Source organism: Camelus ferus, chromosome X, assembly GCF_009834535.1.
Source record: "Camelus ferus isolate YT-003-E chromosome X, BCGSAC_Cfer_1.0, whole genome shotgun sequence".
NCBI lineage: Eukaryota > Metazoa > Chordata > Mammalia > Artiodactyla > Camelidae > Camelus > Camelus ferus.
Window position 1 is genome coordinate 11581057 of NC_045732.1, and position 72089 is coordinate 11653145.

General features: G+C 42.4%; 1 long non-coding RNA gene across 1 annotated transcript; it reads right to left on the bottom strand.

Annotated features, from left to right (window-relative positions):
• Positions 1-29677: 29677 nt before the first annotated feature.
• On the bottom strand, positions 29678-47842 carry LOC116662161. Its single transcript, XR_004318149.1, has 3 exons — positions 47301-47842; positions 34534-34625; positions 29678-29789 (listed from the first exon to the last, which is right to left on the bottom strand). It is a non-coding gene; the product is annotated as an uncharacterized LOC116662161 (long non-coding RNA).
• Between the last annotated feature and the right edge of the window lie 24247 nt (positions 47843-72089).

Sequence of the window (72089 nt, forward strand, 5' to 3'; positions counted from 1 at the left end):
AGACCCTGGAGCTGAGCACGTGCCGGGCTCTGTTGTAAACATCGCGTATGTGCTGATTCAGTGATTTTTCAGAGCGCCCGTATTCTACAAATTGGGAAAACTGACTTGAGTAAACCATATGTGCTTTAAATGAAAATAAGCAAATATATTGATAAACAACAAGGTCCTACTGTGCAGCACAGGGAACTGCATTCATGATCCCATAATAACCTATTGTGATGCAGAACAGATCTGACTCCATATTGGAGCTGTTCCTTTGGTTTTAACCACTGTGCCCCTTTTTCTGGGTTTAATCTTGCCAGCGCTGCACCTTTTGTAAAACAGTGTTGCCTTTAGCCTGAAATACACAGGACAGCCTATTCCCGGGGCTCTGACCTTTAAGGGTGTCAGCATGTATGCACTTATATAAAGATAACAAGTTGCAAAATAGAGAATAACCTTTGTTTTGTTGGAGGTTTACAGGGACACCCTGACCTGGTCCAGGCAGGCAGCTGCAAGAACAAAGAATTCCTGCTCCAAGAAGTTTGCAACAACCAACCACACCCCGTCCTTCCCTGTTTTTTGTATAAAAGGAGCCTGAATTCTGACTGGGGCAGGATGGTTCTCCAGGACATTAGTCCTCCACCCTCTCGGTCTGCCGGCTTTCCAAATAAAGTCGCTATTCCTTGCCCCAACACCTCGTCTCCCGATTTACTGGCCTGTCGTGCAGCGAGCAGAACGAGTTTGGACTCGGCAACAGTGTAATGAAAAAGACTATGAGAGAGCATATATGTATAACTGAGTCACTTTGCCAGCCACCAGAAACTAACGCGTTGTAAACCGTTTATCAGGTTTTAAAAATACACCAGATAAAGACCATCTTGACAAAGCAAATATGTTAAACAAGAGAAACTTTAAGAACACGTAAGTTTGGTAGAGAAGTCGGCTTTGTAATTAAGTGGCAGAGAAAGAGACAGTGGGTCATTGGGAAGACATTTCATGCAGGGAAGAGCAGTAAATTCTGGATGGCTCTTCCTGCGGGAGTCAGGAAAGCAGAAGATAACCTAGGCTCCATGGAGTGGGAGGTGGATGGTGAGATGCTACGGCGGACCACGGACTGAGAGAGAGGGAGCCACACACAGCAAAGCAAGGCTGCTTTGTGATGCCATTCATCTCAAGTGTCCACCACACGTGGTCCTGAAGATGTCACTTGAGCCGGGGGGAGGGGAGACACTTGAATCAAAATCACACCTTTGTTTAGCTGATTAAGGGATCACCAAGAACCAATTAAAATATTGGAAAGAATATATAGCTTTATTTGTTTATGGAAGTATAGTCAATTTACAATGTTGTGCTAGTTTCTGGTGCACAGCATAGTGATCTGGTCGTGCACATATATATATTTCTTCTCATATTTTTCATTATAGGTTATTACAAGATATTGAAGTTAGTTCCTGCAGCTGTACAGTAGGACCTTGTTGTTTATCTATTTTATTTATAGTATTTTGTATCTGTTAATCCCAAACTTCCAATTTATCCCTCCCCTCTTCCCCTGCTGGTAGCCATAGTTTGTTATCATCTATGTGTGTGAGTCTGTTTCTGTTTTATCAATGAGGTCATTTGTACTATCTTTTGGATTCTACATATGTGATATCATATGATGTCTGTATTTCTGACTGACTTCACTTAGATTGATGATCTCCCGGTCCATACATGGTGCAGCAAATGGTGTTATTTCTTTTTTATGGCTGAGTAGTATTCCATTGTATAAATATACCACAACTTCTTTATCCAGTCATCTGTCAATGGACATTTAGGTTGCTTCCATGTCCTGGCTATTGTAAATAGTGGTACTATGAACACTGGGGTGCATGTATTTTTTTGAACTAGAGGTCCCTCTGAATATATGCCCAGGATTGGGATTGCTGGATCATAAGGTAACTCTCTTTTTAGTTTTATCTTTAGATCTTAATTTTTTCATATCCAGAACAAATAATGTTTTATTTAAGCATCCACTGGTGGTGGTGAAAAAATCTCTTAGAAAGGAGAGGAAAAAATGATACATGAATTATACTTCTCTGATGCAGGAATATTTGCAGAAAGGCAGAAGTGCAAAGCTAGAGACAGAAATGGATGTGACCGCTAAGGCCTCACATCCAAAGTGGGCGCCAGCTGTTACCCTCTGTACTGTTGGGATCGGCTGTCTGCAGTTGGTACTGCTCAGACACCCATCTCACCGAGGCACACAGGGGTTCAGTACCTTGCCCCTTTCACAGGCTAGTCATTCATGGGGCTGGGGTTCCACTAGAAATCATTTCCCCCTTCTTTGCTCTTCCTTACAAGTTCCAAAATGCTAACACCCAGAAAGAAATGAACAATAACATAGATATTTTTAAGTGACCTGCGACTAGGGGGGTAAAAAAAGAAAGAAAGGCATACTTAAATAGGACACTTAGCCCTTAGGCTGCAGACAGAGTGCTGCTTTGGGAAAATACTGTATTCAAAAAGCTGTGATAAAGACCGGGAAGGAGCTACTTGCCCTATTCAAAGAAAACTGAAGGTAACACGGAAACCATGAAAGGAGGAAATGGACCACAGAATGATAAAAAAAATAACTATAGACAGGCAGGGGAGATGTCCAGAGCAGGGCAGGAGGAACATTTCTGATGTCGCTAGTATGAAATATGGAGCGAAAGATTAGATTCTCATAGAATAACTGTGTCGTTACAAAAAAATGATGCAAGCATCTTCTGGAAGATATACAATGAAAAACACTTAAATATTACAAACAATGTCTAAAACACCTTTTTTTTTTTTTGAACCAATAAAACAGAATAAGTGGGAGATAGAAAACTGAGATGAGAAAAGGTGTGGTAATGTTCACATTTTATGAGAGTCAATGGGCATCTGAAGTCAGGGAGTGTGGTAACTAATATCCATCTCCTTTTGTAAAATGTGGACATTTGTATGCTTTTTTTTTTCAATCCCAGCAAATGTATAGACATCAAAACAGCATGGTTCCTGGCACAAAAACAGACACACAGATCAATGGAACAGAACAGAGAGCCCAGAAATAAAGTCACACACCTGTGGTCAATTAATCTTTGACAAAGGAGGCAAGAAGATACCACAGAGAAAACACAGTGTCTTCAGTAAGTGGTGCTGGGAAGGCTTGGACAGCTCCACGGAAAAAAGTAAAACGGGACAGCTTGATCACAACGTATACCAAAAAAGAAAAACCCGTCAAAAAGAACTAAAGGCTTAAATGTAAGATTAGAAACTATAAAACTGTTAGAAGAACTCATAGAACACTCTTTGACATAAATTGTAGCAGTTTTTTTTTTTTTAATCTGTCACTGAAGGAAAGAAAACAAAAGGGGAAAAAAAATAAATGGGACCTAATGAAACTTAAAAGCTTTTGCACAGCAAAGGAAACCCTAAGCAAAGGAAAAAGACAGCCTAGGGAACAGGAGAGAATACTTGGAAATGCTATGATTAATAATGAATTAATATTAACCCAACACATATAGACAGCTCATACAATATCAAGAAAACCCAGCTAAATTAAAAAGTGGGCAGAAGGCGTGAATATATTTTTAGAAAAAGGTAAATGGATATCACTTTAGAAAGAGTTAAGTCATATATTTCTAGATGGGTGTGTGTGTATATAGGTGTGTGTGTGTGTATATACTGTGTGCGTGCAGATGTGTGTGCATGTGTGTTACATATGTGTGGGGATGTATGATGTTTTACTATGAAAAGCTACATATCCTAACATCAGTCAGATCACGTTGAATGCATTAAGTCAAGATTTTGCAAGTGGACCTGTACGTATCCCTCACGGTGATTGATAGAAACAAATTGGTTGCAATCACCTATAAAAACAGAGAATGATTTCATTTAAGAAAAGAGTAAATCCAGCCGTGAAACAAGCACAGATGAAGTAAATAATTCAGAAAGTTTAAAGGGAAAACCATGACCAGTTGGGGACTGGAGCTGTGCAGACCGAGAGACGGCAGAGAGAATTGCATTACTCTGAGGCATCATAGACATGATGGCAAACACAGGAAATAAAAATGTGTCCCCTTGAAACACGTGTGGCATTCAGAGCAAAGACATTTATTGCCATGAGTTTCAGAAAGCAAGCGGACTGTTGAGAAATGCAAGAGGAATGGAAAATTCCCAGTGTTGGGTTGGTTTCTATCAAATTAGCACGAAGCAGATAGTCATCGGTCACTGCAATCCCCTAAAGCTTGCTAATCAATTTTTCTATACTTTTTTGTTTAACGCTTTCCAATTGACGGCTCCATGGGCGGATACAGGATACATCTATGGATCCTGGATTCTAATGCTCGGTCAGTTACACTTCTTGCAAACAGCTTCTGTAAGTGGGAGGCTTGGTGTCCACCTCCTTATGTCTCAGTTTGAATGTAGCGGAATTTAATTTCCATTTCCATTTGTATCATTTCCATCTTCATCCAATTTTTTTTTTTTTTTAACGTAAATGATCATGCTGTCATTGGCCTACTGGCTACTGAGGAGCGAGGTGATTTTTAAAAAATGTTTTATAACTTATCATCTTCAAATGTAGGCTCACTGGATAAAGTCATACGTGTTCATTTTGAGTTAAAGTCCCATGGAACTCAAAGATGACGTCTCCATTTGTGGGGAGAGCAGAGTCTACAGTGTCCTTTAGGAATGTACTCCTGTGCAGCAACTGTGTGACACAAACACCCCACATTTTCTCTCAGTGTGGTCTGCTTGCTGTGCCAGGCACTGTGAGCAGAACGTTAACGCGCTGTGGTTATGGATTGCTCAATTTGTCTCTCTTCTTCTGCCCAATGTGCTTTAAAGATGGATGCAGTGCTAATTAATAAGTATGAACACTTTTAGACTTGTTATGTCCTCCTGGAGAAGCGAGCTTATCAATAGGTAGTGACCCTCTTGATTTATTTTTTAATTGTTGAAGTTGATTTACAGCATTGTATTCGTTTCCAGTGTGCAGCAAAATGATTCAGTCACATAGATTTTTAAGATTCTTTTCCATTAAAGGGTCTTACAAGATACTGACCATAGTTCCCCATGCTCTACATTAGCACCTTGTTGTTTATGTGGCTTATAGCTAGCAGTGTGTAGCGGCTAATCCCAGACTCCTAATTTATCCCTCCACCCTTTCCCCTTTGGTAACCATAGGTTTGTTTTCTACGAAAAGTGACCCTCCTCTTTCTTTAAATGGATTAATCCTTTGTGATGTCAAGTCCATTCTGTCCAATAGCAACAGAGTTCTGTCTATTCTGTGTCTCTATCCATCGCAGGTGTTTGACCTTTTGTTTTCCATCTAGTTTGTTCTTGCATGTCGTTTCCTATAAACAACATAGAGTTTTTTTTTTTTTTTTTTAATCCAATCGTCCAGATTGTATCTTTCAAAAGGGAGATTGATTTGCGTAGCATTTGTTATGACTTGGGTACATTTGTCCTGTTAATTTTTTTGCATCTTACATGGCTCCTCTCCCATCACCATTCTCCTCTCTTTGATGCCTTTGAACTGGTCCCCCGTTTCCTTTGTTACATTTCCAGATGTTACATACTCTGTAGGTAGCATTTTAGTGATGTCTCTAGACACTTTCATGAAGTCCTAAATCGACTTTTCCTTGTTCACATCCGTCAACTCTAATCAAGTCCCCAAGTGCTACGTGGTTGCAACCAGCGTAGGGCGGATAGCAAGGATTTTCTAATCCCTTTGTGTACACCATTTTATACAATCCATCTTTCCTTAGATTTTCCCCCATGCTGGCGTCTTCCTTCCCGTCGCCCCCCCCAACCCCCAGCATCACTTCCTGCATTTTATGCATGCGTCTTCAAGTGCGTTCTGGCCTTTATTTAACGTACCTTTTAGCGTTCACTTAATGAAGCACTGTTGTTGTAAGCACAAGCGTCTAAACGTACCCTTACTTCACTGGTAGCCTTGAAAGGAGTTTCTCTAGAAGGCCAACCCTCCAGTCATTGTCATTCAGAGCTCTGCACGCACATCTAATTCCAGTGGCTACTAGTCTCCATGAGACGCCCGAAGACTGTCTACTTTTTGTTCCATCTGCCTCTTCTTTCTGGAGCTCGACAGCTGTGTTCAGTCTTCTTTGCTTCTTGGACTATGACACACCTTGGCTTCAATTTGTTTTAAAATGTATTCTGTCCCAGGTAGGTTGTGCCCCCATCCAGGCAATGGCGCCTTGCTTCTCGTCTTGAAAATTCGTGAATTATTATGCCTTTGATATTGCCTCTCCCAATCTGTCACCTCTGTATGAAACTCTAATTACATAAAGGCAGTGCGTTCTCACCCTTTTTACCCCTGTGGTTTTTTTTAACACCTCTTTCCTACTTTCCTTTTTTGTTGTTGGGTTTTTTGGGTTTTTTTTTTCATCACTCTTTGTCAGGTACTTCTGTATCCTCTAGCTAACGTCTCTTCAAGTCAAGTCAACCATTTTGCAAGTCTGTGGGCAAGACTGTGACAGTCACTTGTTTCTTCATTGTATTTCTCCATGTGTATTTTTTCCAATATATTACATCCACTTCTTTTTCACTCTGACTCTTAGGGTCCCCAGTGCTTTTGCATGAGCAATTTCTGCTTCTCTCATGGTGGCTCTTTTCCTTGAGTGTTTAGATGTTTTTTGTTTTGTTTTGTTGTGTTGTGTTGTGTTTTGTTGTGTGAGGCTGTTTAGCTGCGTTGGTGTCCTTGAAACCATGTGCAGGAATTCTTCGAGGGTTCCATTGAAAGTACTTCTCTCTAAAGAGAAGGTCTATGTGTTTCTACCAAGCCTTGGGAGGCACAACCAATTTAGAACTATTTTAAGCTATGGTTTCCACTTAGGGTATTTGGGCAAGCAAATGGAATGAATGGTTGCAGAGACACACGGGGAAGGGAATCTGGTGGAAGTATGTAGGGGAGACTCTGTTTCTACATTCATCCCTTCATTCATCCATTCATCCATCCAGTTGACTCCATCCATAGTCAGTGCTCACATTGGCAATTATTCTCAACAGTGTACTTTGTGAACAAGATTTCCCTCTGGTATCAGTGATACACGGTATCTGAAAAAATGCAACAAACAACTTGCGAATGTAACAAAAATGCATTAGGCACACAGACACAGAGACCAGACTAGCGGGGAGAGGGCAATGGGGAGGGGCAAGATGGGCGGTGCAGGTTGAGAGGTAGAAACTATTAGGTATAAAATAACTGTAAAGGATACATTGTACAGCAAGGGGGAATATAGCCAGTACTTTGTAATAAGTATAAATGGACTATAACCATCAAAACGTGTGAATCACTATATTGTACACCTGTAACTTACATAGCATTTTCTGGCCGCTGTAGGTCAATTAAAAACAAACGAGCAAAAGATCTGCCTTGCAAACTCTTCATTTTCTGCAAATGCAAATGCATTTGGGAGTGTTAGTCTTTGGAGGTGGCTTTTGACTTCCTGACCTTCTTGGACCACAGGATAGTCCCCATCCTCTTCTCATATCCAGACCAGTGTTTGTGTTACTGGGGTCGGCAGGTGTAGACATGCAGAAAGGCACTTCCCACTCCAGAACCTCATTTCTTCTCTGCACTTTGGTCATTTTCTCAGCTCTGAGGAATATACTTCTATTTCCAGCTGCTGCGTGATGTTTTCTTTCTTTCTTTAAAACGTTCCCCTGCAGTGTGCTGACTTTGAGGGTTTCGATAAACAGTCTTTTCTGCCACGTTTTGGTGTCATACGCTTTTTATACTCTGGCTCTTGTGTCACTAGCTTTCTTGCACTTTTACTCCATTTTATAGAAAACATACTTTCTGTTAATTAATTTAGAAGGGGTGCGTAAGGAAGTAAAGAATTACAGTCTTCCTCCAGCTCGATTTGTTTCATTTTATTTGTTGCGTTGCACTATCCTTGCATCTCACGTTCAGAAATAGAGTCTGACTAGGGATGTTTTATTGCCTGTTGTGGCTTAAACTTAAGTATAAGTCGTGCTACTGTGCTGGGAAGAATGCCTACTGAATGCTGTTTTTCTACCTCTTGTGGGCATATACTTCTCAAGTGCTAAAATTTTATGACTGATCATCATGCAATTTTTTTTTTAAATTTCCTTTTAATTCATCAATCTCGTTAATGTTGGGACTACTAACCAACATTGGGAGAGTGTTCTCTTTCCTCCTAGGACAATAGATTCAGAGCTGAGGGAGCGGGTTCATAAACAGTCTGAGAAGCCTACATCTGTCTTTGTAACTCAGCCCTCTCCTCACCTCTGTCTATAATATGTCTGTATCCACTTTCAAAAAATGTATTTCAACTCCTTTGAAGCATAATTGACATACATTTCACCCAGTTGAAGTGTCCATTCAGTAGTTTTTTAGCATTTTCACAGATTTGTGCAGCCATTATCCACTTCAGAATATTATTGTTACCTTAAAAAGAAACCCCACACCCCTTAGCAACGACCTCCTAGCCCTCCTCACCAGCCTCCCCCAGCCTGCCACCCATTTCTACTTTATTGCTATAGATTTGCCTATTCTGCACATTTCATGCGAGTAGAATCATACACTATGATTTTTTGTGAGTGGCTCATTTTATGTCACATCGAGTTCGTGCATCCTGCAGCACGTGCCAGGGCTCTGTTGAAGTGTTGAGTCGTTTCATTGTGTGGAGAGACTACATTTTATTTATGCATTTATGTTGATAGACATTGAGTAGTCTCCACTTTTTTTTTTTAGCTATTATGCATGAAAGATGCTATGAACAAGTGTGTACAAGTTTTTGTGTAGACGTGTCTTCCTTTCTCCTGGAAGTGTGCCTAGGAGCAGATTTGTCAGGTCAGATGCTCGCACCGTGTTTAACTACTGGAGGAAGTACCTGATCGTTTTCCAGAACAGGTGCGGCACGTTACATTTTTGCCAGAGACGGGCAGTGCTTCCAGTTTCCCCACATGTTCTCCAGCACTGCCTGTCTTTCTGACTGTACTGTGTGTGTGTGCAAAGTGGTTTCTTGTTGTTTTGATCTGTGTTTCCCCTGAGGATGTGTCATCTTGACAGTCAATATTCCAGATATTTCAAAGCCTCTCCTTTAGCAAGCTGCCTGTGGTACTTCTCGTAAATTTTTGTTTACTTGTTGTAACTCTTGACAGAGGAAGCATTTGGATGATAAACTCTCATTGGTTCCTTCTCATCTTTCAATGGATGATAAAATTATTGATCCAACTTTAATAAAGATGGTCCTTAAATTAAAATATCTCTTTTTTCCCAGCATATTGAAGAAAATCCCCACTTGGCTGAAAAATAAAAATGAATATTTTTTCTCATGAGAATATAATAAGTTGGTGATGATGGCTACCCCCCCTGCTCTGCCCTCTTTATCCTCCTTCCCCTCCCCCTCCTTTCATGATTGTCTGACAGTTTTCATTGTACAGGTCTTTCTTATTCCTAGGTATTTTTTGTTGTTGTTCTTGCTTGATGAAATTGTAAATAGGATTGTTCTCCATATTTCTCTCAGATATTTTGTTATTAATGTACAGAGGCAGAACTAACTTTTGTATATTGATTTTTTATACTGAAACTTCCCTAAATTTGTTCACTGTTTCTAACAGGTTTCTGGTGGAGATCAGTATTCATGTAGATTTGCCTAAATACAGTTCAGCATTTTAGAAAGTCACCTGTTTTTGCATGGGACAGTCTCTCTCAGATCATTTTCCTTCTGACTGAAGTACATCTTTTAGTCAGTCTACAGGTGGCAAGCTCTGTGTATGTTCATTTAAAAATGTCTATTTTTGCCTTCATTCTAAAATTATTTTTTCCTAATAAGAGAAACAAACAAACACCCCAATCCAAAAATGGGCAGAAAACCTAAACAAGCAATTCTCCAATGAAGACGTACAGACAGAACATAACAATTGACAGAGGACTGGATAAAGAAGGTGTGATCTATTTATATAGCAGAATACTACTCAGTCATAAAAAAAGAATGAAATAATGCCATTTGTAGCAACATGGATGGACCTGGAGATTATCAGTCTAGGTGAAGTAAGCCAGAAGGAGAAACAAAAGTAACAGATGATATCACTTATATGTGGAATCTTAAAAAAAACTTACTTACAAAACAGAAGGAGACACACGGACATAGAAAACAAACCTATGGTTATGGCGGGGAGGGGTTGGGAAGGGATAAACTGGGACTTCCAGATTTGGAGATAGTAAGTAATATATATGAAATAGACAAAGCACAAGTTTCTTTTGTAGAGGACAGGAAACTCTAATTGATATCTTGTAGTGACTAACTTATGGTGGAAAAGAATATGAAAATGAATACATGTATGTTCATGTATGACTGAAGCATTGTGCTGTGCACCACAGAGTGACACATTGTAAGCTGACTGTACTTCAATGAAGATATACATAAATAAATCAGTAAATAGAATTAATTTTTCTGAGTATAGGATTCTATATTGACAGTTTTTATCTTTGAGGCAATTTTGCCCCCTGGCATCCATTGTTACTGTTGCATCATCAGTTGGACATCTAAAGCATATTCCTTTGAAAGTCACAAGTCTGCTGTCTCTGCCACATTGACCTTAGTTTTTTTGTAATGTCACTATGATAGGGCTCAAGATAGCTTATCAGCTAGTGTTTTGTTTTTATGTTTTTGGTAGATTTTATTTGTGGATTTTGGCTCTGTTATTCTAGTTCATTTGTTTCCATGGGGTGATGATGAGATAGTGCAGAAGTTATATTCCATTACAGGTTTCCCAGATTGGCTGTATCCTCACTCTTGAGTGATAGTTTAGCAGGGAATAAATACCTGCGTTGTTAGTTTGTTTGATTGTCTCCCATGTCTATTCTTGCTGATCCAAAAATGTGCTCGTAGTCTAAATGTTGCATCTTTGCCAAATGGAAAGATGAAATCCTAAAAGGCACCAGGGAGCCTTTCCCATCTGTATGGAAAGTACAGGGTGTGTTTGCAAGGTGGATGGGTTTTGGTGGTGCCCAGTGTCTGTGGACGAGTGTAGTGGGACAGCTGTGCTGGAACAAATCGGGAGTTTTGAAAAGCAGGTTACTGAGTTCACACTTGAACAGTTCCACATATCATGGATGTATTATTATATTTTATATATATATATATTTTTAATATATACATTTTTAATATATATTATATTTTAAATATATAAATATATGTTATATTTTAATATATTAAATATATAATATATTAATATAATATATTTAATATTATATTTAATATATATCTAGTTTAAGTAGGGTCAAACGTCTGCCAAAGTAGTAAACAAGCAAACAAACAAACAAAACAGGATTTGACTTTAGCAAGAATGACTAGCATGTGCTGGGCCTGATTTTTATAATTCATCTACATGGCTCAGTGCAATGAATTCACGTCAGACGCTGAACTGCAAGCTGAAAATCTAACAAGTGGCTGTCCCAGTGTATGTGGCCTTACGGCAAGGCAAAGTGTGTTCAGAATTACACAGTTACCAACCTTCCGCGTCTGATCGTTGTGACTGAGCAAAAGGATGGATGAGTTGCAACCCTTGATCCTAAGAGTCTATCAAGTCCAGCGAGCTCTACTGGGCCCCGAAGTAAATACAGAGTTTTTGGAAAATTTCACAAGCATAGACAGCAACAGAGAAAGGTGTGTAGGACTTAGTGCAATTATCAAAAAACGAAATTTCATTTGTGCTTCCAGCAAAGCATGTCACCTCTGTCCTTCAGCAGGGCTTGAACCCAGGACCTCCTGCATGGTAGCCCTGCGGTCAACCCCTGAGCTAAAGGTGCTCCGTAGCTATGTTACTTTACCCACAGAGAGCTTTATCTCCTCAGCTCGGGGAGTATGCTAGGTCCCAGGTTCCTCTCTGAAAATGAAATTTCATTTGTGTTTCCAGTCAAGATGGAGCAGTAGAGATGGGATGTCAGTGTGCCTGCTGAAACAGGATGGAAGACCAACCGTATGACTGGTGCTACGGCACATCACAGGGCAGGAACCAGGGAATCAGCATAGTCTGCCAGTGTAGGAGATAAAGGTGAGGGTAGGGGAAGTCAGGTAGCTAGAGTGAGGCTATAGGTTAGGGGTAGAGAGCAGGGCTAGCATGCAGGAGGTTGTAGGTTCAAGTCCCAGGGCAGGCAGGCAGGCAGGCAGGCAAGGAGAGGAGTAGGAGAGTAGGAGAGTAGGAGAGTAGGAGAGTAGGAGAGTAGGAGAGTAGGAGAGTAGGAGAGTAGGAGAGTAGGAGAGTAGGAGAGTAGGAGAGTAGGAGAGTAGGAGAGTAGGAGAGTAGGAGAGTAGGAGAGTAGGAGAGTAGGAGAGTAGGAGAGTAGGAGAGTAGGAGAGTAGGAGAGTAGGAGAGTAGGAGAGTAGGAGAGTAGGAGAGTAGGAGAGTAGGAGAGTAGGAGAGTAGGAGAGTAGGAGAGTAGGAGAGTAGGAGAGTAGGAGAGTAGGAGAGTAGGAGAGTAGGAGAGTAGGAGAGTAGGAGAGTAGGAGAGTAGGAGAGTAGGAGAGTAGGAGAGTAGGAGAGTAGGAGAGTAGGAGAGTAGGAGAGTAGGAGAGTAGGAGAGTAGGAGAGTAGGAGAGTAGGAGAGTAGGAGAGTAGGAGAGTAGGAGAGTAGGAGAGTAGGAGAGTAGGAGAGTAGGAGAGTAGGAGAGTAGGAGAGTAGGAGAGTAGGAGAGTAGGAGAGTAGGAGAGTAGGAGAGTAGGAGAGTAGGGAGGAGAGTAGGAGAGTAGGAGAGTAGGAGAGTAGAGAGTAGGAGAGTAGGAGAGTAGGAGAGTAGGAGAGTAGGAGAGTAGGAGGAGTAGGAGAGTAGGAGAGTAGGAGAGTAGGAGAGTAGGAGAGTAGGAGAGTAGGAGCGTAGGAGAGTAGGAGAGTAGGAGAGTAGGAGAGTAGGAGAGTAGGAGAGTAGGAGCGTAGGAGAGTAGGAGAGTAGGAGAGTAGGAGAGTAGGAGAGTAGGAGAGTAGGAGAGTAGGAGAGTAGGAGAGTAGGAGGAGTTAGGAGAGTAGGAGAGTAGGAGAGTCGGAGAGTAGTGAGAGTAGGAGAGTAGGAGAGTAGGAGAGTAGGAGAGTAGGAGAGTAGGAGAGTAGGAGAGTAGGAGAGTAGGAGAGTAGGAGGAGTAGGCGAGTAGGAGCGTAGGAGAGTAGGAGAGTAGGAGAGTAGGAGAGTAGGAGAGTAGGAGAGTAGGAGAGTAGGAGAGTAGGAGAGTAGGAGAGTAGGAGAGTAGGAGAGTAGGAGAGTAGGAGAGTAGGAGAGTAGGAGAGTAGGAGAGTAGGAGAGTAGGAGAGTAGGAGAGTAGGAGAGTAGGAGAGTAGGAGAGTAGGAGAGTAGGAGAGTAGGAGAGTAGGAGAGTAGGAGTAGGAGAGTAGGAGAGTAGGAGAGTAGGAGAGTAGGAGAGTAGGAGAGTAGGAGAGTAGGAGAGTAGGAGAGTAGGAGAGTAGGAGAGTAGGAGAGTAGGAGAGTAGGAGAGTAGGAGAGTAGGAGAGTAGGAGAGTAGGAGAGTAGGAGAGTAGGAGAGTAGGAGAGTAGGAGAGTAGGAGAGTAGGAGAGTAGGAGAGTAGGAGAGTAGGAGAGTAGGAGAGTAGGAGAGTAGGAGAGTAGGAGAGTAGGAGAGTAGGAGAGTAGGGAGTAGGAGAGAGGAGAGTAGGAGATTAGGAGAGTAGGAGAGTAGGAGAGTAGGAGAGTAGGAGAGTAGGAGAGTAGGAGAGTAGGAGAGTAGGAGAGTAGGAGAGTAGGAGAGTAGGAGAGTAGGAGAGTAGGAGAGTAGGAGAGTAGGAGAGTAGGAGAGTAGGAGGAGTAGGAGAGTAGGAGAGTAGGAGAGTAGGAGAGTAGGAGAGTAGGAGAGTAGGAGAGTAGGAAGAGTAGGAGAGTAGGAGAGTAGGAGAGTAGGAGAGTAGGAGAGTAGGAGAGTAGGAGAGTAGGAGAGTAGGAGAGTAGGAGAGTAGGAGAGTAGGAGAGTAGGAGAGTAGGAGAGTAGGAGAGTAGGAGAGTAGGAGAGTAGGAGAGTAGGAGAGTAGGAGAGTAGGAGAGTAGGAGGAGTAGGAGAGTAGGAGAGTAGGAGAGTAGGAGAGTAGGAGAGTAGGAGAGTCGGAGAGTAGGAGAGTAGGAGAGTAGGAGAGTAGGAAGAGTAGGAGAGTAGGAGAGTAGGAGCGTAGGAGGAGTTAGGAGAGTAGGAGAGTAGGAGAGTAGGAGAGTAGGGAGAGTAGGAGAGTAGGAGAGTAGGAGAGAGAGTAGGAGAGTAGGAGGAGTAGGAGAGTAGGAGAGTAGGAGAGTAGAGTAGGAGTAGGAGAGTAGGAGAGTAGGAGAGTAGGAGAGTAGGAGAGTAGGAGAGTAGGAGAGTAGGAGAGTAGGAGAGTAGGAGAGTAGGAGAGAGAGTAGGAGAGTAGGAGAGTTAGGAGAGTAGGAGAGTAGGAGAGTAGGAGAGTAGGAGAGTAGGAGAGTAGGAGAGTAGGAGAGTAGGAGAGTAGGAGAGTAGGAGAGTAGGAGAGTAGGAGAGTAGGAGAGTAGGAGAGTAGGAGAGTAGGAGAGTAGGAGAGTAGGAGAGTAGGAGAGTAGGCGAGTAGGAGAGTAGGAGAGTAGGAGAGTAGGAGAGTAGGAAGAGTAGGAGAGTAGGAGAGTAGGAGAGTAGGAGAGTAGGAGAGTAGGAGAGTAGGAGAGTAGGAGAGTAGGAGAGTAGGAGAGTAGGAGAGTAGGAGAGTAGGAGAGTAGGAGAGTAGGAGAGTAGGAGAGTAGGAGAGTAGGAGAGTAGGAGAGTAGGAGAGTAGGAGAGTAGGAGAGTAGGAGAGTAGGAGAGTAGGAGAGTAGGAGAGTAGGAGAGTAGGAGAGTAGGAGAGTAGGAGAGTAGGAGAGTAGGAGAGTAGGAGAGTAGGAGAGTAGGAGAGTAGGAGAGTAGGAGAGTAGGAGAGTAGGAGAGTAGGAGAGTAGGAGAGTAGGAGAGTAGGAGAGTAGGAGAGTAGGAGAGTAGGAGAGTAGGAGAGTAGGAGAGTAGGAGAGTAGGAGAGTAGGAGAGTAGGAGAGTAGGAGAGTAGGAGAGTAGGAGAGTAGGAGAGTAGGAGAGTAGGAGAGTAGGAGAGTAGGAGAGTAGGAGAGTAGGAGAGTAGGAGAGTAGGAGAGTAGGAGGTAGGAGAGTAGGAGAGTAGGAGAGTAGGAGAGTAGGAGAGTAGGAGAGTAGGAGAGTAGGAGAGTAGGAGAGTAGGACTCTCGTTCATTCTGTCTTTTCCTTCTTCCTCTTTGACCCTATAGAATCATTCAACTGTCTTATGCCTTTAGCATTTATGTTTTCATATATTTTTACACCAAGTATTTGATTTCAGTGTATATTCCTTTTCAAAGAGGTCTTTTCAAGAGCAGCTTTCGTTTTATAGAAGCAATTCCAGGAAGGTGCTGAGATGGCCCAGGCAGGATTTATGCCGGCGCTCCCAGCAGGGCCGGCAGAGGAGGGGGCCCTCGCTGCCGGGGGGGGGGGGGGGATGTCGGGGCAGCACATTTCACCCTGTCCCTGTGTGAGCACCAGGCGTCGCATAGCACTCGCCGCACTACCCTGGCGTCCCCACGAGCTGGAGGCAGAGAATGTGAACATGAGAGCAGGTGTAGGCTACCAAGGAGGTCACCTCTCTCTGTCTCTCTGGGCCAGGCGTCCCCTCCAGCTCACATCACGCATTCATGTCACCAAGCCCATGGCCTTGAGCTAGAGTGTGGACTCAGTAACCTGAACGACCACTTGCAATCGGCTCGGCCCTGACTGCACGTGTCCCAGCCTCTGGCTGGGCAACTCCACCCTCCATGAAAATCAGTGACTCCTTTTAGAGAAACGGGGAAGGGGTGATGGGTCGGGTGAGGTTCTCGAGTGGGAAGCGAAGTGAGTGAAATGCGTCCACTTCCTGAGTGGTGTGTAATCTCCTGACTCTGCTCCATCAACCTGTGTCTCTCTCCTCTCTCCTCTCCCCTCCTCTCCCCTCCCTCTCTCTTTCTCCCCTTCCATGTCTTCCTTCTTTCCTTCATGCATTCAGTGCGGATGAAGTACATGCCTCCTCTAAGGCTTTCTGCCAAAACCAGAATGAGAGAAATGATGGCTGAAGGATCCTTGCCCTGGAGGGGTTCGTGCTCTATTGCAAAAGGCTGAAGCTTTTCACAGAATTACGATGGGGCTCCACGACTGCTAACCTCAGCAGCCGTGGAAACACTGGAAAGTATTTATGCAACTACAGAGCCACGTTTTTCAAGTATAAGCTACAACCACAGCATAGTTTGTAGCATCAACATGAAGTGGCCAAAACCAGAGTACAAATATTAAAACACGTTTCAAAATTAGAGCCGGCACTGAAAACTCTCCCATGCATGGCCTCTGTTGGATGGACTGAACCCGTTAGAAACACGGCAGTGGATGGGAATCAGCAAGACCGAGATCTCAAACAGATTTCCTAAAGGTTAGATCAAAGGCAAGTGAATTAAGTAACAACAAAAATAATCCAGAGGCTTGATTTGTAAGGCACGTGCTGAATGCCAGGAGGCTCGTGTCGGGCTGGACGTGGGATGTGTCCATAATTAGATGTTCAATCTCACGGGTCCTGTCTGTATACACTCAGCACCTCCACCTGACCACCGCCCACTGGGCAATGCTCACTCAATATGCCCAGTAGGATAGGAAAGGTCTTGTGGGAGGAATGAAAGCCACGGACAGCCTCTCACTTCTCTTACAAAATAAGTAACACACCCAGCAGGAGCAGATGGCAAGGGAGCAGCCACGGGCCATAACCACCATCTCATAAAGACGCACGACTGAGCTCAAACGATTATCGGACCAGCAAGCAGCCACATGCAAAATAGCTGATGTTGGGTTTAAAAAAGTTGGGGTGAGTCATTCCAACCTTTATTCTCGAATTGGAATGGAGGCATTTCAATAGACATCGGCCCCTAAAATGCAAAGGCACTTCCAAGGGGTAAAAGTGAAGGTGCTGGTTTTGTTTCGTTTTGCTTTGTTGGTACCAATGCTGACTTAGAAGTTAGCACGTGAAATGTGCCTTTCCTGCCTAAGACTTACTTAAAACCTTACATTTCAAACAGGATTCCAGTTCCTCAAAAAAGCTTAAACACAATTTCCACAAGACCCAGAACATCCACTTCTTGGTAAATATCCCAAAGAATGGATAGAGAGGACTCAAACAGACATTTGTACACCCACATACACAGCAGACAATTACCAAAACACGACAGCCACCCAAGTATCCATCAGCTGATGAATGGATACACAAAATGTGGTCCCTCCATCCACACAAGGGGAAATGTACTGCCCACCTGCAACTCGGCCCTCAAAGGGCAGGACCTCCTGCCTGGCTACCACGTGGATCACCCCTGGGGACATTATGCTCAGTGAAACAGGGCGATCACAGGAAAACAAAAGCACAAATACTTTATGTTTGCACTTACATGTCACCTGGGTCAGTCAAATTCATAGACACAGAACGTAGAATAGTATTTTGTCGTGCATGTGTAGAGACAGATTTGGAAGATGTTCACATTTTCTGTCTTTCTTTAATTTCTCTATCTTTTGATTTTTTTATTCTTTAAAAAAATATAATACAATTTTTAAAGATTATTTTCCATTTACAATTCTTATCCCAAACTCTTGGCTATATTCCGTGTGTTGTACAATACATCCTTGTTTTGTATTTTTATACCCAGTATTTTTTACCTCCCACTCCCCCACCAATATATTTCTGCCACTGCCACCAATGGTCACCACTAGTTTCTCCTCTATACCTGTGAGTCTGCTTCTTTTTTTTTATTATTATATTCAGTATTTTGTCGTATTGTTAGATTGCACATATAAGTGATATTATGCAGTATTTGTCTTTCTCTGACTTATTTGTCTAAGCATAATACCCTCCAAGTCCATCCACGTGGCTGCAAGTGGCATTATTTCATTCTTTTTCATGGCTGAGTAGTATTCCATTTTATAAATATACCACAGCTTCTTTATGCAGTCATCTGTTGATGGCCACTTAGGTGGCTTTCCATGTCTTGGCTAAGGTAAGTAGTGCTGCTGTGAGCATTGGGGTACATGGATCTTTTCAAATTAGTGTTTTAAAAGCTTTTCCACAGGAAAGGAACCAACACAATGAGAAGGCCAAGATGGTGGAGGAGACTACTCCCAGCTCACCCTCCCCAACAGACACACCAAGATATTACAACTACAAGCCCAGTGATTTGCTCAGAACACTGACTGAACTCTGGCAGAGTGTCTCTCACTTTGAAACACAGGAGGATTCTCACAGAATCCAGTAAGAGAGAAAAGAAAGAAAAAATGAAAAACTGGTGCAGGACAGGTCCTGCAGGGAGGTATTGGCAGAGGAAGAAAGGCACCCTCAGGCTGGGACACCCCCTCTCCAGCCAGGACAGAAGTGGAGCTTCTGAGGCTCAGAGTAGAAAGGAGCAGCCGCTTGGCAGGCAGAACTGAGGGAAACTGGCAGGGAGGGTCCCCATGTTCCCCGGCCCTAGACGCAAGCTGGCAGGGACGTGCCGGGACTGGCTGCTGGAGGGCGGTGAGGAGTCCGGGCAGAGGGCTGGGGCCCGCTGCACAGAGGCCGTCTCAGGGGACTGGAGGGTGGTATCAGCTCTGGCTGGGGCTGTGTGGGGAACAGAACAGCCTGGGACCCCCCCCCCATTAAAAAAAAGCACCACTGCTGGTGTGGGGGGGTGCGGGGGAGGGGTGCAAGGCAGCCAGGCCAGAGCCTCTGTCCCGGCTTGGCTCCCATGAGAAGAGTGGTGGAGCTCAGTCACCATCGTCTCAGTGGTGAGGAAGCAGGCCTGAAAACTGAATCCACACCCAGGGGCCCTGCAACTTCACAGGCGGGGCTGAGATGTGTTTACAGCCCCAGGCAGAGAGGATGGATTGGCTCTGTGTCTGAATCCTTTGTGGACCCGTGCCCCTGGGCCAAACAGGCGGTGAGCAGAGCTCTGGTACATGGGAGGGGCGAGTATGGGCGTGTACGACAGGCTGGCATAATGTGCCATACACGGAGAAGGGGCTGGGGTCTCTCCTGGCCGTGTGCCTGCACGCTCACTGTGGCGGGTCCTAGCACCTGACGTTGGCGGCTCTGCACTGGTGGTTCCTGGGGCTCAGAGCCTGGGGGACACCAGAGCAGCTGGCCGGCATTCCTGCAGGTAAGGCAGGGACAAAGGCGGTGTCAACAAAGACTACTTTGTAAGCTGCATAACAAGTGACAGACACCACCACAGAGGGCACTTCCCAGTGGACATCTCCTGCCTCCTCTTCCCCAGATGAAGCCCTCCAGCCTTGCCCACTACACACCACAGCTCAGAAACAGGTCTAGAAGCCCCTATTCCAGCAACAGGGGAGCAGACCCAACCTCTGTCAAGGCTGTGACAACCACAGGACAAAAAAAAAGAAGGTCCATCTCAACAACAAGAATCAGGGCAGGCTCTGATCACCACAACACCAATGACACCCACAATCAAAGGGATAACAGCCAACACTCATGGAAGAAAGACATAGCAGCCATCCATTCCAAGAACAGCCATCGCCACAAAACTAAGATGTGCACAGTCTGCACAGGAACACTCCCACTTTAAATTAAAACAAACCAACAAAACAAAACAGCCCTTCAGGACCACAGCAGATAACTGATATTGCCACAACAAATACAAATTTAAGCCTCTTCTCTGACCACAATAGCATGGAAATCAACCACAGAAAAACAAACGAGAAAAAAAAAAAAAAAAAAAAAAACCCAAACCCGACAGCATGGAGATGAAAAAACATGCTATTAAAAAACCAATGGGTCAATGAGAAAATCAAAGATAAATTTAAAACTTCCTTGAGACAAATGACAATAAAAACACAACCACACAAAATCTATGGGATGCAGCAAAAGCAATCCTAAAAAGGAATTTCATAGCAATACAGACATTCCACACTAAATAAGAACAATCTCAAATAAACAACCTAACCTACCACCTAAAAGAATTAGAAAATGAAGAGCAAACAAAACCCAAATTCAGCAGAAGGAAAGAAATAATAAAGATCAGAGGGGAAATAAATAAAATAGAGACTAAAAAACAACAGGAAAAAAAATCAATCAAACCAAGAGCTGGTTTTTTGAAAGAGTAAACAAAATTGACAAACTTCTGACCATTCGCACCAAGAAGAAAAGACAGACGGACACAAATAAACAAAATAAGAAGAGAAAATGGAGAAATTTCAAATACCGCCACAGAAATACAAAAAATCATGAGAGAATACTATAAACAACTATATGGCAATTAATTGGAAAACTTAGAAGAAGTGGACAAGTTTCTGGAAACATACAGTCCACCACAACTGAATCCAGAAGACATAGATTATTTGAACAAACCAATCACTAGAAGTGAAATAGAATCAACAATAAAAAAAAATTTCCCTGCAAACAAAAGTCCAGGACCCGATGGCGTCACTGGAGAGTTCCATCAGACATACAAAGAAGAGAACATACTGGTCCTTCTCACACTCTTTTGAAAGATAGAAGAGGAGGGAATACTCCCAAATTCATTTTATGAAGCCACCATAACCCTGATACCAAAGCCAAAGATGCTACCAAGAAAGAAAACCATATGCCAATATCATTTGAACATAGATGCAAAAATCCTCAACAAAATATTAGCAAACAGAATCCAACAGCACATAAAAAAGCTCATACATCACGACCAAGTGGGGTTCATCCCAGGGACACAAAGGTGGTTCAACATATGCAAATCAATCAATGTAATACATCACACCAACAAGAGAAAGGACAGAAACCACATGATCATCTCAATAGATGCAGACAGAGCATTTGATAAAATTCAACACCCATTTATGATAAAAATCCTTCCCGAACTGGGTATAGAGGGAACATATCTCAACATAATAAAAGCTACTTGTGACAAACCTACAGCCAGCATAGCAGTCAACGGCGAAAAGCTGAAGGCCTTCGTCCTAAAACCTGGGACGAGACAAGGCTGCCCACTCTCAGCACTCCCATTCAACACAGTCTTGGAAGTCCTGGCCACGGCAATCAGGCAAGAGAGAGAAATAAAAGGGATCCAAATTGGAAGAGAAGAGGTAAAATTGTCATTATATGCAGATGATATACTATATATAGAAAACCCTAGAAGGTCCACACAAAAACTACTAGAGTTGATAAAAGAATTCAGCAAGGTAGCAGGTCACAAGATTAACATACAGCAATCAGTTACCTTTCTTTACACTACCAACAAAATATAAGAAAAGGAAAATAATCTCTTTCAAGATTGCATCCAAAAAAAAAAAAAAGATACTAAGAATAAATCTGACCAAACAAGTGAAAGACTTGTATGTGGAGAACTACTAAACATCCACCAAGGAAATTAAAGATGACTTAAAAGAAACAGAAAGATACCCCATGTTCTTGGATTGGAAGAATTCATATTCTTAAAATGACCATACTATCCAAAGAAATCTACAGATTTAATGTGATTTCTATCAAATTATCCAGGACACCTTTTCACAGAACTAGAACAAATAAATCTAAAATTTATATGGAATCACAAAAGACCCAGAACTGCCAAAGCAGTACTGAAGAAAAAGAATGAATTGGACGAATAACCCTCCCAGATTTCAGACAATACTACAGAGCTACAGCCATCAAAACAGCATGGTATTCATACAAAAACAGACATGGATCAATGGAACAAAACAGACAGATCAGAAGTAAATCCACAAACTTTTGGTCAATTAGTCTTTGACAAAGGAGGCGAGAACATACCAGTGGAATAAAGACACTGTCCTCGGCAAGTGGTGTTGGGAAAACTGGACAGCTTCATGTACATCCGTGAAGTTAGAATACTCTACGCACCATACACAAAAATAAACTCAAAATGGCTTAAAGATTTAAACATAAGACAAGACGCTATAAACCTTTTAGAAGAAAAGTTAGGCACAACATTATCTGACATAAATCTCAGCAATGTTTTCCTAAGGCAGTCTAGCCAGGCAATAGAAAAAATAAGCAAAAATAAACAAATGGGACCTAATTAAATTTATAAGCTTTTGCACAGCAAAGGAAACCATGAGAAAAACAAAAGACAACGTATGGAATAGGAAAAAATATTTGCAAAATATGAGACTGACAAGGTCTTAATTTTCAGAATATATTAACAGCGCATACAACTTAATAAAAAAAAACAGACAAACCAATCCAAAAATGGGCAGAGGACCTAAATAAATAATTGTCCACTGAAAATGTACAAATGGCTAATAGGAGCATGGAAAAAATGCTATCACTAATTATCAGAGAAATGCAAATCAAAACTACAATGAGGTATCATTTCACGCCAGTCAGAATGGCCATCATTCAAAAGTCCAGAACCGATAAATGCTGGAGAGGTTGTGGAGAAAAGGGAAACCTCTTATACTGCTTGTGGGAAAGTAGTTTGCAGGCATTATGGAAAACAATATGGAGATTCCTCAAAAGATTAAAAATAGATTTACCATATGATCCAGCAATCCCACTCCTGGCATATATTCAGAGTGAACCTTAATTCAAAAAGATACAGGCACCCCAATATTCATAGCAGCACTATTTACAATAGTCAAGACATGGAAGCAACCTAAATGCCCATGGACAGATGACTGGATAAAGAAGATGTGGTATTTTTATACAATGGAATACTACTCAGCCATAAAAAAAGAATAAAGTAATGCTTTTTGCAGCAATATGGATAGACCTGGAGATTGTCATTCTAAGTGAAGCCAGAAAGAGAAAGAAAAATACCATATGATATCACTTATATGTGAAATCTAAAAAAGAAGCCAAATAAACTTATTTACAAAACAGAAACAGACTCACAGACATAGAAACAAACTTATGCTTACTTGTGGGAAGGGTAAATTGGGAGTTTGAGATTTGCAGGTACTAACACATATAAAATAGATAAACAGCAAGTTCATACTGTACAGCACAGGGAACTATCTTCAATATCTTGCAGTAACTTACAGTAAAAAAAGAATATGAAAATGAATATATGCATGTTCCTATATGACTGAAGCACTGTGCTGTGCACCAGAAATTGACACAACATTGTAAACCGACTCTACTTCCATAAAACTATATATATACAAAAAAAAAAAAAAGAAGAGACGCCCTACTGAATAGCAGAAGATATTTGCAGGTAATATGACCCATCTTTATCCTTATATATCCAATACATATAAAGAGCTCATATAACTCAATATCAAAAAAACAAACAACCTGTTTAAAAAAACACGTAGAAGGACTGAAGAGACATTTTCCTAAGATGAAATGCAGACAGGCAAGAGGTACCTGAAAAGATGCTCAGCATCCTTACTCATCAGAGAAGTGCAAATCAAAACCACACAGAGGAACGCCTCACGCCTGTCAGACTGGCTAGCATCAAAAAGAACACAAGCGTTGGCGAGGGTGTGGAGGGAACGGAGCCCTCCCGCACTGCGGGTGGGAATGTACATCGTTGCAGCCACTGTGGAGAACAGTATGGAAGCTTCTCCAAAACACTAACACTAGAGCTACCACATGACCCAGCGATTCCACTCTTGGGTACGTATCTGTATATTTAGATTTTTTAACAAATATGTCAAACTTATACATTCTTCCAGAAAGACCCCTCGATGTTTTCATCTGGATCCATGTTTACAGTGAAAGCAGTTATGTCCTTCATTATTGCCCTGTCAGTTGTCAGCATGGAACAGAGGTTCCAGTTCTCAATGAGTATTTCTGGGAGAATGAATGAATGAAATCATCGTACATATTACTTCACAGCATATAAAACCACATCTAGTGTTCAGGGCATTTGGACTTTTTCAATATTCTGATGCATCAAGAATTTATCTTATATTCAGGAACAAGTAACACAGTGATTGTTAAAAGGAGTGTCGGGGATTAAAAGGCACAAACCATTAGGGATCAGATAAGCGGCAAGGATACACTGCACAACACAGGGAATAGAGCCAGCATTTTATAATGATTATAAATGGAGAGGAACCTTTAAAAATTGTGACTCACTCTGTTGTACACCGGTGACACATAATGCTGGACAGCAATTATGCTTCAATAAAAAAAGAAAAAAAATAGAGCTTATAAAGATATACATGCAAGGCTTTTTTAATAAAGCCGCTGGCAACTGCAGATAGATAATAAAAATAAAATTGATTAAACAGGGGTAGAAGAAACCGTGAGAATTGAAGGAAATTCAGTACCTGTGAGAAAGGTCACTGAGTGAATTGTTCCCGCTTTAAGACAGGGTGGAATCTAGAGGAAGAAAGAAGACAAATGAGCTTATTTGCATGATTGCAGGGCAATCATTTTGCAACATTAGCATTGAATAAATATTGCCTAAATATGCAACCCTAAGATTTAAAATTCTGTTTATATTATTTTTCTCTCTGGCAAAGCCAGTCCACCCAAGACAGCGACAAAAGCCAGTTGCCAGGCAGCATGTCAACACCATGAAAAATGACACTGTCCGTCTGACAGAAAATAAATCTTAAGATGATACTTTATGATCCAAATTAACACACATCCAGGAACCAGACTCTGTATCCGAGCCTGGTTTTAGGGGGAGAATCAGGAACATCTGAGTGGTCACGAGTATCATTCTGTGTTTCCCACGAAGGAGCAACAAATTCCGTCGGAAACAGTCATGTGGGCAAAATACGAGCCGTCGTCAGCTCGTGATAGAATTTTTGGACCGTTTTTACACACCTTTGATTCTTGGATCAAGACTCTTTCTGAATGAAGTAGGGGCATGCGGGTTACCTCTATTCTGCAGAAGAGACTCCGAGATACTGAAATCTGTCAAATTCATACACATACGAGGTAGAAACCACTCGTATGTCCTTAAGTTATTTTACTTTAAGGACACGATGTCACATCTGTGGTCTCTAAACTGGATAATGTGCATTTAGGCACAGAGCGGGCTTCTTTGGTGGTAATGATTTCTTTTTAAACGGTTTGCTTATAATTGTGGTTTGTTTTTTTTTTTTTAAGATTCCTATTAATAATGGTGGCCATGTGGTTACCCACATGCTATTCTATGAATTCCATGGCATTTTCATAGAAAAATGGGACTGACGGCATCTTAAGACTGACTAAGTCACTCACTCAGTCACTTTATTTCCCACCTACCCACCTCCAAAGTGAGTTCATTGAGCTCAAACATCTCCCTGAAAGAAGTGAGTTTCACTTAGAAGCAAATAACCCAACCGAATAATTCTTGGACAGCAAAGGGTACCACTCTGCTTCCTAAACAGATGTGGGGATTTCCAGAGCATCCCTTTGAGATTTTGCTAAATTGCAGATTTGGATTCAGGACCTGAAATTCAGCAGCAAAATTCACCCCCCAGAACAGGCTGATGCATCTGATTCAAAGATCACACTTTTTGAGAAGCCAATACCAACACTGGTGGGTTTCGAAGGCTTTGCATTCACATCCACGCACTAGTGTCATTCTCCATCTGATGAGATGGAGCCTTGAAGACGTGTGGGGGCCATCCCCAGGGGAGGCACCTGATACAAATCCCAACAAGTTTCTGTCAGCTTATTGAGATGTAATGCACCTATCAAAAAACGCACTCTTTCAAGTGTGTAGTTTTGTAATAGAAAAGAACAAATCTGACTCCACATGAGATCTGTTCCTTTGCCTTTAACCCTGTGCCCTGTTTTCTACGCTCAGTCTCGCTGGTTCTGCACCTTTTGTAAAAGAATGTTGCCCCGAGCCTGAAATAGACAGGAGAGCCCGTTCTGGAGGCTCTGACCTTTACGGATAGTAACACTGTTGCATTCATATAAAGATAACAAGTTGCAGAAGAGAAAATAACATTTGTTTTGTTAGAGGTTTTATGGGGGCACCATGACCTGATCCACACGGACAGCTGCAAGAACAAAGAATTCCAAGAACAAAGAATTCCTATCCCAAGCAGTTTGCAATAGCCAACCACACCCCCCTGCCTTTTTAGTATAAAAGGAGCCTGAATTCTGACTTGGGCAAGGTCGCTCTCCAGGACATCAGTCTGCCATCTTTTTGGTCTGCCAGCTTTCCAAATAAAGTCGCTATTCCTTGCCCCAACACCTCATCACCCAATTTACAGGTCTGCCCTGTGGTGAGCAGAACGAGTTTAGACTCGGTAACAGTTTGGTGGATTTTTAGTGTATTCAGAGTTGTGTACCTATTCTGGAACATTTTCATCACCACAAAAGGACATCTTTTGCCCGCCAGCAGTCCCTCCCCATGCCCCCTTGCTCCCAGATTGCAGCCACTAAACCACTCTCTGTCTGTCTAGATTTTTTTGTACCAGCCAATTCCATGTAAGTGGAATCACACATTGTGTCTTTTGTGATGGGCTCATTTCATTTAGAGTAATACTTCTTCTGTTTTAAATATGTATTTTATGAACATTTCCAGGAGAGAGGCTAGAAAAACATCACTCTCATCTGGAAGATATATATACTTTCCAGACAGAGAATGTGCACATGTGCAAAGTGTAAAAGATATCCCTTGTTTTGACCTGATAGACGTAGTGTCAACCTCAGACTTAACAGTTCATAGATGTTCATGTACATTGTAGCAGGTTTATGTGGCTTCAAACACGGCTTCAAAAAATAATATGTCTTTGCCTATATGTAGGAATGAAGCAACAGATACTTGGACAAAAAGACATCTGAAAATGTGTAACCTCATTCCAGAAGTCAGATGCTCTCCCTTTGTCATATTGTCTAACTTCTCTGTTAAGTGTACACGTTACCCCAAGGGCATTGGGTTCTTTTTTTCCTGAGAATTGTTTAAACATCCAATAGCCACCAGTGGAATATTATGAATTAGCTTGCTCGGTAAGAGTCTGCCCTCTCCTTCCAATGGCGGTTGAAAAGAGGAAGATAGTTTTCACATCAGCAACCAGTGATTTCAATCAGACATGCTGACATATTGTAGAATCAGGTCTCAACTGGGTAAGAGATTTTCTCCCTGGCATCCTGTCCCCTCTTTAATGACATGGACTTTGCTCTCAGCATTATTCCAATCATCGAACTACTGTTTTGTATAAAATTCACTTGATGAAAGAAATAAAAGTCTCAACGTCATTAACGCCAAGGGCCAGGAATGGGGCTAAATTATTCTCTCTGTAACTAAGCTTGACAGCCCGGTGCGAAACGCAAAACCAACAGTTTGCCTTTAAAGATCAATACCTTATCAAGATTTTATTACAGTGAAGAACTATTCCCTCTTTGGTGCCTCTTTTCCATGTATAACACCGCTCTGCGTTTCTGGTAATAGCTTGCAATGGATCATTAGATAAATGCCTTTTTAATAAAGAAAATCCAGGTGTGCTAGTAAAAATGTGATGATGGAGTGTCTTTAATCTCTCAGCTTCATTAAGCAGGGACAGGCTCGCCTGCTCCATTCTTACTTACTCTGCTTGAGAAACCAACCCTTTCCTGGGGCTATTAGTGATGACAGCTCATTTATTACTTCATGAGAATACAGAAACATTTCCATCTCCATCCGACATATTGCTCCATCCCCAAAGATTGGCAATTTAGAAAGCTACTTCCATGCAACAGGAGTTAAGTGCCTGCCTGTTTTTTTCCCTAGCAGGCATTTGCAGAATGGCCCTGCACATGCAGAATTAATAATTAGGCATTCAACAGATTCCAATCTTGTTTTTTTTCCCTCTTAATCAATTTACTTAAAAGGCACACACCCCAAAAATCAGGGCTCCCGTTACAATCCCTAAAACATGAACTGACAACAATAACACCAAACATGTTTTCTTTTTAAAAGACACGTGTTAAGGGTCATTCTCACTCTTGGATCATTCTTGCTCACATGTGCAAAGCAGCAAGCTCTGGACGTGAATTGAGAAATGACTGAGGGCCAGAGTCTCAGTGGACTCACAATAATAAAACACTCATTTTAGGATAACTAAAAGCAACCTCTTTTTTTGAAATTGAAGTATAGTTGGTTTACAATGTTTTGTTAATTTTTTGGTGTACAGCAAAGTGATTCAGTTATACATCTCTGTATATATTACATACATATATATTTAATATATATACTTCTCCAGATTCTTTTCCATTACAGGTTATTGCAAGGTATGGAATATAGTTCCCTGTGCTGTACAGTAGGTCCTTGTTGTTTATCTACTTTATATGTAATAGTGTGTATCTGCTAATCCCGAACTCCTAATTTATCCCTCCCCGCTTTCCTATTTTGTAACCGTAAGTCTGTTTTCTATGTCTGTGAGTCTGTTTCTGTTTTGTAAATAAGTTTGTAAATCATTTGTATCATTTTTTAGATTCTGTATATCAGTAATATCATATGGCATTTGTCTTTGTCTGGCTTACTTCACTTAGTATGATCATCTGTAGGTCCATCCATGTTGCTGCCAATGGCTTTATTTCATTCTTTACCATGGCTGAGTAGTATTCTAAAAACCATAAGCCAGAGCTGAGGTGGAGAGAAGCACCTGAAATTTGCATTAATTTCTAGCAGGGATGACCTGTCCTCTTTAAGTCACATGGAGGAGGATGGGCAGTTTGGGGAAGGTGATTTTTAGCTATTTTTGAGAACACTGTTATTATTCCACTCCTATCCCTACAAGTTAGCTTCCTATGTTTATAACAGGAAAGGAAAAGATGGAATAGTTATGAGCCTGAAATGTTTCTTGGCAACTAAGGAAGGAAGAAGAAAGTGGACAGAAACTTCAGGGAGTATATCTATTAAAAGTCTTACTTGTACAAGTGGTCAACAGGCACATGAAAAAATGCTCAATATCACTAATTATCAGAGAAATGCAAATCAAAACTACAATGAAGTATCACCTCACACCAGTCAGAATGCCCGTCATTCAAAAATCCACAAATGACAAATGCTGGAGAGGCTGTGGAGAAAAGGGAACCCTCCTACACTGCTGGTGGGAGTGCAGTTTGGTATAGCCACTGTGGAAAACAGTGTGGAGATTCCTCAAAAGACTAGGAATAGACTTACCATATGACCCAGGAATCCCACTCCTGGGCATATATACAGAAGGAACCCTACTTCAGGATGACACCTGCACCCCAATGTTCACAGCAGCACTATTTACAATAGCCAAGACATGGAAACAGCCTAAATGTCCATCAACAGATGACTGGATAAAGAAGATGTGGTATATTTATACAATGGAATACTACTCAGCCATAAAAACTGACAACATAATGCCATTTGCAGCAACATGGATGCTCCTGGAGAACGTCATTCTAAGTGAAGTAAGCCAGAAAGAGAAAGAAAAATACAATATGAGATCACTCATATGTGGAATCTAAAAACAAACAACAAACAAAGTATAAATACAGAACAGAAATAGACTCATAGACATAGAATACAGACTTGTGGTTACCAAGGGGGTGGGGGGGTGGGAAGAGATATACTGGGGTTTCAAAATTGTAGAATAGATAAACAAGATTATACTGTACAACACAGGGAAATATATACAAGATCTTATGGTAGCTCACAGAGAAAGGAATGTGACAGTGAATATATATATATGTTGATGTATAATTTAAAAATTGTGCTCTACACCGGAATTGGACACAACATTGTAAAATGATTATAAACCAATAAATAATGTTAAAAAAAAAAAAAGTCTTACCTGCCTTAAAATGGAATTGGCAACCAGGATGCCCTTCAACAGGTGATGGATATGTCCACAGTGGTCCATCCTGACAACAGGACATTACTCAGTGGTATGAAGACACGAGCTATCAGCTGTGAAAAGATGGGGAGGAAAGGCAAATGCATATGGCTAAGTGAAAAAAGCCCATCTAAAAAGGCTACAGACTGCATGAGTCCAAGCATATGACATTCTGGAAAAAGCAAAACTATGGAGGCAGTAAAAAGATCAGTGGTTGCCAGGGAGTGGGAGAGGAGGAATGAACAGGTGGAGCACAGGGGATTTTTCGGGCAATGAAACTAGTCTGTATGATACAGTAACACTAGATACATGTTATGCTATGCTATGCTATGTTACGTACGTTACGTTACGTTATGTTACGTTATCCAATTTCATAGAATGCACAAAACCAAGAGCAAATACTAATGAAAACTATGATCCTTAGTCAATAATATTGTATCAAGATTGGGTCCTTGACTGTAACAAAGGCAGTGCCTTAACACAAGGTGCTATTAGCAGAGGAGATTGTGTGACGGGGGGGAGCGGCTCTGTGGGAACTTGGAACTTCCCTCTTAATTTTTCTGTATGGTCAAGCTGCTCTACAATTCAAAATTTATTCAATTTTAATGGAACTGGTTGTCCCGAGAATTATGGGGTTTGCCAGGATCTTGGGGGAGGAGGTTCGGTAAAATCAGTTTGTCTTATTTCCCACGTGAAAATGGTCATACGTGACACTTCGTTTTTCTTCTAGTAGGATCTGGAACGCCATTGAAAGAACATCTAAGAAGTAAGTTAAACAGATTTTTTTAAAAAATTAACGATGGAGAGAACAATGCATGGGCTTTGGAATGAAGTACGTAAGGTAATATATGATACAATGCTTCATAGATAAACACAGAATGGTGCGGATCTGAGTTTGGATTTGTGATTGGTAGAAACAGATTGCAGGAATCGTTCTGAGACCTGATTGCAATGGAGTTAAGGAATAGTTGGCTGTTTAATCTCTGACCACTGTCTGGGGTGAGACAAAAGCTCCTGGCCCACTGGGACCTAGGTCTTGGGTTGTCCTGGGGAGACAGCCCCATCGTGAACTTTCTCGTTGTGATGTGCCCTCTATTTGTGGGATTTATACTTTTACGTTTCCTTTTGTAATGAAGGAAGGTGAAGATGAATATTTGGAACAGGTGTAATCTTGAAGGACTATCAGTGAAGGGTGAATAACGTCTCGTGATGCCATCTTTGTATCAACCCAGAGCAGGTCACCTCCCAGTGGTTCTCATAAGTCACCATGGATACTGTCCCACTGAGTCTGACATGTCAAGAAGGCATCATTATTTCTCTGTCTTCTTTTTTTTCTTTCAAACAAATTATGACAGTATAGAATATGAAAAATGGCAACTACTTGTAGGATGGCATAACACCAGTCCACACTCTCAAATTATTACTGTGTTCTTGAAGGACCTTGTTGATTGAGGATCGTTTTTAAAGTCTTCCTAATAACAAGAGGAGGTTGTTGTCATTTTAGTCTAACTGTAGTTGATTTACAATATTGTGTTAGTTTCAGTGTATAGGTTGAGATTCTTTTCCATTAGAGGTTCCTATAAGATATTGACTATAGTTCCCTGTGCTGTACAGTAGGACCTTGTTGTTTATCTGTTTTATATATAGTAGTGTGTATCTGTTAATCCCAAACTCCTAATTTATCCCTCCCCACCTCTCTCCTTTGGTAGCCATAAATTTGTCAGAACTCTACGTCGGTGAGTCTATATCCATTCCATACATAAGTTTATTTGTATCATTTTTTAAGATTCCACAATAAGTGATATCATGTGATATTTGTCTTTCTCTGACTTGTACGTTACATATATAACAATCATATATGTACATTCTACATATGTACTAATACATATTAATATATTAAACATATTTATAGCAATTATATATTAAATATATTACTTATGTTATTAAATATGTTATATTAGTATACTATTTATGTACTAATATATTAATATATTAAATATATATTTATAGTAATTAATTATATAATATATACTTATATATAAAACATGTAATTATATATAATATATACTTATATATAAAATATATAATTATATTAATTATGTTATTAATTATAATACTGATTGTGTTATCAATTATGTTATAGTAATAAGTGACAATATTACTATTAATGTATTACATGTTAAATATTATATATAATGTATAAACACATATTAATATCATTATACTATGTTTTATTCTATATATTACATGTGTGCTATATATTACATATTACTGTATATTATACATTTATTACATATTATCTGTATGTAACATGTATTGCACAATACTATATATTACACACACTTTTATATATATAAATAATAAAGTTTGAAATATATATCTATATGTATCCTCATTCAAACTCTTAAACTGTACTTTCCTTGAAACTTTATTCTTAAGGAAGCTAACATGAGATACAGAGCCTTTTCCTGAATCCTAATGAAGTTGGACACTTCGCAGAGGGCAGTATTTATTGACAAAGCCCCCGTTCTCAGGAGGGACTCTGTGACGAGCAGCGATGCCGTGTGAGGACAGTACCACCCTGATCTCCGCGCCCCTGCGTTCCGCTGACACAGCACAGGATTTTCAGTGCTTGGTCAGCTGGACACGCTGTGCTTCTGGAATGCCTGTGATTTTCCCTCGCTGGTAGTCTCATAAAGAAAGAAAATCAGCATGTGAAAAATGCTTTTTGTTTTTTTTATTCTTTCAGTAAAAGCCCTCACACAGCATCCTGCTCACCAGATTATCAGCGCTTGACTTAGTGATGATTCCAAAGAGTGAGGGGCACTTCACGGGAGGCTGAGAGAGAAACGTGGGTGCCCTTTGCAGGGATTGTAGGAAGAGGAGCCTGTCCCGAGGGGTTGTGAAAATGACTGCAGGGTTTCTCGCAATTGGGGTGAGGGCTGTGAGCAAAAGTAACCAACCAGCTGTGTGTCGGGGAGATGTGTGTACATGGGGGCCTTAGAGTGGCTGGTGCCAGGAGCTCTGATGAAGACTGGCCCAGAGAAGAATGTGCATTATGTTGGGAGCTGGGCCAAATCCAGAATGTTGGGAAATGCCAACGTGTGTTAAATGCTAGTGGACAGATGTCTAGCTCCATTCAGGGGACCCTTCCCGAAGGACGTCTAAGTGTCACTGTGGTAGAAAAATCAGGGAACAGTAATGTGTAAGGGAGCAAAGAAAGGGAAGTCTCCAGAAAGATGAATGGGTGGGGGGTGACGGTGAGTGAATGCAGTCATTTCTCACCCATCTTGTCTCTGAAAACAAAACAAAAAAGGTGAAGGGGACACAGAACTGGAGATCTCACCTCGTGAAAGTGTTGGAGCAGGCAGGTAGCTAGGTATGAACAGAGAAAGGGGGGCACAAGGCCAAATGCGGGAAACCGCGCATCTTGTGAACAACAGGGGTCCCTGGGCCGAGAGAGAAAAGCAGGACCTCTGGGTTGATAAGTGGTCACATATTTTGGGGTGACAGGCGTCCTTGGAGGCTGACAAAGAAAGGCAGGGAGAGGCAGGAACTTCCAGTGTCCGGATGTAACCTGTTGCTCATTATGCCTTCATTTCAAGTAAAATTAGCCTTGCAGGCTAGGAGTACCCATCATGCACCGACACCATGACACTTGCAATCCAGAATAAATAAGGACAAAAATCCTCTCCTCCCTTAGGGAAGGTGCAGCTGGGATGGAAATCAGGAAATATGACCCCAAACCCTTCCCTCCCCAATGAATATTCCACCCATTCATTTTTACACCCTATGTAACCAACTTGCCGAAGGAACTCAGGGCAGCCGCTCACCTGAGTCTGCCCGCTCTCTCTTGAGAGGGTCCTAGCCCTCCCTTAATAAATCCTCATTCTACTTTCTTGACCTCTGCGTCCCATGTCTGAATTCTTTCTGTGATGAGACAAGAACCGAATCTCCAGCAACAGAACTAGTAAGCAATCCGTCTACCAACACTGGATGCAGAAAATGCAGTGCAAATCACACAAACAGGAAAGCTATGCTCCAGAATCCTACTCTACAAAGTGAGGCTATAGGACCATACGGATTTCTAACCTGACTTTTAAAGAGAGTTATTTCTTAGTTATCACCATGAAGAAATCAAAATTGTCAGCGGGAAATCCCTAACACCCCTGAAAAGCCCTGTGGGTATAGGGTTGAATTCTATTGATCCTTAAAAAGACCGATCATGTCAGTGCTATATGGCTTATTCTATGATGCAGGGACTGGAGAAGAATTTGTTTTTATACAGTTCGAGATACAAAGTATTGACCAAATTCTATAAAGAAATGAGTAGAAAAATTTGTTTTTCCAATTGGACCAACTCTAATTAAAGAATAAGAAAATATAATACGGCAAGATATTAAAAAAAAACTACACCTACTAAGTGGAGTTCATACTAGAAATAAAGAACAATTAATCATGAAACAGAAATGTATAAATTCAATTTTCTAGCTTAATAATAGAAGAAAAATTATGAATGTCAGCATAGGTTCTGAAGACACACATAGATCATTATTTTCTTTATTTATTAAATGAAAGATTCATTAACTTCTATTATGCTTTATAATTTTCAAAAGTTTCCCACATATGACTTCATATAATTCCATAATAACTTTCTTTTCCCCCTACTCATAAATTGCCTCTCCCCACTGGTCACCACTAATTTGTTCTCTGTATCTATGAGCCTGCTTCTTTTTTTGTTATTTTCACTAGTTTGCTGTATTTTTTGGATTCCACATATAAGTGACATCACACAGTATTTGTCTTTTTCTGACTTACTTCACTTAGCACAATGTCGTCCAAGTCCATCCATGCTATTGCAAATGGCATTGTTTCATTCCTTCATGGTAGCTTATGACGCATTTTGTGCTCTGAAATGGAAATGATCACATCGTGGGTGCCATGATATCTCTTTGATGTGTGAAATATGTGAAATAATTGGTATTTTTTATCTTTTTCCTTAGCATTGTAATCAGAGCCTTCTGTTATTAAACACTACCTAGTTGATATTTGTATGTAATATTATATTTTTTTAAAGGTAGAATATATTAATATATAATAGATTCATTTGTAGATAGAAATTTTACTAGGTTCTTTTACTATTAATTAAATAATTTTTACACTAGTCATAAATTCTTTTCATGTGTTCAAGGACAGACATAATTATAAATTTGCCTCCTACTTTACAATTTCGTATCTCTTGTGTTTCTCGTGTCAAATTGCTTTGGTTACTATTTCAATTAACAATCTTTGTGGTGTGGTGGGAAACATTTTTCAATAAGTCATGATTTTATGAGAATGTAAACAAATGGGACCTCATTAAACTTAAAAGCTTTTGCTTCAGAGAAATGTCTATTCAGTTCTTTTGCCCATTTTTTAATCAGGTTGCTTTTTTTTTTAATATTGACTTGTACGAGCTGTTTATATATGTTGGATGTATAAGGATAAGAATTGGTCACATCATTTGCAAATATCTTCCTCCAGTCTGTAGGTTGGCTTTTTGTTTTGTCGATGGTGTTCTTTGCTATGCAAACTGGTGTTTGGGTGATGTAAATAAAATACAGCAAAATCATTGTGTGATGTGGGGACAATCCCATGGTATACTTGGGACGGACGTTGGCTGCTGGTTTCCAGGATCCCACGTGTCGTATTCCTTCTCCCCCACTGGAATCTCCTTCCCAGCTTCCTTGGGGCTAGTTCTCATCCGTGGGACTTGGACAAGAGCAGTGGATGTCACTCCATCCTCTCCTGTCTGATGGAAACATGCCAATGGCCAGCGTGAATTCTACGTATTTTGAACAGGGAAAGTCCTTTTCCAGCACAGACTCGGCAGGGGCTTCTGGAAGGGACTCCACAACCCACGGTGGACCGTGATGTTTGTGGACAATGAACTCTTGCTGGGTGGAGCCCCTGTGATTTGGGCATTGCTAGTACAACAGGTAACCTCTCGGCAAACAACAGTCATGCCCCGATTTACAACTCAAGATCTTGGGTGAATCACTGTCACGCAGAATCTCAGCACATTTACGGTTTTAAAAGATGTGAGAGACATCTAGCCTCTCACTGATACGGAGGGAAGCAATTTATGAATGGGATAAGAGGACCATGATTTGAAAAAAAAAAACTTTACATGGCTGAGAAATCCTGGGTTCTGGTGTAGACATAACTGTGGTTTCCTCTGTGACGTGGCCTGGCGCTTCACGCACGTTGAAATTTAAAACCCGCTTCTGTTTCCCTGTATTTTATTTTCCCTTGCATGCCTGGAGAGTGGGAAAACCCCCAAAAGGTTACATTGAGTGTTAACGGGACCATTCATAGGATAGAATAATTTCACAGACTGTAAATAAACAACTGAGCTGAGGTTTTTGTTATGCATGCTTGCGTATCCATTTTTTTTTTGGACTGCTCGGATGCGTGCTTATGCAAAGCTGGATTTGATTTTTCTGTTTGCTTAAATTACTTTCCTTCCTGCCTCCCCAAACACTTGGCATTTGATTAAATGAAAATCAAAAGCAGACAAGCACACTACTCTCAACATCATTGTTCTTTTCACAGAATAACTTGCACATTCCAGATAATCCGTCCCTAAAGAAAGGTTTACATCTGCAGGCGTCACGTTCTCTGGCCTGAGCTTGCATATGAGATACCACAGTTCTTTCCCCCAGCGCACACCCGGCAAGTCCAAACAGAACCCAGGACACACCTGCGTGACTGGGTCACTGAGAAACAGAACGTTAGTGGTGTGACCACAGCCCATCCGACCCGCCTTCAAATCAATCACCTTCTGTAGAAAATACATCTCTTCTCAGTCCTTCTGATTTAGAGTCAACAAAAGGAAGCAGGCATCAACGTCTGAGAGTTACAGCACTACAGAAAAAAAGGAAAAGAAAAAGGAAAAAAAAAAGAAAAAAGAAAAAAAAAGACACAAACATCTTCTAGGTGAGAATGGAAGAAGATCGAGCGGGACGATCCACGTGGTTGACTCACTGCTCCTGCCCGGGGCCTCGGGTATACAGTAGGCGTCAGATGGGAGAGGCTGTGCTGTTCCTCACACTCTTCAGATGGTCGGAGACACACTCGGAGACCTGAGTCAGGATGCACGACCGGTTAGCGACTTTGATCTCAGCACACAGGCAATGTTCATTAATCCTACCGCGCTGTTTCTCTCTTTCTGTCTGCATCCGTCACAAGCTCTCTGGCATCCTTGTGACTTCGGAGAGCGTGAACAGGCACCGTAGCTTGGCCCCGCAGGCCCTTCGCAGAATTACCACGTTAAAACAGACATATCGCTCCTTTTATGGGAAATGTCCAGAAAAGGCAGACGCATCGGGAAAGAAAGCAGGTGAGTGGTGGCCAGGAGCAGCAGAGAGTGCCTGCTTGATGGGTAAAGGGTTTCCCTTCAGGCAGATGACAATATTCTGGGAGTAGAACGTGGTGATGGTTGCATGTCATTATGAGCTGACTAGATGCCACTGCGTTGCCCTTCAGATGGCTAATGTCATGTCGTGTCAATTTTGCTATTAGTTAAAGAAAAGAGTGTCCTCACGTGAGAGGTTCTGAGGCCGCCAGCTCTGTGAGGGTCACACTCAAAGCTCTACAATGAAAATGTTCATGACCTGCGTCTAAGGAAGATCTTGATTGAGCGAGTCTGTCCCGGGAAGTCTGCATAGACCCATATGGCCTCAGGAGAAAAGCGATGCTTCTCCAGTCTCTTGAGAGGTGGGGGAAGGAGGAGGAGCTGGGGATCCCAGGAAGTGTGCGTCTCAGCATCGAGGGGGGAGCTGTGTCACAAAGCAGTGCAGTCAGGAGTTCCCCAGTGCCAGGGACTGAGCACGCAATGGGATCACAGTTCGGGGTCGCCATTCAACCATTTCTGGGGGAGAGAATTTTACAGGCAACTTCCCCAGGAAGCTTATAAATTTAGTGCATCTTGGAAGACGGGTATGAGCTGGCAGGAGAGAGACATGGAGGGTGGCGGGACTTTCAGACAAGCTCCACGTGCAGCGGTGTCCAGTGCAGACGGGGCAGTGGTGAAAAATGCACTGTCTCCCATCCCACGGTGCTCCCCAGAGCAAAACTCACATCCCTGTCCAAGGGTCCATTTTAATGAGAGAGATGCAGGCGGGCAGGGTGGGGCTTATCACAAACGGTGCCCGTGCACTGCTGTGGGAGTAGGGAGAGCAAATCAGAGTCCATGTGAGATCTGTTCCTTTGGCTCTAACCCTGTGCCCTGCGCTGAGTCCTGCTGGCTCTGCACCTTTTGTAAAAGAATGTTGCCTTTAGCCTGAAATCGACAGGAGAGCCCATTGTCAGGGCTCTGACCTTTAAGGGTGTAACACTTTTCCATTCATACAGAGACAAAAAGTTGCAGAATAGGAAAGAACATTTGTTTTGCTGAAGGTTTACAGGAACATGGTGACCTGACCTGTGGACAGCTGCAAGCACAAAGGATTCTGACACCAATAAGTTTGCAACAACCAACCACACCCCCGCCTCTTTTTAGTATAAAAGGAGCCTGAATTCGGACTTGGGGAAGATGGTTCTCCAGGACATGAGTCCCCGTTCTTTGCGGTCTGCTGGCTTTCCAAGTAAAGTCGCTATTCCTCGCCGCAACACCTCGTCTCCAGATTTATTGGCCTGTCGCGCAGCGAGCAGAATGGCTTTGGACATGTTGACACTGTGGCTCCCGTTTCAAGTGCCATTCGAAGAGGGTCTTTGATTGACAGAGCCCTTTGGTTCAGAAGCTCTGAGTGATCAGTGACTCTTTCTTTTACATGCATTGTGTCTGGTCGAGGTGCCTGAGCCATTTTCACTGCCATTTTGACATTTAATTTTAGAAGTCTGCTGACATTTTTTTTTTTTTTTTATATATAATGTTGTTGGCTGGGGAAAGCCGTGGTCTGACAGGTCTCTGCAATTTTAAGGTTTACTGCCAGGTCCCTCTCTCTGTCAAGCCTCTCTCTAGAGAGGGGATTGGCATGGCTAAGAGCCAATTTCCAAAGGCAATCTCAAGGTGGTGATGGGAGACCAGTGTTGCCTGTCAATTCAGATACGGCATCTTCCTGCTTTGGTCAATGTGCCTGGCATTACTGCAGTGAAGTTTGTTTTTTGTTGTTGTTGTTGTTGTTTTGGGGGTTTTTTAGATACAAAATAAGAAAAAGTCTTCAAGGCCATCTGTTTAAAAGAACTGGATGGGTTTTATTTATCATGTTGAAATTTCTCTTTTATTAGCTGGGTCTACACAAAATGTGGAGTGTAACATGGAAGAGTGGCACACTGATTAAAAATTCAAAGTCTCCTAATTGATTCCTAGGATGGAGTTAGATACAAAAAAACCCCACACCATACTTGACAATCAGAAGCCCTTGTTAATTTTGCCATAACTTTGATCGGAAACCCAAATGGATCTTTGGCACAAAGGTGACAGTGAGATGTGTTATGTGGTCTCAAAAAAGGTGGGAATGTCTGTGAAGCCCATGGTCAAATATGAAGTTGACTGTTCATCCTGGAGGAGAATGAAAAACATTAAATCACTCATTGCAGGTTTCTCATGAGTTCAACTAATTTATACATAAACCTCTACAAAGGAGCTAATTAAAAATTATAGTATCCATGATGACCAGGAGGAATGAATCCAAATGATGTAAAGCCCCAAGATGGACAGCCAATGGCACAAGGGTATATCCTAATGTATTTGAATGACCTGTCCTTGAATATTTCATTTTTCATGTCATAACAAACAAGTTTTCTATTTAAAGCAAAGGTCGGATAGATTCTTTGTGATATTACATCCTTCTTTATAAATGTGTGGACTTTTTTTTAATGCTTTTCAATTCATGTATCATTTAGCCAAATAATATTTTCACATCTATACGTTAAACACCTAAAATCTGTCATACATGGTGCTAGGCACTGTGGATATGAAAACATCATTTAAATGCCTGTCCTCAAGGTATTTTCTGATGCTAACTTTGGTCGCCTCCATTTATCATCCATTTCTTTTTTTTTTTTAATTAGAAAAATGAGAAGAAAAATTCCCTGTATGGATTTAGTGTACGACAGGATAAGAAATGACAACTCAATTAATACACTGGATAGAAGGTGTCAAAAATTGCAACGTTATATGCTCTGCACAGAGATGTTTACAGCAGATTTATTTATCACGGCCAAAATTTGGGAGCAACCAAGATGTCCTGCAGTAGGTCAATGGATCGGTGACCTCAGGTACATCCAGGACATGGAATATTATTCAGGGCTCAAAGGAAATGAGCTACCAAGCTATGAAAATACAAGAAGCAGGCGCCCACTAGCCCTTGGCTAACTGGCCTCCAGCTGTTGGCACAACCTTTCCAGACTTATCAGGTAACCTCTGATCACCGCCTGAGCCATCCCACTTTTTCCTAAGCCACGTTCAGTCCACAGAATCCATTACCCTGTGTACTAGTCACAGTGCGGGTTACGCTTGGTAGCGCCAGAAAGCACCGGCAAGTTCATCAGCGTCAAAACAACAGTTAGTACAAAAATACGTTCTGGAGATCTGACCATGATTACAGTCAGCAACACCGTAGTAGACACTTCAGAGTACATCTTCCCTGTTCTCATCACCAAAAAAGAAGTGCTCATTCTGTGATGCGATCGGGGTGTTAAGCTAATTCGACAGTGCTAATACACTGCAGGATACACGTGCACCAAAGTAAGAAGCCATCCGTCTCAAACTCGCAATTTACATGTGTCTAGCGTATCCCAATTTTTTAAAAAAGAGAGAGAGAGAGAGAGAGAGTGCGTCTTCTTCTTGCCTGACATCAAGATGATGTGCTCCTGGAATCAGGACTCACATGGGAAGCTTCCTGCTGCCTCGCCGTCTAGCCACAGCTGAGCTTGGACAGCAGGCTCGTTGGGCAGTGGGTTGACGAGACGTTGCTCACGAGACACCTTCACTCACCCTGACCATCTAAGTCCTCAGTGAATTCAGAAGAGCAACGAAAACCATTACCGTAGCTGTGAAAATGTCTACATCACACTCCTATAATTTGTCTGCTTTTTACAACCAAGCAACCTGACCCTGTAAAGGCAATGAGCCTAGAGAGTCAGACAAGTCCCTTCTTCTTCTTCTTCCCTAAATTGGGTCTTCATTGCACGCTGAGCTTCTGGCAGTTTCTGCAGATGGCCCGTTTCATGTTCCCTATGTAAACGTATGTCAGTTCAAAGAACGTTGCTGGCAAAAAACCCCAAAGCTGTTTCTGTCGATCCCAGGGTGCTGCTACAGGCTTACAGACATCTTGACTATGGTGTATGTTTCTTGATGTACTTCAAACCGTTAATAAGGTGGATATTTTTAAGAAAACAAAGGGAAGGGATTGCTAGAGGAAGTTAAATCTTTTTTTTTTTTCCTACAGCAAATTTTTCCTCCCCACCGCAGGGAAAGTCAGTATGCCACTGACACACGCTCCAATGGATGCCTTTACGAAAGGAATGACAGAATCGAATTACACTTTATAGCATAGGTACAAACAGAACTAATGGTTCCATTCCGATAACCCACCCCCGTGACGCCAGGACACTCTCAGCTGAACATCAACTCCTTTCAGGTTGAAATCAACCAATTACCGTATTTATTAGAAGACCTTTGAGTCATTTGGGAACCCCTAGAAAAGATATTTGCCTCCCATTCACAAACAAAAATTTAACTGGGCCCAAAGAGCCATCCTGACTCAGACTTGAGCTGGAGACCTACCTGGCAGAACACCCCAACACGGCCCATGCAAATGCGGGCAGGGTTACAAAGGCTGCTGAGAAACCGTCCCGTTCCCCACCCTGGACGCAGCCCACCTCCAGAACGCCGAGCGAGGAGCTTTCATTCACAGTTTTATTTTCCAATCTCCTGGCTGAGATGGAAATGATTTCCCACTGCAGATTGTCTGCTGGAGCAAAAATGAATGCGTTTTCAGGCAAACACGCTAAGCTTGCCCACCTGAAGATTTGCTTTTAAAAACGTTCTATTTTTCCTCTCCACTTTAAAGATTAAAACGTCCAACTGAGCACGGAGTGGGTCTGAGTCATGCAGGGGCAGGGAAGGTGACAATAACTTCATTGTGAACAATCTCTTGGCCTTCACACCTTTCGCCACCTTTTGGGGGACGATGCCAACTTTTTTTTCACGTGACCGACCAAGAAAAGTCTTCTGTGTTCTGATTAGAGGAAGTCTTGTGAACACATTAAAATTTAATTGTAACGGGAACTGGCAGAGGTGGGGAACTACTTAGGAATGTGACTCCAAGTCTTCATCATCAACTCATTAGCATCTTTTCCTTTTTTTTTTTTTTTAAGATTTCATTTGATTTGGGCACATTCCAAAAACTCTTCCAGTGAGAGAATACACAGTGACTTCCCCTTAAAATTTATGTAAGCCCTAATGACATTTTTGTCCAAAATTGGTCATTATGTCCAAAATTCCCTTTTTTTTTTTTATAAGTCACCTTGGGTGAGCATCAACTTTAATTGTGAAGGAAAAGCCAGGCTGGGCTAACAAGATAACTCACAGGTCTAAGTATCAGAATACTGATCTGAGTTCTGCTGGACCAAGTTGTTAATCTAAGGTAATTAGTGTTGGTTTGCTGTTTATGTTTTTTGCTAGCCAGCTGGATTTTCAAAGAGACATATCTGGCTTTGGAATGTTGGTTTGCTGCCTCCCTGCCTCCACTTTTGTGATAATGATGCTGCTAAAGCTGTTCCATGCCTATTGGCCGAACACCCCAAGCTTGTACTTTACCCTATAAAACCTCATGCGCACGTCTTGGAGGTGCTCAGAGCTTCGGAGCAGAAGCCCCTCTGAGCCCGCCGGCGTAACACATCTGAGCACTCCAGCCCTCCGAGTGGTGCTCGTTTCTTGGCTGGCCTGTCGTTTCCATGACATAATGGCCTCAGGTTAACTTTTTTTACAACTTCAAAGACCATGTTGCCAAATAAAGTTGCATCCACTAGTCCTAGGAGTTAGGACATTCATACCTTTTGTTTGTTTGTTTGTTTGGGGGGGGTGACACAATTCAACTCACAGCACCACTCCACCATAAGCATCTCTTGCAATATTCCTCCCCTTTAGAGGACAGATGCATGCGTGTCCATTTGGGTTTGGACAAAATTAGACATAATGAATGATCTTACACCTGGGCCCTCTAACAACATCCATCAACATGGTTAGATGGTGAGAAACCCCTGCTAAGTAAACAAATGCTTCTAGAGGGTTTGGTACCACAAGCAAACGGATATAAATTTGACCACTAAAATAATAAAGTCATTTTTAAAGAAATAAAAAACAAGCTTCTTCTATGTAGCACAGGGAACTATGTTCAGTACCTTGTAATAACGTTTAATGAAAAAGAATATGAAAATGAGTATTTGTCTGTATATGCATGACTGGGACGTGGTGCTGTGCACCAGAGATGAACACTGTTGTAATTGACTGCACTTCAATTAAAAGGAGGAGGAGGAGGAGGAGAAGAGGAAGAGGAAGAAGGAGAAGGAGGAGAAGGAGGAGAGAAGAAGAAGAAGAGAAGAAGAAGAAGAAGAAGAAGAAGAAGAAGAAGAGAAGAGAAGAAGAAAGAAGAAGAAGAAGAAGAAGAAGAAGAGAAGAAGAAGAAGAAGAAGAAGAAGAAGAAGAAGAAGAAGAAGAAGAAGAAGAAGGAGGAGGAGAAGGAGGAGAAGGAGGAGAAGGAGGAGAAGGAGGAGAAGGAGGAGAAGGAGGAGAAGGAGGAGAAGGAGGAGAAGGAGGAGAAGGAGGAGAAGGAGGAGAAGAAGGAGAAGAAGGAGAAGGAGAAGAAGGAGAAGAAGGAGAAGAAGGAGAAGGAGATGATGATGATGATGATGATGATAATGCAGTCAGAGACAGGCAGTGAACACCAGCCTCATCGGAGTGTTTGCCTTGAAGTACAAGGTCAAAAGACCTGGGCTGAGGACACAGGAATACTCTCCAGTGTCTACTACGTCTTATACATTAACAAGAAGAGCAAAGCAACACTGCTTCCAACACTTGTTCATTCTGGATAGTGGGTTCGTTTTGTGTTTGTGGTAATTTTGAGGTTTACCTCCTGAGAGCAACAGATATGGTAAAAACGGGTGGGAATGATCATTTATAAGCAAGATCATAATAGGAAAGGCTAAAAAGATCTATCTGGTGATTTATGCAACGTGTGTTTTGAATTCCTCCCTGGGGTCAAGGAGTGCTTGTTTAAATTCCAGTGAAACCCCATGGGTCTGTGTCTCCTGAAATTCAGTGTATACTGGAAACGCACACTGCCTGTTTCCATCTGCAACCTCCTCTCACCCCGTGCCTTCCCAATCAGGTGACAGCCGTGGTTTGGGAAAAATCTAGTTTCTATCTTGTGTACCGTTCCAACTTCAGGTGACACTGTAAGTCGCAGCTATACCACGAGAGGGAAATTGCGCTGTGTTCTCGCAAACATGGTATCAAACTTCCATATGCCTTCCTTTCGCATTACTGAAGACTCTGTATTTTAAGCAGGCATTTAAATTAAAACCGCAAGGAGAAACGATCAATTTGCAAAAGTCCGTCTCTGACGCTGCAAAACCAGCGCTAACGGTGACAGTGTCTGTAAACCTCAGGCGCTTTGCGGAATCAGAGTCGAGCGCAGCGCCCACTCACTCAGCTCCGTCTGGACTGCTTCACCCGCGGTTGTCAGCGTCATGACTGCCCAGGCACAGAGTTCTCAAGATCTTCTTTGGCAGCAGCAGAATTCCTTCATGCTCTCACGGAGCACCTCCTCAGGAGGCTGGCAGACATCTCTCTGAATTGCACGTAATATGACACACTTTCCAGAGGGAGTTGATGGCAGTGCCGGGCGTGACCACGCCGACTCTATCCAGCCGAGGACCGGCGCCAAGAGAACCTCAGAAGTAAATGATTCCTTTAAAGCCCAGGGTTACACACACTGTCCCGGCTGCAAACCAGTGTGCTGTAAAATTGGAAAACTGGGGATCCCCGCTTCCCAGCAGGGCCCGGTAATTGTCACTCCCTCTTGCAAATCCAGAGCGACTTGCTTGCATCGTTAAATCTTGGAGGCAGAAGAGACCCATTGCTGCTTAAAAGTTGTCACCTGCCCCCACGACATTCTTTTCCAGCATCCTTCCTTATCCACTCACGCTTTTGGGTCTTTACCTCCCCTCTTTACCTAGCATTCCTTTGCATGATGAATGCTGATTCCAAGAGCACACCTGTCTGCTTTCTCCCCTAAGGGACATCGCGGTGCTGGAGGGTTAGACGCAGACCACCACTATGGGGGCACACCGGGGTGACGAAACTGCTTTCCACCCACCTCCCTCCTGAACGACCCCATCTCACCTTCTTTCTACAAAACAGCACGACATGATCCACACACACAGACCCAGAGCAGTGACACCACGGGATATCCACGAAAATGAAGACGGCGCCCGTACGTGTATTCAAACCAATTGTTAATATACAGATAATGCACACTGTAAGATGGTAGCGAATCCCTAGGTGCAAAAACGGAATTCAGCGTTCCTCCCAAAATCCCCTTAGAGTTTTCAGAATCTTGGACTTTCAACCCCAGACACTGTGCAAATATACCTTGTCATTTCACATACATTTTCCACGTAGGGTAATAGACGTTACAGCATCATCACGTGCATTGCTTTCTGTCACCTGCCCGTGTATCCTGGAGATGTTTCCACACCAGCACACGAAGCAGCGTTACATTCTCTCCCTACGGCTGCTCGGCACAGTTAACAACTTGACTGATGGAAGAGATGTGACCACCATAGGGACCGGATCTCATAGGGCTCTCGAGTTGTCCCAAGTCCAACTCTCTGTTGTCAAATCATTCCTAAATAATTGTCAGGCATGATAAACCCAGTGGGTTCAACACCTAAGGTTCTGCTGATGTTCTGCATGTCAATTAAGGTCAAGTACACCTGGGAGGAGAGGAGACGGCTCAAGGGGTAGAGCACATGCTTAGCACGCACACACGAGGTCCTGGCTTCAATCCCCAGGACCTCCTCTCAAGATAAATAAAATATGAATAAGCCTAACTACCTTCCCTCACCCCCCCCCAATAAACCCTAAATTAAAAAAGAAAAGATTAACAAAAGGTCAAAGACATCTACACCCAACGTAGAGACTTCAGGCGCCGTTTGTGATTTCTTGAAATTGGCTCCGTTTCGTGCTGCATTATTTACCAAGATGTGTGGATGGTACCTCCCTCCCCGCTACTGGGTTAGGCATGGAACGGTGCCTCCCTCCAGACAAAAATAAAAAAAAATGCATGTATGTTGAAATCCCAGCCCTCAGGACTTAAGCATGTGACCTCGTTTGGAAGTGAGGTCATTGCAGATGTAATTAGCTAAGATGAGGGCCCCCTGGAGTAGAGTGGGTCCCTGATCCAGCATCACTGGTGTCCTTATAAGAGGAGGTTAGGACACAGACACACAGGGAAGACGGCCGTGTGAGGGTGAGACAGGAGGGAAGGGGGCACGGCACAGCCATTCAAGGAATGACAGCAGTTCACAGCAAAATGGCGCAAAAGCCAACTCCTGGTTGGCTTTGCTGATTAAGACCGCGGGAGAGTTGACCCCCAGTCGACCTTGACCTTCATTACGCACTCACTGTAATATATTAACGTGGTAAATGACACTCCCACCGGTGCCACGACAGCTTCGAGGCTGACCATAAAGCTCAAAGAGGGCATGGTGGCCCAATTCCCGGGAGCCCCAGCGCCTTCCCTGGGGAAGTCGGAATGGTCCTCCCACCTGTTGGCCTGTGAAGCTACCGAGCCCATAAAAACCGGCAACACCCAGCCTCGCGGCCGCCTCTCTCCAGCTCCCTCGCCTTCGGAGACGGCCCGCACTCCGTCTATGAGTGTGTACCTACTTTTACTTTAACCTGAGCCCCCAGCCGCCACACCTCATCTCCTTTGCCCTGCCTTCTAGAACAGCCTACACGCTATGCGGTGTGTATCTCTTCGAATAAATCTGTCTTCACTCAACTGTGGCTCGTTCTTGAATTCTTTCCTGCGCGAAGCCAAGGACCCATGTGTGGCGGGCAGCGTCCCATGGTCTCAACCAAGACCTGGGACGTGGCCCTCCTCACGCCCCACGTCCATTTTTCCTGTGTCAAGGATGCGGTCACAAGCCAGGGAACAAGAGGCAACAGAGACTCCTTCTCCTACAGGTTTCAAAGGGAGCATTCCCTGATTTGGGGCGTCTCACGTCCAGAATGATGGTTTAATACCTTCCTGTTGTTTTAAGCCACCCCATGTGTGGTGCCTCATCATAGCATCGCTAGGAAGTCAATACCGTCCTAGAGCCTTTTCCAGTCACTCCGTCCTCTCTGTCTCCCAAGCGGTGCCACAATGCAGACCTTTCTACTTCCCACCAAGGCGACTACACAAGCTTCCAGAAGCCAGTTCATGCCACCAAAATGACGCCACCAAAAAATACACGTAGGCATTTCCCTGCTTGAATCACTCATGCAATTCCATGTTCCCCTGTGAGATTAGGTTCCCGTGCCTTACCTAGTCCTGCGTTGGCGGACCGACCGGTAATTCGTCGATGGATTCAGAAAGTTCTCACCGAGAGCTTGCTGGCCGCCAGGACCCGCGCGCTCAAACCTGCCCCCAGGGTTCACGTCTCTCCCATCTCAGGATGTCTCCGTGACTCTCACTCAAGGACATGAAGCCTCCTTTCCTCCAAGTGCATGACTTCACTTGTGCCGCTGCCTTGGCTGAAACCCTTTGACCGTCTGAGTCTCCAAACTTAAGTCTTCTCTCCTCTGGGAAATCTCCTTTCATACCTCAGGGACCGAGAAAAACAAAAGTGTGCTCGTGTGAGCTTATGTACTGCTCAGAGCTCCTGGGGGAGGCAGCCCTACCTCTTTGGTTAAAGACAAAAATGAGTGAGAAAATTAGACAATTGCAGAGAGACAGAACAGAGACACAAGATTATTTTTAACAGTGGTTCATGCTTCGAAGTCCCTTTGTGCAATTCAGCTCACACAGCTGGACAGACAGGTCCCTAACGCGGGGCGCAGCCCCGCCGTGCTCTCCGGCGTCCCAAACACAAGCCAACAGATAAACACATGGGCTTCACAGCAGACTCCCGGGCACCCGTGTCGTGAGGGACCCAGGGCTGCTGCCTCCGGCAGCGTGTAACCGCCACCCTGATACCTGTTCTCACGACCGACGCCTCTCACGCCCCCGGAACAGTATCGACATGTGTTCCTGCAATCAAATGCCCCAGCCGTCTGTGGGTTACAGCCTTGCTGTCTCCAAGAAGGACGTTCCCTTGACGTATAGAAGGATTTGAGCTGCAGAAAAGTGGCTGGGAAAAAAACCCTACTCATTTTGCAAACGCTTCCTCTCAGAGGGAGTGCAGGACCAGCTGTACCTAGAAGCAGCTTCCACACGTACTCATAGCTACCCTGTAAGTGGCTGCACAGGCACCTGCGTGGCAGCCAGCGTCTGCCCTCCTATGCTGGGAAGCCTAGAAGACTTGCCACCAGGCTCTTTACAGAAAAAGCGTGGCAGCCCCCGCTGCAGAAGACGGTAGAATTAAACACATCATTTCCCAGCAGCACCTACCATGAGCTCACTCCCTTGTCTCCTTTTTCCAGAGTGCTGCTCGTGACCCGGACAAGCATAGGACAGCATCACGCGACAGATTTTCAATCACAATTTACATATTTAGTTCTTCCATATTCAGCTTCCATATAGAAGACACAGGACTATATCTGTAAGATTTCAATATTTTTAAATTCTATTTTGTATACAGTCCTATACATATGCCTTATAGATGTACAACATATATCTTATATATACTATGTAGAAAATTATATATAAATGTAATTTTTAAAAATATATGCTATCTATAAATGATATTAACATATTATATATAATGTTAATACACAGACTATATACTAACTATATATTAGTTTCTTCTTATACTCTATTTAATACTATTATTTATATAAACAATACATATTTAATACTATTAATAGTTTAATATACTATATAATATGTATTTAATGCATGCATTACACATACTATATCATGTATATTATATGCTTAATATACATGAATATGTAATGCATATATTTCAATATACTACATATTTATATACATATTATGTGGTTCTATACAGTGCACTGGAATTTTGATTATCATTCCTTATTTTAGCCATGAGGTCATGTTAAGCTGCAGATTAGAGTTCATTTTTAAAAACAAAAACTGCAAGTTCCAAATTAAACAGTTTAGATTCTAAGATTTAAAATTTGTTAAGTAGAATTCGTATTATGTTGTCTCCTTTTAACACATTTTTATACACTTTAGGAGTCAACCAGCCGTTGGAAACCTTTCTTAGTAATATGATATTTCCCATGCCTTTCAGGGTTATAAATGTTTCATACATTTAACGTTTTCATCCTTTCGCACAGGGTCAAATACTGAATGTTAAATTGCAGGGGGTCAGCATTTCAAAGCCGAGAGTCCATCACCATAGAATTGAAAAGGCTTTTCATTCACTATGTTCAAATGTTAAGCATTTTCATTGCTTCTTAATGGAAACTGAAGGAAGATGACGCACAGAAGCCAGCCTCTGCTGGAAGATCGAGAGATGCGTTTATGGTTCTCTCTGAATGCAAACCGGAGCACTGAAGCTCTTTTCCTGGAAAATGCTGCTTTTCTTAGTGGAATGCCACTTTCAGAAAATGAAGTTTTTCACTGTTTTTATTTCCCTGCATCGTGCTTGAATAAAACTTACCAGGCAAGTTAAGACACTCTCGGGAATTCTCACCTACCAGTAAGGTCCCTGGCCACCACCCACCGAGGGTGATCGTTTATTTACCTGCAAAGGGATGTCTTGAAACGCTATTTTATTCCCAAAAGATAATGTTAATAATTTATGACCTGGAATGGTTTCCAATATTCCTCCATCTTCCTGTTGATCCTCAGACACTGTGCAAATTGGACCTTCCTAATTATTAATACTGGACGAGAAATGACACCCTAACTCCTGGTGTCCCAGAGGAGGAGAGTTTGCACCTCCCTCCCAGTCAATCCTCTCAAGTCTAATTTGGGAGTCAGGTGACCTCACTCCAGATCAGACGCTGTTCATTGTCCTTGGCCACCGATGACCCATGGTCACTGGTGACTCACAGAAGTGGGTCTTTGTCCCTACTTCTTAACTAGGGGCTGCGAGAAACCAGCTTTAGAACTGACCACCAGGTGTCCACGTGTGTGGGGCCGAAGAAAGAAATCTCACCAACTAAAAAGCTACATGAATGCGATATCCAATTATTACTTAATATCATTTCGAGAGTTATGTATATACATGCATGCACTCAAACGTACTCAGATTAAACATGGACCGATAGACGCACAGCTGCACACATATACACACGCAGATTGACATGCACGCACATTCTGCATAAAGAACATTACAACAATATGCGTGTATGGTGGCTGTCACGGTTTTACACCATCAGGATCAGTGCAGTGTTTTTTTGCTTTGTTTGTTTTGTTTGTTTTTTTCCTGCATATTGCTCACTCCCAACCCTAAAACAGATGCAAATCCTTTGGCCTCACCTGGAATAATGCTATTCCTCCGATTAACGCTGCATCGGATCCTGTTAGGTAGACAGACCACCGTGCATGCAACCATATTAAATAGGTTGCACTTTCGAAGCACACGGCAACCAGCATCCCTGTTGAATTTCCATTCCGCCCATTCTCTCGCCATTTGCATCTAAGTCCTATGAATTTCCTACTTGGCTGCTTTACCTTTTGGGGTTTGTCACCCCGCTTTGCTTTCTCGGGAAGACCTCTGTGTATGTCTCTGATATTCATAGTTGTCCGTATATTAATACCGCCATAAATCTCCTGAGAATTCTTATGTGACCTTTTGCTGGACAGCTTTTATAGTAAGGACACTCATCTCTTCTTTTAAAACTACTTCTTTAAATAATAATGATTCAACTCTGAATCTCCCTGCACCTACGTTAACCATCTTTTCTTTTTTCTTCATTACCTTTCATGGTCGACATCAAAGTTTCTAATCTCACCTGCAAGTTAATTACGCGCACGCATAAAACGGAGATCCAATGTCATCTTCTGGCAGTAGAGACGGCTGTCCTGAGCCCATGGATAAAATAATGCAGTTCTGGCTCACCTCACTGAACCACAAGCATTCTCCTAAATTCCATGTGCAAATGTTTCAGAATCTTGTTTCTTCATTGCTTTTCCCCCACTTTGTTTTTAATCACACTTTCCAGCTGTTCTTAAGCCAGTATCATGCTGACGTTAGCACACTGACTTGATAGTGGGTCAAGAAAAGCTCACCCCACACCAATAAAAGAAGAAAAACAGAGTGACTGCACTGCGTAGATAAATTGGAGCATGCAACAGCAGTGAATTTTCCAGAATCCCTTCGGCCAGGGGACAAAGCCAACCACACGTTTTCAGGGACAAAGAGGGTAATCAGACAATCCGTACGATGGAATGAAAAAGTCGATATGTTTGCTTCCACATCATTCAACTCCCATTTTGAAAGACAAAAATGGCCTCTCATCCTATTACACGAAAAGGACAGTGACGTATTTGTGCAAAGAAACAATGGCCAATAAGCCAAAGAACCTTTCCACGTGACCTTAAGTCATTTGCTCCTTAAAAAAAAAATCACCTTTCTTATACATCATGTTACAAACTGATAACTTCCTCCCATTCTTCAGTCACATCTTGTTATGAAAGTAAGTGGTAAGGAAGCTTCACTGATTAAAAATGTAAGATGTATGGGGAAAAAAAATACGGTCCATGGAATGTTTAAGTCACGCACAAACATACACACACATGCGCACGCCCCTTGCGGACATGAACTCTGTGCTCTACACACATCTCGACTGTAAAGCGACAGCTGAAGATCTCAAGCATCCAGAGAAAGGTGCAAGTTACACACTCTTTGCTTGGGTACAACAGAAAATTAACCGCATTTTAAAATTCACACGGCTCCTTATCTCTTTCAAGACTCGATGTAATAAATTTCAAAGTCTGCAATAATTGGGTATGATCTCCAAGAAATACATTTCAGTGGCTCAAACTTTGAACTGGTTCTTTTGTTTCTAACCATGCTTCCAGATAAAACTGCCCATGTTATTAGCGTGTTAAGAAAATGCACACCAAAAAAAAAAAAAAAGAAAGGAAAAAAAAGAAAAAAGAAAAGAAAAAATAAAAGAAAAAGAAAAAAGAAAGAGAAAAAAGAAAAAAAAAGAAAAAAAGGAAAAAAGAAAGAGAAAAAAAGAAAAAGAGAAAAAAGAAAAAAGAAAAAAAAAAAACAAACAAAAAAAGCACACCGAAACACTGCCAAACGGGGCTATAACCAGATTCAGTTTGTAGACATTCATTACCAAGAAACTGCTGAATAAACCAAGCTACTTTGGCTGTTTGATGCTCTTGGAAAATGATACAAAGATACAATTATCTTTTAAACAAAGAACAGATTTATCCTCATGCTTAAGCAAACAAAAGATTTTAAATTACAAAAAAAACCAAAAACTAATGAATCTTGGCATTTTTAACAATATATAAAATATACTCACTTAGAATGATGACTCCTGAACATAGGAGAAAGTAACTTTCCTCAATAAATGACAAAGTATTCAACATACACATAAAGGAAAAAAAAATCAATGCAGAATTTCTAGAATTTGAATATCGAACGTCTGAAATCATTTTCACAGTATTTTTCCCTAGAGAATCATGCTTGATGATCGGTAAAGACATAAGGAATTTAATGTAGAAATGCCTGAGTGCAAGGTTTTGCCTTTTTAAATGGCCATCAGGAATGTTACAGACCAACTAAATTGTTTAAATTTGGGAGAAATTCTCTGTGAAACTTCGGGCTACTCCTGTGGAACCAAAGTCTGGGATGTAGTATCCTGTGATACTTTTGTGTCCCTGCAAAATACTGTTTTGTTTTTGACTGAAGGACAGTCGGCTACCACGTGTCAATTTCCGGTGTCCACTATCAGGTCCGAGTCATGCATATATTCGCTCTCATGTGGTTTCTCATTATAGGTTAGTACAAGGTGCTGAAGAGAGTTCCCTGCGCTACACAGAAGAAATTTGGTTTTTCTCTGTTTTTATATATAGCAGTTAATATTTGCAAATCCAAAATATCGTTTTGCAAATGCCTATCTACAGTGTGGCTTTTATCAGCATGTATGGAAAATTCAGTCTTTATAAGGAAAAGGGGTCTTTTTCCCCCCAACGCTGAATGAATTATTAAAAGGCAAACACTCTTGTAATGGGATGAGGACAGAACTTTTCCACCTGCCCCAAAGGTACTCCACACGTCATATACGTCAGGTCCTTTCTTGCCTCCAAAACTAATTACTACCCTGACTTCAATACCAGTCACTTCCTTGCTCTCATCTTCAAACCCATGTGTGTATCCATAGATCCTAGAGTTTAATTTTGCCCATTAAAAAAAAAAAAAAAACTTGGTGCCTTTTAAGTTTCTTTTAATGTATCGACTCACCCGCTTTTTCTTTTCCTTTTTTGTATCTGTCGACGGTCCAGAAGTATTTTTGCCTGTAGATTTTCAACATCCTACATTTGCTGGTTGCACACTTATGATGGGGTATATTCTCTTTCTCAAGCAAATATGCATTTTGTGCTACGGGGGCAGATGCATCCAGGACCCTGAGTCAGACTCATTTTCATTCCTTTGGCAAGAAAGTAAGTGTTGTTGCAGTCCTAACTCAGGGAACACAGAAGCCAGCGTTGACTTCCGTTTGATGTTACTAACCTCTGAGACTCAGTGCCATCCATCCTTTGAAAATGGGCTTTTTAAGTGGCTTCGATGTCTCAGTCAAGTTTGCGATTCGTGAAACGCTCTGCTGACGGCACGATAGTCAGGTTTCTCCCAAATCCTGTTCAATTCGTGATGTCAACACCGCTTCGCACGAAGCCTTCAGGCGCATGGAAAACTGTGAACCAGAAAAACAAAATTTAGTTATATAAAAAAAATTTCTTTTTCTGTTCAGTTGCTTCCACAACCAGAATCACAGGGTGATTTTACTGTCGGCCTCTTTGGTTTATTTTTTCCCCCCCAGGTAATCTGGACTTCTGGGAGGTTCATTGTGGACTGTGAGATCTCCCCGTAGAGATTAGGACCAGACAAAGCAGAACAGCAGAAACTTTCTAGATACATTGCCCTTCAGAGAATAGGAAATATGGAACAGGCAAATTATTCTCATCCCCAGGTGAAAAAAAAAAAATCAGTGTTACACCTCAGGAAAAGCAAAATACATATTTTAAATACATTTCAAGGTAATCACACTTTAAATCCTTACTAATAGCTTTAATATATAAAAATTAAGCAAAGCTACCACATTTCACTAATGATAGAAGGAGTGAATGTTAAAATGGTCAGAAAACAACAAATGCTGGAGAGGCTGTGGAGAAAAGGGAACCCTCCTACATTACTGGTGGGAATGCAGTTTGGTGCAGCCACTGTGGAAAACAGTATGGAGATTCCTCTAAAAACTAAAAACAGACTTACCATATGATCCAGCAATCCCGCTCCTGAGCATATATCCAGACGGAACCCTAATTAAAAAACATACACACACCCCAATGTTCACAGCAGCACTACTTACAATAGCCAAGACATGGAAACAGCCTAAGTGTCCATCAACAGATGACTGGATAAAGATGTGGTATACTTATACAATGGAATACTACTCAGCCATAAAAAATGACGACATAACACCATTTGCAGCAACATGGATGTTCCTGGAGAATGTCATTCTAAGTGAAGTAAGCCAGAAAGAGAAAGAAAAATACCATATGAGATCGCTCATATGTGATCAAAAAAAAAAAAGAGTTGAATTTATTTACAAAACAGAAACACTCTCAGACACATCAAACAAACTTATGGTTACCAGGGGTAGAAGGGGGTGTGAAGGGATAAATTGGGAGTTCAAGATTTGCAGATACTAACTACTGTATATAAAATAGATAGACAACAAGTTCATACTGTACAGCAAAGGGAACTCTATTCAAGCTCTTGTAGTAACTTATGGTGAAAAAGAGTATGAAAACAAATGTATGGATGTGCATATATGACTGAAGCACTGTGCTGTGCACCAGAAATTGACACAACGTTGTAAACTGACTGTACTTCAATTAAAACAATATATACTTCAAACAAAGAATGACAAAAAAATTTTTGTTGCTGTACTTCTGATGAATTGGGTTGAACTGGAAACCAATGCAGGTGCTCAAATCAACTATATCTCTGAAAGGAGATACATCTCTGTGAACAGTAATTGCATCTTTTACGGGTCCCGCACCTGAATCCTCCTTTCTGGTTTGGGAGTGAGTCACCGAGCTTCGGGGCCACGTCCCTCTGTGTCAAGATTTCAGACACAGTCGCCTGCACCGAGGCAAACACAGTGCGTGTGAACGCACTGAGCATTTCCATCTGCCCTTTATTACAAGAAGTTTGGGAGCAAGCAGGAGTCACCACTGCTGTCATTTGTCACTGATTCATGGATTGACACTCAAGGCTCTGGTGGTTTCCAGTTAATAGCGCAGGCGGGCAAATCCCCAGCCCTGAATAATGCTCCATCATGAGTTTTACTGGCATTTGCATCAGAGCCCCGGCTGCTGGTCCTCCCTCACACACCACATGCGCGTGTGTGGCCGGTGTGGCAATGTCGATAGTTTGGTACACGAGCCCTCCCGGTTGACTTTCTCAAAGATGAGAGCCGTGGGGTGAATTTTTGTTTTTTTAAATTGAAGTACAGTCAGTTGCAATGTGTCAATTTCTGGTGTACAGCATCATGTCCCAGTCAAGCATATATATATATATTTTTTTTTCATATTCTTTTCTGTTAAAGGTTAGTACAAGATATTGAATACAGTTCCCACAGGGCAAATTCTGATAGCAGTGCCAAGCCCCTGTGGGTGCACATTTGTCCACAGGGATTTGCCATCATTGGCTTCCTGTCACGTGAAACCTGGGATTCGCCTTCAAAGCTCACAGCAAAAGCCCAAACCTTCCTGGGACCAGGAACCAAACTCTTCTTTCTGAGTTCCGAGCGATTTTATCTCCCCCAGTACTATTATTTTCTGAGCTCTGGTGCAGTGATTCTGGTCACTTCATCATAGCACCTTCATTGTTCACCAGAGTTCCCTGCTGTGTTTCCCCCTCTCGTTATTTTTTCCTGCTATTTGCAGACATTTCAGTGTGATCTGAAGTTCCCCTTAACTTACACTTCAACTTACTTACAGAGCTTCCTTGGCCAGAGAGAGACAGAGTGAAATAATCAATGGCATTTTGCATTACATGGGGTTTTTTTTTTTGAAATATATATATCTTTATTCCTGCAATAGAGAAAAAGTTACCCTCCCACTATGACATCCCAGGAAATAGGAATGAGAATTGACAGAAAAGTTTCAAGGTCTTTTCTAGTATGAACAGTAAATATTATCCAATGAGGACTTATTTTGTGCTGGACATACGGTCCAGGGATTTTACGTGATACATTACATGTTTTTAAAATGTTACGAAATGTTATAAAATGTTTTATATCGACAGCAAATAACAACCAAAAAACCCGAACAGAACAAAACCTCTAGTTGGAAAAGACACCTGCACCCCAATGTTCACAGCAGCACTGTTTACAATAGCCAAGACACAGAGGTAACCTAAATGTCCATCGACAGATGACTGGATAAAGAAGTTGTGGTATCTTTATACAGTGGAATACTATTCAGCCATGAAAAAGAATAAAATCATGCTATTTGCAGGAACATGGATGGACCTGGAGATCATCATACTCAGTGAAGTAAGCCAGACAGAAAAAGACAAATATCACATGATATCACTTATATGTGGAATGTGAAATATGGTGCAAATGAATCTATTTAAAAAGCAGAAATACACTCACAGACATAGAAAACAAACTCACGGTTACCAAAAGGGAAAGGGAGGGGGAAGGGATAAATCAGGAGTTTGGGATTTGCATATACACACAACTATATACAAAACAGATAAACAACAGGGTCCTACTGTAGAGCACAGGGAACTATATTCAATATCGTGTAATAAACCATAATAGAAAACAATATGAAAAAATATATATATAACTGAATCACTTTGCTGTATATCTGAAACACTGTAAATCAACTATAGTTCAATTTAAAAAAAAAAAGGATGGTATACATCTAAAAGTTGGTGGTAAAAAAAAAGACAGAACTGTGCAATCTCCTTTCAGGCTTAGGAAGTCAGGTTTAAAAAATCAGCTGTATGATTTCTGTTCAAAAAAAAAAAAAGAGTTTTAGCAGTCCCTGTTTGTCCAGTTGCTCCTAGACTCTGAGGGACTGGTTCCAGAATTCCCAAAGATTTAGGAGCAGGGATGTGAGGCTCCGCTCTGGCATCCAGCCTGGGTTCACCTCCCTCATCAGCACGGCACCCCCCCTCACTGACCTCCAGGAGACCTCAGGTTACTGGGTGGGGTGCACCTGAATTTTATGTTAAGTCTAAACAGCCACACTTCCAGAGGCTACGTGGGGTTGTGGAAGTTACCCTGCTTAATCACGCGACACACACGATCCCCACCCAGTTCCACTTTAGGAAGAACACGCAGAGGTACTTGCACGGCCCGTTCCCTGCAGAGGCATCTAACCCAGCTCCCCGAGAGGCAGATGAAGAGGGCGACGTAGAGGGTTTTAAACCTGCTCGGCAAAGCCACAGACCTGAAAGCAGCCGCCATGCAGAATCCAGCCTTCCTGATGATCAGTGCAGCCACACCCCTCCCGGTGATTTTTTTTTTAGGGCTGGCCAGTTAGCTTAACACTGTCCCCACCATCTGCAATAAACCTCACTGAGCTAGTGTGCTCTGAGCACGCCCAGATCCTGGACCACGAGCTGTTACACCAGCTACCCAACCCTTCAACTGAGTCAGAATTCAGAGAACCCGGAGCAGCCTTGAGGTCCATGCCTCTCTCATAAAATAAACATGACAGTAACTACCACTCATCGAAGCGTCTAACGCTCGACCTGCATTTTCATTTGCCTGCAAAGAGTCTCTGAGGTTAAAGTTACTCAAGGTCACACAGAGACCCAGTTTGGATCCCAGAACCCAGGCTCTTCCCATGACATTGCCTATGAACAGGACCTGCCCAGCTGGGTCTCCAAGTTCATAGCCCAAGGGTGGGTTTCTCACTGTCCAGACCAGACCTGCTGGCCCCACCCACCACACAAGCTGTGGGCTGGAGCGAGGTTCACCAGCCCGGTCCACTTTCAACACTCCGTCCATAATACATGCTGATGACAGATGCCTGGATGGTCACCCACTGCGCCCCAGCATCACCTTAAGCACCTGGAATTTATTGAACGTGGCGGCGGGGGCGGGGGGGGGAGCCCTCCATCTGGGCCCCTCAGGCTGCCCCTCATCCAAGCCCACATAAGATCACGGCCAAAAGCATGAAGGAATAAACCTTTGGTATGATGACATAGTGGAAACAGTCTTGCCCAAGAGAGACTCCCGGCTCCTGCAGAATCATCGGTCTGAATTAGGGGAACCCACCCAACACAGGTTTGTAAAAAATTACATCAGTGGCCGTAAAGAAGTTGGAAAAGAAGTAGTGATGGGTGAGGGCGGGAGTCACTGTTAGTCCCAGGTGGGAGCGGTTCATCCTGAAATCGCCACGCTGCGCATGAGGGCTTTACAGGGTTCACGGCCGTCAGCTGGGGCTCTCCTTGCCACGTGGATTCTGGTTCCCTGCGTCTGAGGTGGGGCCTGGGGCTCTGCCTTGCTGACAAGCTCCCATAACATGCTGACAGCCTCCAGTCTGCACTTTGCGTGCCAGGCCCTCGGACCTCCTTGCCCAGGCTGCAAAAGGAAACAGTACGGTTGACTCACTCGGATCTAAGTCCCGCGCGGGGGTGGCATTGGAACCTTCCAGCCAAGTTGCATGATCTTAACAGAAAAGTCATCATGCACAGAGGGAAAAACAAAAACAAAAACAAACAAACAAACAAAAAACACACACACACCAAACCTGCGCTGACTTTCAGGGCGTGAGGGAGATGGAGACCGGGGTTGAGGGTTCTGGAAACGCACAGAGAAATCAAGAGGGAAACACTGGGCAGTGGCCACAGAAATTGCCACAGCTGTGGTTCAACTGAGTAAATATTGCACGTTTGAAAAGCAGGGAAGGCGGTGGCCTGGGGTGTCTGAGGTCGGCCCCCAGAAGGCCGGCCCCGGGACACCGGGCTCATGGGGACAGAGCAGGCCAACCCGAAAGCCTTAACAACAAGCAACGGGAGGCAATCAGTGCGGGGAAACCCAACGCCAGGTGAGCCAGCGGAGGGTCGCAGAAGGCAAACAGGCAGGTTCCCAGACTGGGGAGGTGGGGGTGAACTTACCTGCTTACCTTCAGCTTCCAGAAGGAGCTGAGCTGGGCATGCAGGGTCTCCTGGTCCCGGAGGGAACAGCGTGCCCAGCACGGACTCCGGGAACGGATGGAGCCCGGGAGCCGGAAGGCTCAGCGAAGGCCCAGGTGGGCTTCCCACGTCCCGTCCCGCCTGCCCGTAGGTGCCGTCGTGCCGCAGCGGGCAGAGGCCCTGCGCACCCTGCCGCCTGCGCCGGCCGAGCCAGCCAGCGCGCGCGGGGCGCCCGGCGTGGACGCGCGCAGACGGCCGGCGGCCCCGAGGTCCCGGGCAGGCGCGATCGCCGGCACCTGCGGACGCGCCGGGCGTGGAGGCCCCGCCCCGCCCCACGCCAGCCAATCAAGCCGAGGGGGCGGCGCCGCGGCCTGGGAGCCTCCCGCCCTCCAGGTGGTCCTGACGCGCGGCCACTGCCCTTCAGTCGCTTCCAAGCTCGGTGCAGAGAGCGGGCCAGGTGTGGCGGACGACTGTCATCAAAAGTGACTTTTTAAAAAACACCTGTATTGCGGGATGATTCCTGTACAGTAAATGGCACGTAGTTCAGCTGCGCACTTCGAGGAATTTAGACAGACGCAGACACCCATGAAACCGCCACCACAATCAGGACAGCGAACATCGCCATCCCTCCCCAGCGGGTGCACATCTCAAACTCCCAATTTATCCTTTCCCACCCCCTTAACGCCCTGGTCACCATAAGTCTGTTCTCTGTGTCCGGGACTCTGTTAAAAAAAAAAAAAAATCAGGGAGCAGAATCTTTAAAATATCTTAATCGACAGCATTCTCTCTCTGTCTCTCTTTTTTTAAATTGAGGTATAGTTGATTTACAACACAGAATTCTCATTTTAAATTTTATTTTAAAAGAAAAAGAAAAACTGCTATGTTGGGGTTAAAAAAGTGGCCTTGATAATAGCACTTTATATTTTTATTTTGTTTTATTTTTTTTTATCGGAGTACAGTCAGTTACAATGTGTCGATTTCTGTTGCACAGCCCAATGTCCCAGTCATGCATATAAATAGATATATTCGTTTTCATATTTTTTCCATTAAAGGTTATTACAAGATATTGAACATAGTTCCCTGTGCTGTATAGAAGTAATTTGTTTTTTGTTTTTTGGATAGTAGCACTTTTAAAGAGCTAGCAAAGACTGAAGCCTGTTTGCAGGGAGAGGAAAACTCAGTAGAGAAAATGTGAGATATTTGTTAATCAGACATGCTCAGGGATCCGCACAGCTGGGCAGTGAGAGTCCAGGGGTGGACTTTGATTCCTGTTGAGGAACCTTACAGCCGCATGTAGGACCCTCACACTTGGATGCTGAAAATGAGAGACGTCATGAATGCCAAGAGGGGTCCACCCAGAAGAGGTGTTTGAAAATTCTCTCATAAGGTTTTTTTTTTTTTTTTTTGGTCTATTTTTTAAATGCAGTTTTAAAGGTTACTTTCCATTCACAGTTACAAACTATTGTCTTCATTCCTTGTGAGGTGCAATACATCCGTGAGCCTCTCTCACACTCAATAATTTACACCTCTCACTCCCGCACCCCGTCTTCCCCTCCCCACTTCCCTCTTCCCACTGGTCACCACTAGTCTCTTCTCTGTGTCTGTGAGTCTGTTTCTTTTTTGTTATATTCACTAGTTTTTTTTTTTTTTTTTGGATTCCACATATAAATAGTATCATATGATATTTGTCCTTCTCTGTCTGGCTTACTTCACTTAGAAGGATGATCTCCAGGTCCATCCATGTTGCTGCAAATGGCATTGTTTCATTCTTTTTCGTGGCTGAATAGTATTCCATTGTATAAGTATGCTACATCTTCTTTATCCAGTCATCTGTCGGTGGATATTTAGGTTATTTCCATGTCGTGGCTATTGTAAATAGTGCCACTGTGAACATTGGGGTGCAAGTGTCTTTTCAAGTTAGAGTTCCCTCTGGGTATATGCCCAGGAATGGGATTGATGGGTCATATGGTAAGTCTATTTTTAGTTTTTTAAGGAACCTGCATACTGTTTTCCACAGTGGCTACATGAAACTACATTCCCACCAACAGTGCAGGAGGGTGGAAAGAAGGGTTCTATTTTATTTTGCTTTACTAGACATGGTTTATAGGTTTGTGTACAGAATTCACACAGATTATATAGTACATTTCCCTTCCATGTCCTTATGTATTTCACTTTATTAGAAATCGATGTTTTTATAAACAAAAAATTATTGCTGCTTTTACTTCAATTCAAAAAAAAAATCAAAAAATGCTGCTTCTGGTTCCTTAGAGATTTTGAGTGAGTGTTGGAATGTGTAGACAGCAGGGAGCTCCCCAGCAGGAACATGGCGAGGCAGGTGCAGGCGAGGGGATCTGAGTGAGGCTTCGGTCTGCACAGGAGAGCAGCCAGCCCCCACTGCTCCATGAATCACCATCCCTCTCAAGGCTCAAAAGCAGAGCAGGCAAGCAAACCCAGGAGGTCCTACCAGAAATGCAAACATGAGCACAGTTCTTCCAAGACTATTTACCCAGGGCCATAGTTTGCTTTTCCATCAACTGTCTACAGACATCATGCTGTCTGTAGGACCCCATGAGCAGCCTTGGGGAAGGTTTTGCAATTGCCACCATCATCAACTATATTGTAGCGCGTTCTGACTTTGTAAAAAAAAAAAAATTGCAACAAAATGCAACTTAAAAAAAGATAAAAATGAGCCATAAGGACTCAAATATGTTTAACTGACAGTTATTTAACTATTAGATAGTATGTTATTCTGCTATGTACATGTGATGATCTTGGTCTGTCTTTCATTTTTAATTTTTGGTGAGTGACTAGAAATCCTTTTTGGAATTCATGGGCACAGTGGTAAAATATTGATTGGAAAGTTCAGTCTTTCTATGAAAGTTTCCATGGCTTATTCACAGAACTTATTTCCTGAGATATTACATCCATATGATCCCACTGGAAGCAGAAGTCATAAATAAGTCATTTAATTTATATCTTAAAGCAAACTTCAGGCTGGAGAGGTCTATTTTCACCATTGCTGGACACACAGGGGGAAAGAAAATGCACTTTTTCTTGACATCTGAGTAGGAGGTGACATAGCCTTCAGCAGGCGATATGTTAAATCTGCTTCGATTCATCCCCACAGTAAAAATGTAACACCACACTCAGGTCGATTCTCCGGGCTGAATAATTTCCGTCCCTCTCTCCACTTTTTTTGACGTATCCCATGCCATTCAGCCGGGAGGATTTTCAGCTTTGAATGGAAACCGTTCTTCTTTGGACACCTAATACCCCGAGGACGTCTTACAAAACTGTAAAACTGAACCAGCATGAAAGAATATGATTTTTTTTTTAAAATCACGATTTCATAAAATTTCACGTTGGCGACCTCATGCTCTAGGCATTAGCCATTCCACGTTTCCGAGACCTTCCGTGATTTATTATATAAGTTTGTAACCCGGTGCCCTTTCTATGCTCTTTTTTTTTTTTTTTTTTTTTTTTTTTTTAATGAGGAAAGGGCAGAGGATGTCAAATAGTCTACATGCCGGCTGATTGGAGAAGTCAGGATGTAAGCACAGAAAACCTATTCCAGACCCCAAGTCTCGGCTTGCTCCTTACTTCCATCCATGTCAACAAGGTCACTGTCACACACGGGTACCCACCCCGAGACTGTGGCAGAAAGGATGGTGCATTTCTATCCACGTCTCAGTTTTCAAGGAATTAAGTCTTGGTTTGGGGGAGAAATTAAATCCTTTGGCCAAAGATGTTAACCGCCCCGTTCTCGTATCTTCTTTTATTGGTATAAATCCCTTCTGCTATTTTACTTGATTCAGTTTGTCTTAACTTGTTACTAGTTTTCCCAGCAGAAGGCATAGTCCCCTTGGATTTTATTCTTTCTCGATTCCTAATAAACATTTTAAGCTGCGGCTATGTCCTCAGAGTCCCAACGTTCACCGCATCACCGATGTTTTGATATGCACTGGTCTTTATGGCTTACGGCTCCTTGACAAAAATTATAAAAATTTTCATTGTCAACTGGAAAATGATTTAGAAGAATGCTGTTCACTTCCTAGGCCTAGAAGGTTTTGCTTTCTGTTTCTTCCCCTACGCTGAAAATGCCTAATTGTATTGCATTATAATTGGTGACATTTACTTATCTTTTTTTTTTGCAGGGTGATTATAAATATGTTATGGCTTTTTTTGGGGGGGGTAGGGTGTCCTTGAGGCATGGCTAAGATGGAGACAGAGAACAAATTATGGTACCTTGTTGAATGCCTGTCTCTCACAGCTGTTTCTTTAACTTAGCAAAAATAAAGGAATATCCAGCATTTTCCATTATCAGTCTTAACCGTCCTAATGGCAAGATGTTAGTAATAAGCCTTTATCCTTTGTTACCTTTGGGGTAACTTCCCCTGTATCCGCAAATTAGTCATACACACAGACTCCCCAATACTTCTGATGTGCTTCTTAACAATTTTTTTTTTTTATTTTTGGTGGGGAAAGTAATGAGGTTATTTATTTATTTCCTAACGGAGGTGCTGGGGGTTGAACCCTGGACCTGGTGCATGATTCGCGTGCACTGTACCCCTGAGCTATACCCTCTCTTCTTCCCAATACTTCTGAATTGTGAATTTTGAATTTCTCTCTTTCCCCTTTTCCTGTGTTGCCGTTTGTACCAGAAGTCTGCCTTTCGATCCCATTTTTAAGTTAATAAATGTTTATTAGAGGTTAAACACCGGGAAGATTTTTTGATAGAAACACTCGGGTTGATTGACATTTCAGCTCGGATATTTCCACCTTCGCAAGAACGCTTTGTCTCCTTCCAGATTCCAGCTAAAATTTCTGCATGAGACACGCCTGTTCCACTCTGTGGCTGCTGCAAAGTAAAATGTTAGCACTTAATTGGGTGTTGACACCAACTCAGAGAAAACGTCTCTCCCATTACTGAATCTCTTTTTGCATTTTTTTCTTTACAATTTTTTTTATATTTTCTTTTTTTAATTGAAGTGTAGTCAGTTTACAATGTGTCAATTTCTGGCATCCAGCGTCGTGTTTCAGTCATACATGCACATCCGTATATTCCTTTTCCGTTCCTTTTTCATTATACGTTATTACAAGATATTGAATATAGTTCCCTGTGCTGTACAGTATGAATTTCTTGTTTATCTATTTTATATATATTAGTATCTGCTACTCCAAACTCCCAATTTATCCCTTTCCACCTCCTTTCCCTCCTGGGAACCACAAGTTTGTTTTCTATGTCTGTGAGTCTGTTTCTGTTTTGTAAGTAAGTTCACTTGTGCCTTTTTTTTTTTTTTTTTTTTAGATTTCACATATGAGTGATATCATGTGATATTTTTCTTTCTCCCATTACTTTAGACCTAAATTCCATTTTTTTTCTCCTTAAAATGCTACAAGGTTCTCCTGAATCACCTCTCTGAATTCAGGCTAAACTCTCTGTGAGCTGTCTTCTCCTGACTTTAGAAGCATCGCCGAGTACCTTTAAGGGTTTCCAACAAGCGTTCTGGGCGTGCCATCCCGGTGGGTCACTTCTACGAAAATCTAGAAACTTCCAGGTGTGACAGATTCAAAACTAGATTCCCCGGACCTATCACTTCTTCATCGATCTTTTATTTCATACATCAAAAGGAAAATTTCTCGTGTAAAACATTTTCAGATCTTTTCAATGACAAACCGCCCATCCCATAAAGTGTATCCTTTCGAGGGCACAGCTCTGTGACTTCTGCCAAATGCACAGACTCACGGAACCACCTCCACAATCAAAATACAGAATATGTTCAGCCCCGCCGAAATTTCCGCCTTCATCCTTTGTTGTCAGACCCCACCCTCCTCCTCCTCCAGTGCTGGAAATCACTGCCCTGAGTCTCCTACGTCCAGTGTGACCTCTTCAGAATGTCGTATGCATGGGCCTGAGGACTAGGTAGACTTTTGAGTCTGGCTTCTCTTGGAGATGAATGTATCTGCCATCCATGCTTTTGTGTGCATGCCCAGACCTTACCCATTTTGGTGACGGAGTCCTCTCACATTGGATGAGGACACCCCAGTTCTGTGATGCATTTCTCAAGTGAGCCACATATGAGTTCCTTCCTGCTTTGGGTGGTTCCAAAGAAAGCCACAACAAAGATTGCACACAGACACGTTTTCATGTCACTTGGGCACACACTTGACATGTGGATTACAGATGCACGTGTGGAACTTTCTCATTTCTGTCAACTTCCAGTAGGTGGGAAACTTTGCTGCAGACGCATCCGTGTGCAGTGCTCTTTGGAATACCAACATTTCCCAATGCATCACAACCAGAAAAGTCTCTCAAGCATTGGGCAGAAATGGAACTTAAAAATATGCAGCAAAGCGTATTTCTTAGTAATACTCAACGGAGAGAATAATTTCGACACAATTATATTTCTAGTGCGCAGGTCGTTTTGTAAAAATATTTCATGGGTGTTAGAAGTAAGAATAATGATTATAACATACATGTATAGTATGATGTGTATAACACATAGCATGTCCAATATGTATTAAACATCAGTGTCCCTGCTTCCAATGCCTAGGAAATGTCGTAACCAAACCACCTGTGCAGTAAAATGGTGATCATGCAGGAATTACTCTATATACTGTATTATATTGTGTTAAATTGTATATATATTATTATAAATTATACTATGTATACATATACACTGTAAATGTAAATTGTTAAATTGTAGATATTGCATATGTTGTACTAAATTGTATATATATTATCATAAATTATACTATGTATACATATACACTAAATATTACACTATTTCATTTGCATATATACGCTACTACGTATAATATATTTAGTATATACATGTGAATCCCACAGTATATATTCATATGTACTATATAAAATCTATATATACAATTCTATATATACAAATCTATATATACAATCTATATATACAATTCTTTCCAGCACTTGCTAAATGAAAAATAAACGGTAGCCAATCTCATTATCCGCAGTGGTGTTTCTGTCTCCGGCTTATACTTTGTCATCTATTTTTTTCTATAGCTATCAATGTCTTTCTTTTTAACGTTTTTTATCGAGTTATAGTCATTTTACAATGTTGTGTCAAATTCCAGTGTAGAGCACAATTTTCCCGTTATACACGAACATACCTATATTCATTGTCACTTTTTTTTTCGCTGTGAGCTACCACAAGATCTTGTATATATTTCCCTGTATGGACAGGCAGATGCAGAATAGATAAGCCAGCAATGCCTTTTAGAAGAAGACGTAAGAATCACACAGATCTGTCAGTGGTGTTAGTAGCTGTCTTTGTTAGCAGCTTAGTATGAATGAGGACCCTCTGCACATCTTTGGAAAAATGGGAGGCTTGAAGGGGACCTGTTTAGTTCAGCAAAGTTCACCACAGCCAAAGAGAAACTCTGCAGCTCACTAACATTTAACGACACAGAAATAGAGCTTAAGTGTTTTCTGGACACGTGAGCTGTTTAAAACACAGAAGCCATTTGCAGGTCGTGATTCTGAGAGGAGACTTGTACCCACAATATATAAAGAACACTTACAACTCAATAATAAAAAGACAGATCATCCAATAAAAATGGAAAACAAAAACCCCACAAAAATCCTCATATCATGCATACTACCATGTACATAAAACGTCTTTAATTTTTCTCTTAACGTTTATTATTAGCAAACCCTACGCCAGGCTGTGGAGTGCATCTTAACATTTCGTGCACAAACACATAAGGCCTTTTTGTTAGAGAAATGTTGTATGTTGGTGAATATTGTTTCAGTGTTCACATCTTTAGGTTCATTCTTCAAAAACTAGAACCTGTAGTTAGGAGACAGTCTCTGCATTCTTTCTTACACCTGGAAGCATCTTGTATTCATTTCCTAGGACTGTCTAAAGAAATGCCACCTCCGCGGGGGTCTTAAAGCACAGACGTTTACTTTCTCACTGTCCTGGATGCTGGGAGGGGAGGGAAGGTACCGGCAGGACCATTTTCCCTGAGTCCTTTCTCCTTGACTAGGTGGACGTGAAGGGCTGGCTGTATACTTTCTTTTCTTTTTTTAAAATTTTTTAGGAGAGGGGAGGGAGGTAATTCGATTTATTGATTTATTTTTAGCAGAGGGACTGGGGATTGAACCCAGGACCTTGTGCGTGCTAGGCATATGCTCTACCCCTGAGCTACACCCTCCCCCGACTGTATATTCTTATATAATATTTCTATTACATCATTATTTTTCTATTTATTTTCTTTACATATATATATATATTTTGTTGAGTTATAGCCAGTTTACACTGTTGTGTCAATTTCCACGTGCAGCTCGAGGCTTCAGACGTCCATGTGCGTGCTATTATCTCATTTTGAAACAAACTGGGCAGTCCCTCTTTGTTTTATAGTGTATTTCAGCCTTCTAGGACATTATTCAATGTCTGATATTCTGTACATCTTTGAATACTAACTTGCCTTGTCATACACACTTGCATTCATATAACCCTTTAAAATGTTCACCGCTCTCCCATTCGCGATTTGAATGTCACAATAAAACAGTGCAATATCCAGACCTAAGACTAGATTATTTTTCTTTCACAAGTCAGAAGGTTGGGGCCAGGGTTTTAATCTTTATTTTTTGAGGTCACAGTCTCTACAGTGACAAGTCTTGCCTTCTAAATGCCACAAGAGGTGTATGCTTTCTAGTTTTATTTTATTTTATTTATTTTTATTTATTTAATTTTATTATTTAATTTTATTTTTATTTTATTTATTTATTTATTTTTAATTTAATTTAATTTTAACTTTATTTTATTATTTATTTATTTTAAATTTATTTTATCTTAATATTTTTATTTATTTCATTTTATTTTTTATTTTAATTTATTTTAATTTTATTTTATTGTTTTATTTATTTATTTATTTTAATTAATTTTAATTTTATTTTATTATTTTATTCATTTATTTTTATTTTATTTTATATTTTATTTTAATTTAGTTAATTTTAATTTAATTTTATTATATTTATTTATTCTTATTTTATTTTATTTTATATTTTACTTTTCTCTCTAATCTTTCCAGTGACCATTTCTGCAAACACGCATGCATAACGGCTTTGAAAGCCCGAGATATCACCATCTCTCCGTCCTTTTTCACATTCTTTTCCATCACCAAGTTACATCTTTACCTGCGGTTTTCAAACAGGAACAGCTGCAGGGGCTCCTTGAAGCTGTCCCCACGGTCAGAGCGGACGTTCTGCAGGGCGGGGTGGGGGGGACAGCCAGGGCTGGATGTCTGGGACGCAGGATGAGCTGGAATTCCTCATGAGCCACCTGTAGGAGGCTGCGGGTCAGGACCGCGTGGGCCATCGAGGCGAGAAAACTCCGTAAGGGAACACGGAATCTCAGGGTCGTGCCCAGGGTGACAAAGGCTGGCTCCTTACAAGGCAGAAGAGCCTTCCACTCAGGCACCCAGATGCATGGGGTATGGATCTGGGGCACAGAGGGGGCACGTCCCTGAATTTACCTGCAGGAGCCTCAAAACAGGGCAGCAACCGCCCAACACCCTCCCCATAAACAGGAAAGTCCTGCGTGGCTGCATGTGTGGTCATCTCTTTAGGAATTAATGCAAGGAGGGTTTCACATGCCACATGTAATCACCAGTGTGTGTGTGTGTGTGTGTGCGCGTGTGTCTGTGTTTCCATGACCACAGGTGCCTGCATTCTGATTTCAATGAACCTCCGTTATCTGAAGTAAACAGACACCTCCTTCTTGGCCAGCTTGTGAGGAAGGAACCTGGAATCTTTCAAATAAGTGTAGCAGAGAGAGAATGAGGTTGACAGAGAAGGCATGAAGAACTGGCAGAGGTTTCTGAAGATTTATCAGGACAGGCTACCGATGCATAATTATTCGAAGAGATACTGATACAGGAAAAAAAAAAAAAAAAGCCTGTTGTCTGCCGGTAAGAAAAAAAAAAATGATGCAGTACCTAGGACTCCTCATTGGATGCAAATATATCAAAATGTCAACAGCAAGCCAAAAAAAAAAAAGCAAAATCAGACATGAGTGTAGGTGCTAATAACATCAGGGACGTTTCCGTGAACTATCTCAAGACGGAGGTCAGCTGTGTGTGCCAGGTGTGCGATTGTCCACGCCAGTCAGTCCCCTGTCATCCTGTTATGTCTGGCGTGGAGCTGAGTAAGTGAAAGGAAATTGGACCAGGTGGAGCTGTGCTCAGGGGACAGGGACACTGGGCCAACAGGTGTGTGACTGACACATCCTCAGGCTTCCTTCACCCACTCACATCCTATTACTCTTCCAAAACTGGTCCAGGTTCCCACCCGGCCCCTGGAAACCACAGCCTCCACGCATTTAAAACCTGTTGAGTGAGTGTCATTTGACGCACATGGCCCTTTCCGTTCACTTTGCCGCTTCCAGGTGGCCCCAAATGGTTTGCCTTCAAATCACCGTGCAACCGCTCTGCCTGACCGGCAGCCCAAAGCTTATAATTTGTTTGACCTTTGCTTAAAATGAAATGCCTTTGCCTCTGACAAGATAAAGGGTCCACCAGACTGTCACCCTGCCGGCGTAAGAAGACAGACGTTGCATTAAACAAACACCACGCCGTGAAGGAGCCTGAAGATTTCCTTGGCATTCAAATGTGGCCAAAAATTGTGATTTCCAGGTGCGTGGACAAAGTTTGACGTCTTTGTCTGAGCTCTCCAAAGAACATTAAGCAAGTCTACTAGTGACTATGTTTTCTATGGAATGTCCAGTCAATGGTGGCAGGAGGTACCACGCAAATCAGGAGAAAACTGGTGCACTTTATTTGAAAGGTCACTCACTAGTGAAACTGTATCCATCCTATGAAAGGAATAAAAACAATTTGATCGGCCGACACAATGTGTATGTTCCCTAGATGTGATGTATCATTAAGACATTCACTTGCTCCTGCCCTATGTAAGTGCCACATTTTATTTTCCCAAGAACCTGAGAAGTCTTTTGCATTCGCCAGTTTTCTTTCTATGTCATAATTTAAAGTCTTAAAGTATTTAAGTTTCACTACTGAGTCTATTTCTCATAGATCTCAGCAGGTGCCTTTTTCTCCCCTGACATCACTGGTCCAAACTAATGCAGAATAAAAACTGGGCAGACCTTTCCTTCACTGGACACTGTCAGTTCATCCAAGGCCAGTGTGACTTCACAGCTCACCTTGCTGAAGGTTCTCTCTTTACTTAACAGCTATCCCTTCCGAGCTCCGTTTCCCAAGCATCTCTTTACAAGGGTCAATTTTCCCCTTTTCTCTGAATGCACCGAAGGGAAAAGCTCTCCCGTGATGACTAACTTTCCCTGGCCTGTTCTGAAAGTGTTCATTTCTACCCTTCGAAACCTTAACAGCCTTTTCTCCTATTCTGTGTCCTGTTACGTACAAAGCGATCTCTCGCGTGCAAGCTTCGGTTTCTTCCTCCTTGGCTAGACAATACCTGTGTGTATGTATAATGTCGTATATGAAACTTTTTCCTGTTCCCTCAATAAATTTCCTTGCCAAAAAAAAAAAAAAAAAAAAGAAGAAGAAAAACAGAAGAAAGAAAGGAAAAAAAAAAAAAGAAAAAGAGAAAAAAAAAAAGAAAAGAAGAAGAAGAAAAAAAAAAGCTTGTCTAGTTCTTGGCTCAGAAGCTCTCTGAATCCCCGAATTTATATTGTTCATGACACTTGACTCCTTCCTCTGGGGCCATTTTCACCTTTCTCCTGCTAATTCAAAGCAACATACGTACTCTTCCTTCAAATAATTGTTGTATGCAGATTACCACGTATCAGAACACGCATCACATAACCCACCCGTCACGTGCCTCCTGACATACAGAATGCAGAGCGCAACACAGCAAAACATACGACATAACCTACCAGAGAATTGTTTTGCATTCCTTTTAAAATCCACCATCCTCTCCCTCCTTTTATCGTTTCAATACCATTCCTGCTCTGTTCTGATACATTGTGGGGTGCCTGTAAATTGGACCACAACCCAGAGAGCTTGGATTTGGGCGTGTCTTGGACCTGGATCCTGACCACAGCTTCTGCCCCTAACTTCTGCAAAACCCTGGGCAACAGCCTAAGAATCTAGTTTGATGTTAAATCAAGCAAACAGGTAAAATATGTATTTTTACAAACTACATCCATTCTGTTTCTATTTGAACAAAACGGACCTGTATCATGGCCTGCAGGGACAGGTTCAAACATGGCGGTGGGTCTGGGGGAGGGACCCAGGCCTGACACCCGCCCCTTTTCTCTCCTGAACCCCAGTCCTGACTCTCAAGGTCTTTAGTGGCCACGTGTAGACGCCCAGCCTGCACGGCCGTATTTCGTCTGCCTCCCCGATGTCCATGCACACCCACCACACCCAGCGCCGCCACGCACGTCCATGGCCCCTCTGCATCCTCAGTGCACGTTCCTCCCACCTCCCTCACACACGTCCGAGTCCAGCCATTCCTGCAATGGGCACCTCCACCCCATCCGCTCAGAACACGCCTGTCCGTGCGCCCTGGTGTATCGGACGCCAGGCTGAGGCTCGCCCAGTGCCTCGGAGGGACTTGCAAATGGCCAAGAAGGGAAGACCTACTTCGCGTGCTTATCAGTGACGGTCGGGGGCTTGAATTTGGCGCCAGGAGTAGGTTTGCACTGACTCTAGGCTGTAGGTGGGCTAACTGGCCCCGTAGAAGGGCACCGAGACCCCGAGCATCGCGTCCACCCCGGGCGCCGAGAGTCACCAGGGGCACAGGGGCGTGGGCCACGGAGAGCTGCAGCTCCCTCTCCCCTTCTCCCCCTGCTCCCCGCCCCTGCGGTTTCCCCCCTCTGCGTTTCTATAAAAGA